A 72,089-nucleotide genomic window follows, 5' to 3' on the forward strand; every position below is an offset into this window, starting at 1 on the left:
ACATTTTCTTCCCTCTCCACTTCACTCTTTGCAGCACTACCTCATCGGCTACTGTTAAGCATTCACACACCCATCCACCAATCACAGCCAGGAACTCTACATCTAACTCTATCATCTCAGTGCGACACTGCAGATGTACTGTTCAACACTCAGAGTACAGGTCTCCTGTGATTCCCAAGCAACTGCATCAAAAAGTACTGTAAAAGTCTCCAAGATGTTTACTTCCAGATTCATCCACATCAGCATCTTGCAACACAAAGTACAGGTATGCATACATTTTATAAAGTACATTTCCAACTCTTTGACAAATGCATATAAACAGGGTTACTGCCACTTACTCTGCATAACCTTCTCAATAATCATATTCTCATTTCTCCTGACATCAAGTGTCAGTTACTTACAATAGTGTCTGCTGAGAAGGTTTTATTTTAATGAGCACTTTCATAACAGTTTGAAAATAGACAGTTCAATTTCAGCATCACTCTGTGTGATTTTTTTGTAACAGAAATTAAATCCACATGTGGAACATTTCCACAGCATGTTTAAGTGCCAGATCCTATATGAAACTTCAGTATATTACCACGCCATGCATGCATGCGCATATCACCCATTGTAATGTGGAAACTGTTTTTTTCTTCTTTCCTTCTGTCACTTTTAAAACCACTTCTCCTACTAGCACACCTTCAGTAAAACATGCACAGTACACAGTGAACACGAAAACTTAATGTATGTTACCAAAGCATGCCATGTACACGGATTGAAAAATCACAAAATCCACTGCGCTTACAACTACTCATTTCACCACCATTTCACCACGATGTGAAGGAAACCAGGTGAATTCATGTGCACATTTACAGCAGTGCTGTCTGTCATTTTCAATAAATAAAGGAAAGGGAAATAATTTCTCCAACATACTGCAATAGCATTCCTGTGCCAACCATCCATGTGTGGGAAAGTTAATCACATTGCACACACTAACATTTCTCCTTTCTACTCTGTACATATGTCTTGGCTTCTCCATTTTTCTCAGCCTACTAGGACTTGCAGTGCACCATTTCAAAAAGAAATAGGGCAACAACAACTCTTGCAACCCCGTAGGACATACATGGGTCCTCCACCCACAATACAAACAATGCTGGTTCTCCCAAGTCCCCCTTCTCATAGAGTGCTATAAAATTGAACACACATAGAGAGTGACATTTTTCAACACCTGACTTTCCAGGCCAACAGGATCTGTAATATCATAGTGACACTGGAAAGCTACCTGCCAAACAAGTATTAGAAATGTGGTCACAACCTGCCTGCAGCAATAGCAGGGTTAAAACCATACTCATAATCATGTGCAATGTGAGTAACTCTTCTGCCCAACAAATCCTCCTACAGTCTAAAATAATGTGTTCTTCTAGTACAATTATTGTGCCATTAACATGCATACCCACACATTTTCTTCTTTCGTCACTGCAGTGAAGAACAGACTCCCGAAAGATAGAAACATATCTACTAGAAGATAAAACCAGGAAGAAAACTATTCATCCCATCCAACAAAGTAAGTGCAGTAGTGTAGCGGTATTCTTTCTGTTACTCATACAATGCACTGTAGCCATATAGTAGCCTACAAGATTATATCCAATCAATACCATTTGCTTCACTCTTACTCATTGCACCTCAGAAGGCACACTCTTTGTATTCTCATCTGAACACCAGTATCGTAACATCCACAAGTGTCATAAAAACATTGTAATATCCATACTTATTCATGCACAGTACACTGTTATATGCACTGCAGCAAACCCTTATCACAACACATCAACACACACAGCTACTATTACAACCTTCCCAACCAGAACTAACAGCCTATTGCGCATTGACACATCCCTCTATTTGTGCCTGCCCTGAAATTCAGACACTCATGCACAGTGCATGCAAATACATTGTACAACTTTCAAACCCACTTTCCTTTTTCCTCCAACAGACAGAAGAGAATGCCTACTAAAAAGCAATTTAGTAGAAAACAACAACAAATAGAGCAACTAAAAATGTGTGAAATAGTCATCCACCTCTAACAAAGCAACTAATACAGTCACTCAACAGACCTGAACCAGCTAGCAGTAAAGACAGTATGGCCCCTCTTCCAAAAAAGTAAAAAGAAAAAGAAATGTTTTTGGAAGAATAAACCTACCAATTGTCCTAGCACTTCATCTACCAATATTAACGCAGCCAGAGTGAAGCAGTCGAAAAATTGAATCTTATAAAAACAGTGGAGAAATCACACTCAACCCTTAAAACTTACCGCAGAAGACTAATCCTGGAAGTGCTTATTGACAGTGCAATGCTCCTCAAATGAAAATGTTTATATTCATTTTAACCAGAATGAAACCACTAAAAAAAGTAATCAGTAAACTACAAAAAATACTTTGCAAATTGCGCAATGTCAGCATAGATACCTTCGCAAACTTCTGTGAAGGTGAGTGGATTCACACAACCAATAGAGAACCATATTTCAATGAAGAGGCATGCAAACAAGAGCAGACAAACCCAATTGACATACATAGCAGTGGCTGAGGGTATGAAATGGCAGACAGCACCATTATGACAGAAGAAAACCTTATTCAAAGAATGTCCCCAACCAACTTACAATCAACTCTCCATTTCACCCAACCAATACGTCTCGTCTACAAAAGGCCCTGCACCTCAATGTGTATCGTACGGAAACAATCCTTCAAATCTTTACGGCAATTCCTCTATCACTATGTGAAAGTAAAAGAGAAAATAAGAATAAAAACTTTGCAAACCATGGACTCCTGTACAGTGCACAATTACACAGGACGGCGAGGACATTCATTAGTCTGCATTTCCGGAACCTGCTTAAAAAAGCATCTTCCACCACATCAAAATGTTAGCGACACATGATTCCACTATATGGAATCTTGTCCTGAGACTTTAGTATGGAAAAAGTCCTGCTTTAGAGCTGGGACATTTTAATCACATTCTCCTACATGGCACAGCCAAAGAACTCCTTAAAAAAATAGACCACATCCAAAGCAAATATTTTGGAAGTGAAGATCACTTAGAGAACATCCAGTAACTTTAGAGAAGAGTAGCAAAACCTTACAAATGGCAACCTTCTAGTACACAAGTACAAACAATATATAGCAAAGTTTAAAAGCACATCTGCTGAATTTGGCAACAACTAGTAGACTTAAACAAAGTTAGAGAATCCCTGCACTATCTTTAAGAGAACAATGAGTACAACAAAGAAATAAACATTGAAGAAAACCTAAGGAAACCACCAAAATAATTCAGGATTCCTCATCAACTGGCCAATTTGAACTTGTAGATACCATTATGGCATCCAATATTTTAGACCAGTATACAATTCACCCACTGCAGTCCAAAGACATCATAGACGATGCACTAGAAACATGAAATTCGGCAAGCCAAAGGATCTCCAATCAGCATATGGAAAAAAGTGTAGAAGCACAAGCTTTTCCTCTGCTCTTTTCTACTGGAAAAGGGGGAAGGTATGATGAAAGATGCACACAAATAACAGCATCACAATACCGCTCTTTATGATTGTATTCTGAAGACCCCAGGTTCAGACAAAATGTTTAATACATATTCCACCTCCTGTTTAACTGTGAACTAGCAACGCTATGTTACGGAGTTGCACACACATAGAAAACAGGTTCCAGTTTGTTAAACATGTCTGCTATGCACCTCTTCAAAAGATACAAGACAAAGATGAAGTTTTGCAGTCAAGTATCACAAATCACTTGGCAACCATGCGTTGTTCAAAAGAATACTGTTTCCAATGTCATGCAGATGTACGGTGTATGCTACGGAACCTTGGCCCACCCACATGGTTTGTCACTTTGAGTTATGCAGAGTATGCATGGGAAGACTTGCATGACTTCCTATGCATAACAAACCAAAACAAAGAAGGGATAGACATAAAAACACCAGGAGAACACTGCTCTCTTGACCCTGTAAATGCATCAAAGTACTTTTACCACTGCTTTATTGCCATGCTGCACTTCATCTGTAATAAAACAACGCCCCTCCCTCGGATAAGTGCAACATTTCTTTGAGAGAAAAGAAAAGAATTTCAATCCAGGGGAGCACCACAAATCTACATGTTTTTGTGGATAAAAGATGCTTCTCAATTTGGTCAGGACAGTGATGCCACTGTTTTGCAGTTCATTAACAAACATTTAACCTGCGACAATCCTTCAGAAAGCAACATAGTGAGCTACATACACAAATTGTACGCTTCCAAAGACATAAATGTCACAAATATTGTTGACATAGCAAATACTACACCAAATGCTTCTTTGGTTTCCCTAGACCAGTTTCAGCAAAAGGACAAGTAAACAGCTTCATGTCTTCTATTAGACACAGTGTGAAAGGCAGATCGCCTAAAAACGCATACTGCATTAAAAGAAGCGAAACTTCAAAGTACATCAATGATTACAATGCAACCATTTCCCTCTTGTGGAATGCAAACATAGATGTACAGTACATTGCAGACAATTCCACTGCTGTTGCATGATATGTCACAGCCTACCTAACCAAAGCTGAGAAAACTGAGGTAAAAGACCTTTGGTATGACATATCATCTGACAAAATATTGTCACAAAACTGTTACAGCTTTGGCATAAAAGTGCTCTCCCATAGAGAATGTGGATGCTACAAAGCTGCAGGCCTTTTAACATGCACAGACTTATATGGCACATCTGACAACATAGTCTGGCTAACCTTGGTCCTGCTACATCCAGAAATGGAGTGCTAAAATCGTACCAAAATATAGAAACAATAGCCAAAAACAATCCCAACAGTCAGGTCATAAAAATAATGTATTAGACACATACTACCCAAACAGTTCTGCTTTGGAAAACATGTGCCTATACCACATAGCCCAACATTTCGCATACAAGAATAATATTAAACCAGATGAAAAAAAAGATAAATACATAGACAAAACTTGTGAAGGCAGCCTTGTTAAACTTACCAAACCCAGCTTCATTAATCATATATAGCTATCATTTAAAACTCCTCAACATAGAGAACTTTACTATATGTCCGGACTCCGACTTTTTAAACCATGGACAAAAGAAGAGGATTCATCAGGCACCCATGACTCCTTTGAAGATGGTTTCAATGCATATGAAAGCAGTATAGCAAATATCAATTTCAAGCAGTACAAAAACATGTTGGACAAGGAATGCCAACAACAGGAAGAAGTTCAAGCACAACTAAATGAATACACTCCTGAGGGCAGTCAACCTTCTGTTACAGAAAGCCAAGAACCACTTAGAGAGCCATTTATACTAAATGAAGCAGAATTAGACATGACTGTAGTAGAAAACACCAATATGAGAAATCAGAAGAAAACTTTTCTCTGCTGAAATCACAACTCAATGATGAGCAATGTAGCATTTTTGTAGAAGTAACTAAAGAAATTGAACATGGTTTGCAGCATGAAGGGGGCGTGGCCAGGGGCCATGTAAGCAGACGTGCCCTGAGCGAGCTCCGGCTTATCCACACAACGATTAGCTGATGTTTTGCTTTTTTGACATGAAAATGCCATCAAATTGGTAAAATAGAGCTTCAGAACTCCGTGCCAATTACAAAAACGGCCTGGGAGACTTCGATCATGCGCTGCTGGAGTGCGGCAAGATGAACAACTCTGGCTGTGAACTGCAAAAGTCAAAATGGCAGACGGTGCAGTGTGAGCGGCAAGACCCGTAGTGGATCCACAGGAGGCAGACTCTGGTGCCGGCCCCTGCAAGATACCTGAAAAAGCTTTGATGAAGAACGCTACCCCCGCCCACTGTAGCCGGCGAGGAGAGACACCGAGAAATTGCAGCTGAGCAAGGACGCCGTATGAAGGGGGCGAGGTGTCATAGGGGCTTGGGATGCAGTGCCTGGGCCGGGAAGCAGTAATCTTAGCAGACTGCAACTGAGAGGGAGGTGCTGCAGAGGAGTACCTGTGTGGAAGACTGAGCACTCTGGGAAGAGCAGACCCAGGCAGTCCGAGGCATGAGGGATCGAGGCAGGATAAGGAAGCACTGCCGGGAGAGCAAGTGTTGTGGCTGCTTCCATATTTGTTGAGTCAGCGGATGGGAAGCAACGCAATTCACTGCTGGTGCGACAGTGGTAAGGAGAGGGGGGCCCGCTGGCGTACTTCCCCTGTCCCCAGCTGCCACCACAGGAAGGGTAAAGGCAGCGTTATCATCCCTCAGGCTACAGTAGGCATACACCAGACCAAAGCACAGAAGAGCGTTTGTCTACAGGCCCAACATACAAGCTGCATTAGGAGGTGAACAGGCAGGAGGATCAGAGGCGTAGAGGTGAAGGGCCACTGACAAGGCTGTTTTAAAAATAAATAAGGTGCCGGACACTCACTGCCCTGTACACTGACACAGTGGAGCTGTGTGGAGGGCCTTGACCACGCAAAGGTCCACAACCACCCTATGTAATGGTGGCAAGCTGACTGTGTGAACACACTCACATACGGCACAGATGCTGTGAGGACCTGGTCATGTTTGCGGGGAGCAGGTCATCCCCCAAGTCCGATGGTCAAATTAAATTGTGAGACCCCAGGGGCATCAGCAAGGATCCTTGGACATCAGCCTGCCAGGGGACCGCCCAAAGGTGGTAGGTGCAAAAGAGGACACTCTGTGGAGAGATGATTCGTTGGCTAACAAAGCCGCCTCTGGATCACTTAGAAAGCGAAGGTGGGCAGAGCACTCATGGCGGCGCACATGCTTAAGAGGACCACGGAGATAGACCCTGGCCAAGGGCCATGGAAGTGGGATAACCCACCAACGAAAGACACAGAACAGATATCGCCCAACACAAAGGAAGAGCAGCAGAGAACCTAACACAGCCCTGGCATTGGTGTTCAGCAATACTGCGGTAACAGTCATGCAGTGCAAAAACACTAAGCTAACAAGCGATACACAATTTTACCCAAAGTGATGGCGGTCAAACACAGCAAAGGCAAAGGTAAACAAAATACTATGGAGTACTACGCCAAAGGTCAAGACGGATCGGGGAAGGACAAGGAAGGTAAAGGTGCCATTGAGGTTATGGAGGACCAACCAGAAACAACTCAGCATGGAAATCCACAAATACTACATGCCATTGCAACCCTGCAAGCGACATTAGAAGCTAAAATCGAAGACGTCAGGGTGGATGTGGGGCTATGAAGGCAGGATGTGCGAGGACTGGCTGAGTGCACAAGCAAGCTGGAAACACAGGTCAAAGAAAACTGCGGAGAGAGTGCAAACGGCAGCAGAAGTGAGCGTGCTACAACAGTCAAATTATTAGAAGACAGGGCAGAGGATGCCGAAGGAAGAGCGAGACGTAGCAAAATTAGGATCGTAGGCCTGCCCGAAGGGATGGAGGTATCAGACCCTACTGATTATATGGAGAACCTATTGCTCCAGGAACTGGGACTGGAGAATGTGACCCTGGGCTTCACCCTCGAGAGGGCACACAGCTCCCACAAAGGAAACCGCCACATGGAGCCTCTCCAAGACCTATCATAACAAAGGTACTCAATTACAAGGATAGGGAGAAAATACTTGTGTTCTCCAGAAACTGTGGTAAAGTACAACGGGCCTCATCCAAGCTAGCGTTCTTTATGGACTACACGTTCCAAATGCAGAAAAGGAGAACGCTGTTCATCTCGGCGAAGAAAAGACTGCATAAGGCTGGGCTCAAATACATGCTGAATTATCCAGCCGAACTCAAGGTGCTGTACAATGGAAAAAAGCCGTGTTCTTCAAATCACCAATGGAAGCCCAGGAATGGATGGATAGTGCTCAGATAGCGGCACCAGACACAGAATGACATCATCAGGAACATGCCCATTCACAGATGGGACAACACAGCAGCAACACAAACTATGCTTACTGCAGGAGCACCTTGGCTCAGTTTCAGAAGTCATGATACAGGATGCACCGGAGAAGGCCAGCAGTTTCACTATTGGAAGTAATATTGCACTGCTATGGGTGTAGGCCAACTGCTTCCCCATACATTTATTTGAGGGTACCCGATAGTACCCACCTATTGGGTACCAGGAGTCCTGCCAGAAGGCAGGAGTTTGGTTCCATGTGTTAATATCCCTGCAAAAATATTGCAATGCAAAAATATTGCCATATTTTTGTGGCGATATTGAGCCATAGTCCCTACGGGGGACACCCCCGCAACCCCTGCATTATTTTGAAATGTGCGGGGAACACCCCAGTAACCCCCTGCTCCCACAAATTATCCCCCCAAATATATCGCCTATGGCGACACAAACGACCATATGTACGGCGATATTTTTGGTGGAGATAATATGTAGGGATAACGGGAGTTTGAGATGCAGAAGCAGGTTTTTAGTCTAAACATGTTAGATATGACTGTACAGTTTGAGTTATGGGGAGTTATGCTATGGGGGTAGGGGAGTATGGGGAATAAGGGGAATGGGGTGATGCCTAAAGGAAACAGTGGCGCAGTGTGTGCATTGCTAAGAAACACCCTGGGCTAGTACATGGTTACAAGTGAACTTGAGCGATTATGGGTGCAATGGCTGGGGACATAAAAGTAATGACCTGGAATGTGAGGGGCTTCGAAAACTACACCAAAAGGCAGAGGGTCATCACATACCTTAGAAGGCACAAGGTTTGATAGCTATGTTACAGGAGACACACTTAAATTAACTGTCTGGGAAATGGGGGCGGTGGTGATGGGCTCCAATTACTCCACGTAGCCAGAGGAGTCCTGACATGGATAGCTCCCTCTATACCTTTCAAAGTATTGCACAAAAAGACAGAAACATAGGCCAGAATGGTGATCATACAGGGGCTGTTGGAAAAGAGGACAATGAATATAGTGAATACTTATGTGCCCACCCATGGTGCCCATATTTTTTTCAAATCCTTGCACTCAAGATTGGCCCCATATAGGGATGGAGTTGTGATATGGAGAGGCGATTTTAATCGTACCTTGAACCTGGCGATAGACAGATCTGATGACAAATTTAAAAGACCAGCCCTTCCAGCTAAAATCCTGAACACACTCCTGTCACAATTCCATTTGACCAATATATGGAGGACCCTGCATGAAGATGGTAAGGAACAATCCCATTACTCGGCCCCACATAGAGTAAACACTGGATTGGATTACCTCTTCGTCTCCACTGAACATGTAACTGAATATGTAGAGACCACATATTTACTGCAAGTGCTCTCGGACCATGCACTTCTCTGTCTCAAATGGGTAATAGCAGTCCAAGACCTCCCATGCCTAACTGGAGACTCAGGAGTGAAACATTGCCAGACACTGCATTTCTGGAACACATTAGGCAGTGCACAAAGGAGTTCATGGAGACTAACAAAGGAAGTGTGGAACAACTGGGTACAGTGTGGGAAGCGAATAAGGTGGTGATAAGGGATCAAGTGATAGCCACAGATGCGGGTGCCAGGAAATCCAATATCACTGACTTAGAAAAGACAGAAAAGGAAATAGCTGAACTGGAAAGGTACAATAGTAGAGTGGGTGAGCACTTGGAAGAGGAGATAGGCCTTTGACAGGCGTGCCTGGCTCATTGAGGCAAGCTAAGCAAGTTCTGTTATGCTAAATATGTAGAGAGAACCCACACACTGGCAGATAAACTCAGGAGAATACTTGCCTGTCTATATAAGAGTGATGACAGAAGGGTTCCAATATACTCTATACAAACGAGGGAAGGCAACCCAGAACACACACAAGCAGGGGTTAATGTAACTTTTCAAGAATGCTACTAAACAACTACCCAGACACACATGTGGGCAGCGAAGAGGATCTCTTGGACACGTTAGATTTAATACACTTTGCAAGCCTAGACGAGGCTCAGAAGGAGGGACTTGAGGAGCCCATCACTGCGGAGGAAGTCCAAGCCACAATAAGATCTCTACCTACGGGCAAATCACCAGGTACAGATGGCTTGCCGGGAGAATATTACAAAGAATATGAAAGTATTCAACAAAGCTTATGAGGCGGGCTCCTCCCAGATAGCATGAGGGAGGTCCTTATAATTCCATTGTTGAACCCGCAGAAAAGTGCCACGTACTGCGGGTCCTATAGACCCCTGTTGTTATTGAACCAGGACAATAAGATCCTCACTGCAGTGCTAGCGAGCAGACTGCGCAAAATAATACACAAGTTAATACACCTGGACCAGACAGGGTATGTCCCCACCAGGAACATATCCCGGAACGTAAGATGGCTACATCATATAATATATAGCACCAGGGACAGACAAGAAGATTGTGCAGTAGCGTCATTGGCTGCGATCAAGGCTTTTCACTCCATCCACTGGGACTGGTTGTATGCTACAATTACAAAAATGGGGTTTTGCTCTAATTATATGAGGTGGTTGAAATTCATATATACGGAACCGATGGCAAGGGTCAGGACATGAACAACCTACTCGGATAGATGGGTACTCCAGAAGAGCACTAGGCAGCGATGCCCGCTGTCCCCAATGTTGTTCATTAAAGCGGTCAAACCAATAACTGCATACCTAGAGACAGGAAAACAGAGATATTGAAATAAATGTAGACGGGGTTGCACACATTGTATCCATGTATGCAGACAACATATTAATATACCTGTGAGATCCGGAGGTTAATCTAGAGTATGTGCTGGAGGTACTGGATAACTTCAGTACGTTCTTAGGAATAAGGATAAACAAGACCAAATCCACGTTGTTCCCCCTGGCCCAGTTGGCTTGGGCAAGGCAAACAGAATTCCCCTTGCTTCCCCTGACATGGAGCTTGTCTCATTTCAAATATCTTGGTCTAGACATATACCACGATCCCAAGCAGGAGCATGAATGGAATACCATTCGCTCTAAAGAGGACCTAGCCAAGTCAATGCAATTTTAGAGCAAATGAACCCTCTCAATGATGGGTAGAGCAACCCTACTTAAAATGGTGGCCCTACCAAGTCTGATGCATTGCTTCGGGAACTTCCTGTTTGACAAGGATTGTAGGAGCTTCTTGTGGCAGTGCGGCAGGTACAGGGTGGCTCTACATACACTACAGAGACCTTACTTTGAATGTTATTACCTAGCGGCCCAATTACAATATCTGGTACATTGAATGGCAGCCAAAGTTACAGTTGACACTGCTCTCTTTCAGCCCACAATGGGGAAGCTACAACTGAGAGACCTGGTATGGGTGCCTGATGGGGACCCCAAGGAGTACCAATTTCTAGTGACCCTGGGCATCAGAGTTTGGCGCAAGGCCTGTAGGGTCATGGGTGACAAGGACCCGATCTCACCACAAATAACACTGGCGGCAGTAATGGCCAACAAAGGCGTTGGCAAGAGGTGGTCAGGACACATTGGGAATCCTGCGGGATAGCGACAATACAAGATCTATGGGAGGGGGACACTCAAGTGACTTTCCCAGAACTACAGACATCCACAGGCACAAATAGCAGACAATTTCTGATGCACATGACCATCTTAAAAACAATTAAAAAAAGGTAGCCGTAGGTAGACAGTGCTTATTTAATTAATGAAGATGTGGAAACCATGCTAAATGTCTCGGAGGGGGGACACGCTGTTTCAAGGCTGTATGAGTCCCTGTTTGGGAGTAACTCAAAGGAGGAACTGAAATGCAGAGTGGAGTGGGAGAAAGAGCTGAGGAGGGCCTTTGAGGACAAGAAATGGGGTAAAATCACAGCATATCACAAAAAGGTTTTAAGAAACTCATGGCTGCAGATGCTCCAATTTTATATACCCAAAGGGCATACCTAACACCGAATGCGATCGACAAATTTAAAGGAGCAGGCAGTCAGAGGTGCCCCAAATGTACTGTAGAAAATGCAGGTATGACAACATGTTCTGGCAATGCGCTACTATACAGGATTTTTGGAACTACATTGTGACAAAAGTGGGGAGGGAAGGCATTGCCCTAGATGTACAGTCACTGGGGACATGTGTATTGGTGCAGTTTAAAAAGTTTAAAAGAGGAATGAAACAAAAGAGCAATGGGAAAGATTAAAGACCTCATATATGTATTAGCAAAGCACAGTATTGCCATGATGTTGAAAGATACAGCAGCCCCTAGTTTGAACAGGTGGTGGGAAGATTTGAGAACATGGGCCACAGCCAAACAGGTGTATGGGAGAAGATGACGAGGGAGCAACAACAGGATCCTGGACCGGATCTACTACAATGGATAACTAACTGTGACCATGTTTTGCCAGACCACAGAAAATGATCTGGTTCAGATGTGGCTTGTGGTGTGTGGGAGAGGGTGGGTTGTTGGGGTGAGTTCAAATGGGTTAAGGTTCAAGTTGAACTACACTGTTAAAACAGAAGATTGATGGATGTGACATGAGTGTAATGTTGAGAAAACTAATAAAATATATTTTAAAAATGGTTTACAGCATGAAAGTAAAACTTGTAGCTGTCAAAATTATAAACCTGTACTCCTCTATGTAAGTGGTGAAGCTGGTTCAGGCAAAACATTCTTAATAAAAATCATCAGCAAATTCCTCCGAAAATTAACAAGCAACAACTGTTCAGCTGTTCTAACAGCCCCCACAGGTTTAGCTGCCTACAACAGAGGAGGTGTTACTTTACACCGACTGCTGCTCCTTCCAGTAGAACACCAAAACAAATCAGAGTACTACAAACTTTCAACAGAAGCTGCTATGAAGCTACGCAGAACTCTGAAGCAAATGAAAATGCTCCTAATAGATGAGGTGAGCATGGTCTCCAACCTAATGTTGCCTTTGATTCCCCTCTGATTGCAAGAGGTCCTTAAAAAAAACTCTTTGGCGGAAAACACATTATTGTTTTCAGAGATCTCCTACAATTAACACCAGTGAAAGGTGAACCTATTTTTAAAACCTTTGGATACAAACTGTGCCATAACACACTTGGCAGCATAGGAAATGTAAATCCCTGTCAACATTTCCAATACAGAGAACTAACTCAAAACATGTGTCAGTCTTCAGACCTCACCTATGCTAACATGTTAAAAAGAATTCAGACTGGTCTTCTTTCTAAGGATGCACAATGTATCTTAAGTTGTAGACTCATCCATGAGCTGTGTGGGCATGGCACATCTGCTCCTGATATCATGAAACAACTAGCATACACAAATTTGAAATGTGTGTCGTTAAAGCCAACCCGAGCAAGCTGTGCGCAATTAAATCAGACAATGTTAAAAAAAGAAATGCAACTAATAGTGCATATTAACTGCAAAGAAAATCTGGAAGTGCACGGGATGACACTCCCGATGTGTCAACAAGCAACAGCACGACTGAATAGCTTAGAAAACTCTAACTCGAACACAGCTGGTTTGGAGAAAATGATAACTGTGTTTTTAAACTGTAGAGTAATTCTGAAAACGTAACCTTGACGTGGAGCAATGTTTAGTTAATGGAGCACTTGGTACAGTTATTGGCTTCCAGACGTATCCACATGACAACAACATTCAGTTTGTCAACATCCACTTTGACAAACTTTCAGAAGTTAAAAGGATAGGATGCTCAACAGCCGGATTCCTTCTTTTCAAAGACATGTATGTACGCAGAGAACAATCCTCTCTGTCTCTTGCATATACCTAGATCAGGTATGGATTGACATTGGCAGCACAGTCTTTAAAAAAGGCATTAGTTATGCAGCACTGTCATGTATACGTACACTTGAAGGACTATTTCTAGTCAATTTTGATGCAAACAATGTAAAGTCTGACATTCCTTGCATCGTGGAGTACAACAGACTACGTGGACTCTACACACCCATCTCGATATGTACCCTGTTCCTCAAAAAGGAAAACTTGTTAAAAGAAAAGTAATGCAAACAGAACTTTTAAGAGAACTCACAAAAGTACCACCAAAGAAAGTGAAGTGGCTGCTACTCCATCAAGTACCAAAACACAAAACTATGTAGTGCAAACCCAAGTCCACATCCAACAGCACAAACAAAGAGAAATATTTCTTCTAAAAAAACAAGTGGAGATCCAGCAAATGGCACAGAAACAAAACTCTCTGGTCCATTTACATTTTCCAACACAACTGGTGCAAATTGCTATGCAAATGTAGCAATCAATGTTCTGTTCAAATTAACACCAATTGTGCAAAACATTTACTTGAATGGCAGAGACCAGTTGTGTTTGCAAATGTACCTCCTTCATAGAAATGCAACAAACAATCCTCACAACACTGGAAGTGTCACAGGAATAAGGCAAGAATTGGACACTGTCTGGGAATGGTGAGATTCACCATAAACAAACAGGAAGATCCAGAAGAATGTCTAATGTACTTACTTCAAGTGCAAGAAAGCAAAAATATACCTATACCATATAGGTATATCTATATACCATAGATTACCAGCAAATGTAATGAATGCCTACTTAATGTTCCTTACACCTAAATGTACTCACTGACCTGTAAAACTAGCATAAGTTACTGCACAATTGACACCAACAGGTATGTAACTGCTGAAGAAAAATACCCTTCCGAATTGTAAAAGAATAAAAACGTGGCATACCCCAACTCGTATGTGAGTACATCCATAGCACTACAATTCTGTTTGTGAAGTGGAAAACAGTTTCAGTATGGCAACAGATGTGCATGTTGTACATTTTTGTTAGTGCTATACAGTTTTTTTCTCCAATGACCCAATGATTATGCACACAGAACCAACAACTGTGCAAACTAGGCACTAACATTGTTTCACTTATACTTAAAATGTACTGATTTTAAGGGTCTACAAACTTTAGTCACTAACCTGTAAAACTATCAACTGTCAGAATATGCCAAATGCTGTCTAACTGCGCAGATACCGCTGCAAGAAATGTTGCCAACTGGTATCTAACTGCACCCATAATACTGCAATATCACTTCCCAATAGTGAAAGAAGTGAAATCCACCAACAGGAATGAAAGTGTTTCAAAACATACCCCGCAAAACTGTAAAACTGTGAACAGTTAGAATATGCCAACTGGTATCCAACTGCACCCATAATGCTGCAATATTACTTCTCAATACTGGGAAAGTTAAAATCCACCAGCAAGAATGAAAGTGCTTCATAACATACCCTTCAAGACTCTAAAACTATCAACAGTCAGAATACGTCAAATGCCATTTGACTACACCCATAGTAGTGCAATATTACTTCCAATGGTGAAACTGCTAAAATCCACCATCAGCAATGGAATTGCTTCAAAATATACCCTTGAAAATTGTAAAGCTAGAAACAGTTAGAATATGCTAACTGATATCTAACTGCACCCACAGTACTACAATATTAGTGTTCAATAGTAAAGTACTCAGAATGCACCAACAATAAGCAAACTGCATCAAAGGATAGTCTTAAAAATTGCAAAATGATAAACAGTTAGAATACACCAACTGGTATCTAACTACAACCATCCCACCACCACTTTTGAAAAGCAAAACGCTTACACCATTTTATTTTCTCCCACTGGAACAGTGCTTGTACCAGCAACACCACATATTCATGCACCTTAAACATTGCTGTAATTACTGCACACTTCAAACAAACATATTGTGACACGTAACGTCAAATAACTGTACTAGCCTTTTTTTTATCCTGCATGGATTTTTTCCCCCACAGACCCAATGCATAGCAATGTTGTTTGATGCATATTCTTTAAAATGTAATAATTATGTGGGTCGACAAAGTACATGAATATGTGCCATTGTGTGTAAATCGACATTGTGAAGTACCTTATCTGACATATTATGATGTTTTTTCACAGAGAAAGAAGCAAAGATTTCTCCTGCATCACCATGTGCAACAAACACAATCTGTGCCTGCAATGGTACATCAAAGAAATGTACAATTTTGACTTCAATTGGATTGTGTCACTGTGTTCCAAAAAGTGTACAATGCCTACACAGTATGTATACTGACTATACACATATCATTATAATGCTTCTTTCAAATGTCCAAAGTCTATTTCTATACACCTATTAGTACAATAGTTGTGACCAGTAGCCAGATTCTTGCGTAGATGTCCGTATTGTGCTGTGGTGGTTGTGGCCACTCCCTAGACTCTTGGGTGCATGGCCATACATCCAAGAATCTGGCCAGTGGCCACAACCCACACACAACAATTTGCCCTTAACTTCCCAATTTAAACACCATCTGCAGATATTAAAGTAGACCGCCAACACTATTTTCCACCAATGGCAATATCACCATATCATCCAGACTCCACTCTCCTACTGTAAGAAGGCCCTGTGCAGTCACCAAATAAGCCCAAACATGTTTCTCCAACTGCCCACCAAACACTACCTACTGCAATAGTAGTGGATAAATTCTTAGTTGCATGGCCGTATGAAACAGCAATAGTTCTGTCAGTGCCTAGATTCTTGGGTGCATGGCCAATTTTTAACCTATGCAAACATCCTCATTTAATCTACATTCCATTCCCCTACCCTAATAAAGCCTGCCTGCAGTCACCACATACGCCGCCCGCCCAAGGCCATGTTCACGGACTACTGCAGAGTCCGCACTCTGCCACACTCTGCACGATCTTCTTCCACCTAAACAAATACATGATACCAACCATCTTTCACTCCCCCACCCTTCCAGCCCCTCTTCCCAACACAGATGCCCCAAAACATGTATCCCAGCCCTTTCCCCCACCGCGCTATGCCCCGACAGCCGCGGCTATTCGCGGAAAGAACATGGCGGACGTTTCTGAAAAATATGACACACATCATGCTTTTCACCAGCCAATCAGCTGGCGCGTTGGATGTCCGCGAACATCATGACACCCTCCAGACCAATCGGAGTCCTGTCACTGGAGCGAATATGGAAATGGGTCCAGACCCAGATATCACTAATTTTTTTTGGACCTACATTTTGCCTGTTTTAAAGAAATGTACTGGACAGATTTACACCAAATATCCAAAACCATGATTTCGGGACCAAGTCGCTGCTTCTGCTGTAAATTTGGTGAAATCCAACCAGCGGTTTGGGCTGTAGACATGAGCAAAACATTTTTTCCGTTCCGTCCATGGAAAAAAAAAACAATTGGGACTCCCCATATAACTTTGCCCTCCCTTGACAAAACCTTGCAAAACTTGCCAAATAAATTCAGAGCAGCCCATATACTTTTTTTGCAAAGGTTGGTAAAGATTCTTTCAGAGGGAGCAAAGTTATAAGCCGCCCAAAAACTGCTCCTCCTATGATTTGAGCTACATAACCATAACTATACAGCTGCTACCACAGGCCGTGTAATATATATATCGATATTATAGGGTGGCAGTTGCCATCCTATAGTTAAGGTGAGTTGGAGAAACAATGCTATTTAGTGTCCCAAATACATTTGTTTCCAAAGGTGCAGCCTACGTCGCTTTCATTTTCCCATTATCAAAAAGGGTCAATTTTTGCCAAAGCGCAGAGCCTAAACCACTGGATGTATTTCGACCAGTTCCGAATCCACTTCCATGCATGGTTTGGGGTTATTTCGTACCATCGTTATTTTAAAATTTGATGGAGAAGGGGTTGTCCCCTTCCCAAAAAGCATGTATTGCAGGATCATGGTTTTCATAAATGAACCGATTGCCATCTTGTTTTTCTCTCGATGCGAGATATATTTGCGGCTATAGCTGAGGTTATGGGAAAATGAAACACAGTAAAAAGTTACTTGCCGGTCAAAAAACATACAAATGCCATCAGGGTAGAAGGGATGGCTAGAAAGCACTGAGTGAAATATCGAATTTGGAGGGTATCCAGGGACCGAGTTTGCAACACAAAGCTTTCTGTAGCCTTGGCTACAGATGTGAATAGCCGACATCTGAAAGCAAACTGTGTCACAGAAGTGTGCTCTGGGGTGAAAGGGAGAGGACAGGGGAGGTGAGGAGGAGTCTGGGGGTTGTGGGGAGCTGGCACAGATGATTGAGGCACTTGGTGATGGCATGGGGGGCAGGGAAGCATTTTTCTTCTGGATGTTTTGCCGATATGCATGGCTATATCCGAGGTTACAGATGACACAGATAACCATGGGTATGTATAGTTCAGCACCCGCAGTTAAATTTTTAGAAAACAGTTGTCAAGATATTTTTATAACTATAGTGACATCTGGGGTGAAAAATCACTGTGCATGGCTTAAGGCCAGCGAGGCCTCTGTAAATGAGATGAGCAGTCGCAGTGATCTTTCGAAAGATCACTGCGACCTCTCATCTCATTTACAGAGCCCTCGCTGGCCTAACAGTTGCTACCCAGCACTCCTTAATACAGGAACACATTCCAGCAATTTTTAACCTACCTTGACAAAGACCCTATGGTCGAAACACATGTCAGAACTCCTCATGTGATTGGCACTATAAGTGCTATATGTTTGTTGCAACCATATGCCAATAAATCAACACTGCATTCAAACCAAAGGAGTAAGACTCATCATTCACCTATGCTTTACGTACTTTTGAAGTTAGCTTTCTAAAGCAGAGCATTTTAGAAAGACAGACATGGGGTGAGAAGGGAAAATGATGAGAAAACACGTAAGTCATGACTGTTTTCCCACGATGTGGCAAGAGAGCTTGCAATCCTGGACACTGATGCAGTTGTTTTCCCCTGATTGCGGTTGCTTTTCAGGGCACCAGTGGGTGGAGATCATAACTTTTTTCAGACAGCGGATGCAACCCCTTGGTTTTATTTGAGGTTGGTAAGCTTGCTCAATTATTTGGATAGCAGATTTTTACTCAGATTGTCATGTTCCCAGTGCAGATGCCTTACCTACAAAACCACACTCATTTGTTTCATATTGGGATTTTGTTTCCCATGAAATATTTCACTAGAGATTGCTAGGTTTAAAAGGTGAGCACCTTTTATACTTTGCCAGCATATTTATTTAAACATTTCCTCTCTCAGTTTATTTTTCTGGTGTTCATTACTTTTTTTAAATGTCCATTACTATTCTGCCTTGCACACGTTCTACTAGGGAGAAGGTGAAATGAACTACATTTGTATATTTCACATTAAAATATGTGGCCACTTACTGTGTGTATATTCATGGGTGTCAGCTTTTGATTTTCGCTATGAGGCAAAAGTACCTGGGCATATGTTATTCTTGCAGCTAATCAATTTTTATCCTTTTCTGTGCAGCTTAAATGCGAATAGTTGGGGTTGTGCGATGTATCACAATAGTTACCAAGAGACCAGCCATAAAATGTGGGGCTTGTAGCATGCTGCTTAACCAAAGTGTGTAATCCTCAGCAAATATTTTAATCACACAGGGCATTAACTAAACACATTGGGAGTTCTCAAAGCCTGCAATTTTGTATACATAATAAAAAAATAGATACTTTTACAGCTACTGTGACATCGAGGGGGAAAAAATCACTGCTGAACCAGGTGTCCAATTCATTCAATAACCAGAACTGATTCTGCTTAGCTTCGAACTGAGGAAAAGGCCAGCCCCCTTTGGGCATGGTGCCTAATAAATTAGGCAAAGTTACAAGACCACTTAGAGCAACATTGACTGAGGTGCCTGGTCTCTCCCTCACTTTGAAGCTCATCAGTACTATGTGTATATTCATGGGTGCCAGCTTTTGATTTTTTTCTTTGGGTGCAAAAAGTACCTGGGCATGTGTTATTCTGGCACCCTGTCATTTATTTCCCATTTCTGTGCTGCTTACATGTGGTTAGTTGGGGTTGTGCAATGTATCAAAACAATCACAAGGAGACTGGCCATAAAACAAGGGGCTTGGAGCACGCAACACGATATTTCGTCATGGCCAATTAGGTGCACGCCATAATGGCATGACCTTTTCTCTGCCGGATCTGTTTGAGTGCACCCAGTTAGATGCACCCAGTTTAGGCAGGGACCTCTCAGCGCAAGGATGTGTTGGCGTGAGAGGTCGCACTTTGAGCGGCATGAACCTGCAGGCACTTTGCATTTTGTAATATGGATTAAACGTGAAAAATATGTATTTACTGCCACATTATAAAACAGGATGGGACATATATTACACAGTTGTTGCAAAATTGAACACACGTGCACGCTCACATCAAACACACACACATTGCAAGCACAACCTCTCAGATGACATGCGCACCCTCACACCAAACATTGCCCTTTACACTGCACATATAATCAAAAAATGGACTACACCATCTCTGGGAAACATTTTAAAACAGAAGAAATAAAATTAATAAAATCACCTTTATGCTGAATGGTGTTATCAGAGAAACCTGGCCTTAAGGAGTTTGAGATGCAGCACTTAACCATTTTGCTGCAATTATGTTATTGTTTGGATATTCACAGGTTTCATACCTAGGGCCTCATTACGACCCAGGCGTTGGACCATGGTGCTAATAGCAACATGGTCCATGCCGGTAATTTACCGACTCCGCCATGGCGGAATGTGGAATTACCACCCCAATCCGAGGTTGGCGGGGTGGTAATTCCCCATGCCGCCATGGCCCTTCCCCATTCCCATTTTTGGCCATAGGGCTCAATGGGAATGGGGAAGGTGCTAATTATGGCACCGTAAATTACGGTGCCGTAATTGGCTCCTAGGCCCCTTTGCGGGTTGGTTTTTTTAACGCCTGCTAAAAGCAGGCGTTAAAGTGCAACCCGCAAAGGGACTGCGTAATCAGGCGTTAAGGGTTTAACGGCGCCGACACCTTTTACGGCACTGTTAACCCCTTAACGCCTGGGTTGTAATGAGGCCCCTAGTCTTTTATCATTCAACATATTAAATGATAGGCTAAGTATGAAATATATGCCCTATGAAGCACCAAGCCATTGTGGCCTATTGGTTAAATGCTGGGCCTCACGCTCTAGCAGACCAGGGTACAAGGATATATGTTTTTCTTATTTAACTCATTTAATTTAATTAAAAGAAAATCAATGCAAGTGGGAGGTGGTGAGGTGTGTTGCAGTGCAGTCCTGTGATCTTATTTAGCAGGAGGGCATTTAGAAGTTGCTGCAATGTCAGCCATGTCCAAACTTCACTTGTGCCAAAATAAAGGCACCGGAATGGCTTTCACTCTGAAATGGGTGCTGCAGCGGAATGGGCATGCCAAATCATCCTGTGCCATAATAATGGCACTGAAAAGCGGTGTACCGATTAGAGAACGCTGCTTAATCAAAGTGTGTGCTCCATGGCAAATAATTTAATCTCACTGCGTACTGACCAAAAAACATTGTGAGGTCTGAAAGCCTGCAATCTGAAGGCCATGGCTAGTGCTCTGGCAGCATTTTACAATTCTCAGTGGGCAGCGCCAAAGGCAATGCCCACTGATGATGGTTGAAGACCATGTTCGTGGTCTGGAGGCAATCCAAAATCTATGGAATCACAAAACCCTTGAAATTCAAGGAGAATGCAACAAAACCCTGGGAATTCAGCTTAAGCCACCTAACTGTGCGCCCTCTGTTGTGCAGACTATGACCACAATGATGACAACACAGATCACATCACTGATGACATCACTAATTACATTACAACAGTAACTGGCATTAAGCATGGCCTTCAGTCATGGTTAGTGTGCATGGCCAAATATATTTTAACACATGAATGGGTACTAGTCATAGCCATCAGTTATGGACAGTGGTCACAACTGTCACCCATGTGAACTGAATATTTTAAAACACTAACAAGCTACCAACCATAGCTTGTGGCCTTTACTAGTGGATGCAGCTTTCAACAGCATCCACTGCATATTATATACACTGAACAGGCACTAGCCATGGACTTTAGCCCAATACTGGCCACTGGCCACAATATTTGACTGTTCCCCCTGTATATTCTAACATATAAATGTGCCACTAGCCATGGCCTCTGACCTTGATCAGTTTGTACATCTTTTGGCCATGATATGATATGATATGATATGGTATTTGTAACGCACCTATACACAAGTGTTTCAAGACAACTGTACATTTTAAAATAATAAAATGCAATAAGCTGTGGCCTTCGGCAGTACCCACTATATATTACACAACACTAACCAGCCACTAGCTATTGGCTTTGACCATGCCCACTGTATATTTTATACAATTGCCAGCCACTAGCCATGGTTTTCAACACAATACTAGCCAGTGGTCACGGGCCTGTGTGTCGACTGTATATTCCGACATATTAATGGGTACTAGCTGTGGCGTTTAGCCATGGCCACTGACTACAGCTTACAACGTTGTCCATTGTATGTATGCATATTTTAAAATAGTGACAGGCTACTAGGCATGGCTTTTAACCATGCACATTGGTTATTTTGAACATTAAATGACCACTATATATGGCCTTTGATGCTGTCCAGTGACCCCAGCCTTTGACGTGGCCAAGTCTACGGCCTAAATTGTTATTAATGAGCTAACCCATAAATTATATTATCTCTAATTCCATTATTGATGTAATCAGTTATATACAATGCAATTAGTGTAGTCACAAGTGATGGCATCAGTGATGTGATTTGTACTGTCATCAGTGTTCCCATACAATATGTAATTAGTGATGCCATCTGTGATGTGATCTGTGATGTCATCATTGTGGCCATAGGAGGTCATTACGAGGTAGGAGGTAACCATGCCGCTATTAGCAGCATGACTACTCCCTTACGGGTACCGGGTCCGGGTTCCTTAAATGAGGAATTACCGGGCCATTCTGACCTTGGAGGGCCAGGTAATTCCTCATTCAAGGAACCCAGACCCTGTACATCCCCATTCCCATTCGCGCCCCATAGGGCTCAATGGGAATTGGGAGCATGCTAACAATGGGCCCGTTAATAAGAAGCCCATTGTTAGCATGCTGGGCTGCTCCCGGGACCCGCTAAGACCGCCTGGTGAAACCAGGCATCCTTAGCGGGTCCCACAAGCAGAACTCGTAATGAGGCGGTAAAGGGTTGACGGCTCCTGTACCTTTACCAGCACCATTTACCCCTTACCGCCAGGGTCGGAATGACCCCCATAGTCTATGCAACAGGGGGTGCAAAGATAAGGTGGCTTTAGCTGAATTTCCAGGTTTTTGTTGCATTTAATCTCACCTTAACGTCCTTGCAACTAAAGATGTTTTCTTGAATAAATGTATTCACTGAAAAAACTTTCTTAAAGGGACGTGTTGGTTAAGTTGCACTAATAAAAACCTATGAAATACAATGAAAAAACGTTGTTAAAGGGGCGTTATGATTACAAGTAAACCTGAACAACCTGAGAAATTTGCCAGTTATGGTAAGCTAAGCACCCATAAATCGCGCCACCACCGTGCACTGCTAAGACAAAGATGCCATCACAAATGTCACTTAGGAACCACCCTTCACAGTTAAAAAATGCCTGAGCATTCCGGTGTAGGAAGGAAAATGCTTTTCCAAGATGGCCACTGTGGAAAGGGAAGGGAGCTCCATACAGCGCCCCTCTTCCCTTTCCATAACAGCCTGCAGAAGGCGAAGAGAGAACCCTTTGACCATTTTAACGCAAGCACCATTTTCTTTCCCTTTCAAACCTATCCCACTTTCGAATGACTTTATCACATAGCCGGTCCCAGGTGGACATGGCCACTTTAACCCCATTTGTTGTCCCTCGTGGCCATGGCCAGTAGCCAGATTGTCTGGGTCGTGACCTTATACCATGACCCGGACACACCACAGGCTTTACATCAATCACCAATGGTATAACACTATTTTTTGTACCTACATTATGACATTTGTCAAAAAATAAAACACAGGGACATGTGCAAATCCATGAGTTTGCTTGAAATGCACCCATGTTTTATTTTTTTAAAAATGTATATACATACAATAGTCAGATAACTTAGCCCCCACTTGACAAAATCTATTCAGTCTTTTCACAACCATTGAAGGTTGGATCTGTAATCTTTCTGAAAACCTTAATCCCACCACATTTAACAAAAACATTTATATCGAGATCTGAAATGTTTTTGCAAACCTTTGTGCAGATTTGTCAAACGACACCACATTAATAAGCCTTTACAATATTTTGGGAACCCCCCTCTAAATTTGTTCCCTCTTGACAAAACGGCTCCACACTTTCCAAAACCATTTAGAATCAAGTCTAGAATAAAATTTAAAAAATTCATGTAGTTTCATTGAGTGGCGCCAAAGTTATAAGCCATCCAAGAACAGCTTTTCTCCAACCCTGTAATGCAGAAATAGCCATAGATGTCCCCAAACATCTCAAGTGTTTGTGAACATCACAGGACTGTACCCGAACATACGGACTGTTTGCGGACATCAGTGCTGAAAACCACCAGTTTTTTGGCTTCTTATGGCCATTTCCATTCCATCCTCATCAGCCCTTACCTCCCCAGAAAATGTTTGTTAAGTTTGACAAGCGCAATGTTGTGTTTCTTTATATGTTTTACCGCAGTGCCTGCGGACACTGGCGGATGTCCGTGAATCCAAAATGGCAGGCATTTCCAAAAATCAGACACATTTCATGCTTTTCAAAAGAGAAGCAAGATGTCACTTTTTTTTTGGACCTACTTTTTGGTCATTTTAAAACAAAACTACGGGAAGCACTTACACCAAATTTACAAAAGCGCGCTTTTGGGACCAAGCCGCCACTCCCTGTGCAAATTTGGTGAAAATACATCCATCGGTTTGGGCTGTAGGCGTGAGCAAAATGTTTTCCATTATGTCTATGGAGAAAAAAAAATGTGGGCCCTCCTATATCTTTGCCCCGCCCCCCCTTGACAAAACCTCACCAAATTTGGCAAAAAATTCAGAGCAGGACATATACTTTTTTTTACAAAGTTTTACAAAGTTTGGTAATGATTCATCCAGAAATTAAGTTATAAGCTGCCCAAAAAGTGCTCTTCCTATGAATTGAGAATATGGTGGTACAAAAATTACTTTTGAAAATGAAAACATACCTTTAGTAGAGTGTGGAATGTAGATCTTCTTGAATCTGCAAACGGAAATCTATTCATGTTTTAACAGTGGTTTGTGATATAGGAGGCTCTAAATCACAAGAGTTGAAAGTGTTAACTGAACTGTTGAACTGAGTGACAGTGTTACACATAGAGTTTTCGGATGTGATTGGTGGATGGATGTGTCACTGTTGGAAAGTAGTCAATCAGCGAGTGTTACAGAGATAAATGTAAAAAGGGTAGAAAGGCTGCTCTGTGTTTGCACATCCGCTGCGACTGTTTGTGGATGTACCACATGTTCCATACAAGTCCTCTAATCATGTTGTGAACAACTGGACTGGAGAGGATTTGTGTACAATGATATCAGAAGAAGACATTGGAACCTTCCGATCATCCAACCTGCCTCTTTTCCCAGTAGAAAAATGCATAGGGAAACAACAAGCTTCTAAAGTTTTTTCCCAGGCGCTGATTGGTGCAACTTTTGTTGCTTTCATCTGACATAATTCTAGACTGTTCCCCATTACTTCATGTGAGTGCACAGGATGGATAATGTAATGTTCATACAAACTATTCCCTTCTGCAACAGACATTGGAACTGACCTTCCCTGCTCTTGCTTGTTGACATCAAGCAGAGATACGTCTGGTTCAGCCAGAGTGACTTTGCATAAATCATTGTACTTCAGTAGAAACTCTAGAGCTTCTTTGACCTTTCTGATGTCTATAATCTGTTGCCAAATATGCTTACTGTTTGTGGCAACACCATTTACTAAAACAAAGATTCTGCAATGGCACATTTCAACCTAGAGTGTTGACATTTTATTGCAAATTAAGAGGCAACTACAGAACGTTGCCTCTCACACCTTGCACTGATAATTTCCTAGGCAGTGTTGTCATCTTTGTATGTAATCTAACAATAACTTGGAAAGGATGAACAATTTGCAATCCAGTCACAACTAGAATTTTAGGCACTACCATGTCATTCAAGACACTTCTAGGAGGAATGCATTTTCTTTTGTAACTCTCTTCATTGAAAAACCTTTCTATGTGTTTTCATTATCCACCAAAGACTTCATGAACTGTTCACACCTGTGTGTAGAATTGTCTTGTGACCTTAATTAACTGCTTAAGTGTGTTCAACACAAAAATGAAAAATATATTGAATACTTTCTGGTTATTCCTTCTATTTTATTGTGTTGCAGAAAATGCTTCAGCACATGCCTAGACTTTAATTCCACCCTTTTCAAAACATTTGTAAAGACTCGAAAGTGAGCATGTTTTTATGAATATTTATATTCCTCTGTCTAACACCTAAACAAGTTCTAGTTTCTCTTTTCTTAAAAAGCTATTATTTCATATTACGTGCTAACGATATTGATGCATTTTCCATAATATTAGTTTGTCTTGAAATGTGCTTGGTTCCATTCATGTCATTTGTTGACATGTGCTCTATCAGAATTTGGACTAACAGGCATTTGTATATTGCCATTTGGACACATTTGTACAAAACATGAAAAATTAGTATCAAGATTACTAGATTTTAATACGTTACTTCCCTGAACATGATCCTCCCTCCTGGCATATTTCTGTTGACTTTTTGTTGCCATTCATCAGCAATGATTAAATAAAGGAAATGGATTAGTACATACAAGTCACCACAAGACCCATGAAAATGAAAAATTACATAAAAGCAAGAGCCACTCAAAATATATCCATACCCACTGAGCGGTATTGTCTGAACACGTATAGGAATAGGTATAGGTAGGATGTGTTGGTGCGAGTAAAGAGGGTGAGGGTAGGGTGGGTAGGGTGGGTGGATGAATGCAGAGAAGATGGGGTAAGGTGGGTGGGGATATAGAGGATGGGTTTAGTATGGGTGGGTGGGGGTAGAGAGACTGGGGATTTGGTGGGTTAGGTTAGATTGATTGTGGGTAGAAAGGGTTGGGTAGGGTGGGTAGGAGTAGGATTGGTTGCGCTAGAGAGGATGAGGTATAGTAGGTGGGCTGGGGTGGGGAGGCTGGAGACTGGGGGTAGGGTGGGTGGCTTGGATTGAATGGCCAGAGGTAGAGAGGATGGGGTAGAGTGGCTTGGTGAAGGTACAGAAGGTGGCATAGGGCAGTTGAATAGGAGTAGAGAGAGGGGATAGGGAAGGTGGGTGAGTGGAAGTATAGAGGGTGAGCTTAAGTGTTGACTGAGCGTAGAGAGAGTGGGGGTAAAGTAAGTGGGTGGGGTAGACAGAGAAAATAGGGTAGGGTAGGGGAAGTCTTTTAATTGAAAACACTTATCCCACTTTATCATGAGGCTCAACTGGTTAGAGAAATTTAAGTTTCAAAAAGGCTAGACATATTTACCAGGACAGAAATATTTGGTAAGCAATACAGTGTTCAAGGGGAGGTTTGTTCAATAGGTGGAAAAAACTACCTTTAGTTATGACGGTTTCTTATAAGATAGGAACTTGAGTTCAAAATCAGGGCCTATGTTGAGATGTATGCTACGGAAGGCATGCTTCTCCTAGAGACACTACAAATCTAAACATTTGCCCTGCAGCAGTACTGTGCGCCCATTTCTATGTGTTCATTTCATTGGGGAGACAAAAGTACATTTGATAGAAACCTCAGTTTACAGAGATTTCAAGTTGCAGCTTTGCCCCAGTATATAGCATGACAAGAAGATAATCCTTCACTGGACAGCACTCACTCATGTTTAACGTTTTGGCACCTCTGTCAAGGTGCACCCATGAAAACCTTACCTATTCTCTGAATCTAAACAATTTTGTATAATCACTTTTTCTTTCTTTCTAACACAGACCCGGTTACATGATTCCCATTCACAGAATTTGACTCACATGTACTAATAGCTGTGTCATGATTCCAGAACCTGATCAGCAATCCCCATACATGTTCAGGATGTGTTACTCCAGAGATCTGCCTTTGCTATAAATAACTGCGAGTGGGAAGGGAAAACAACTGCACCAAAAAGGAGTTTATATGTTGTGCAAAATGAAATTTCCTAAGGGTAAAGAATGTAATGCTTTACTGCACAGCACACAGCCTACATTTATAAATATATACAGAGGAGTGTTGCTTACACAATTAAACAGCTTTCTAATTCTCATTTTGAAGCATGACTTTATAATGAAGCTCAACTCGTAGGAGAAGAGTACTTTTTGAACAGATGGACATATTTAAAATAGAGAGAAAAGATTTACACAGGAATCAAATACAATTTGGTTGACTATTCAGAAAAAACGGTTTCTTGGTAGATAAGTAACTGGCAGATCACATGGATGGGAAAAGCAGGGCCTACATTGTAGACATGAATGCTGCAGAAATCCTGAGTATGACAAGACCACTCGAAATCTATAATTGCCCATAGAACAGTACTATACAAGTATAGTTATTCATTTAATTGGGGAGGGAAAACTACACTTACTGGACACCATAAGGTTGAGATTAAGATTGCAGCTGTGACCTACTGTACAGTGTGAAAACCAAAGAAGTGAAGTAAAAGTGGAGACTCTGTGTAAGAGGCAACATTATATTTGCAAAATGTAAAGTAGGTATTCCTTTACTGGAAAACACTTCTCAACATGTGTGAATGTACACAGGGCTCCTTATATTAATCATTTACAAATAAAGACACTCTCTTGAAAACACATGCATGTTCTGAGTGCCAATCAAACACTCTCTTTAAAACACCAAAAGTGGGCATAAAACCGTTTCCAGAAAAATCACATGTCTACTTCTCTGTGAGCCTTTATAGATTTGGAATGCACCTAATGTACTCAATGTTTCTACAGCATACACCTCAAAGTACATCCTGCTTCTCCAAACTAAAATCAGTTTTTTTCCTAATTTAAAACTACTAGCAACTGTTTTCAGCTCCTGTGGCAAATGGTTCCTCACATTATTTGTATATTCAAAAGTATGAGTATATTTTTTAGAAATGTCAGTAAGATAGAAAAAAGAATTTGCCAACCCTATTCACAGCATATTATCATTTACAAGCTTCAGCAAAACAATGTGCAAGAAGTTATACATGTAATACATGTGCTGTCACAGATAGCCATAACATGCCATGGACTGCTGCTGGATTACTCACCTTAAAACACACAAGTTGACCAGAAAACTCTCCATTACAAATCAAACTTTTAACCTTTGTTAACTCACAATATGAACTTACTTAATATTCCTTACATGCACCTCACTGCATCAAATATGTAAGTGTTTACTATTATTCACGTTCAACTTTTTTAAAAATATGCACAAATCTTCACATCAACTAAAAACTGAACAGATGCAGGTTGCACCTTCTGAATTCAGAATGGCAAAATCATTTAAAATGGAGCCTATGATACTTTTCAAAAATAAATGGCACATTTTCTCTGCAACCTATCACAAGCAAGTACACAATTACAACAGTAACACTTACCAATTACAAACACCAAAACACAGACATCATGCATGTCCCACTTCTACTATAAGTAGAAATTCAAACTAGGACTTATTCTCCTGGAAACAGAGAAGGATTGCACATATCATGTGGGGGTTTAAAGCTATATGGTTGATTGGAGACAGTTGGCTCTTTTGGTTACTGATTTTGTGAGAACCTAAGGGGTAATTCATGGAATTAAGCGCAGAAGTGGTGCACGTAGCTGGCGCACAGAGGGAGCGTGCACCAGCGTATTCATGGATTTAAACATCCATAACCAAACGTGGTGTAGCATGGCGCAGCAAACCTGCAGCAGCGCCAGTTATGCCCCCAACCCCGCCTGTGTACCAAAAACATCCGCACAAATCCCCTATGTGGCACAAAGGCAAGTGGACCAGCAAACAGCCCCCCGAACAACGAACATGCACTAAAAATGCCACTCAGCCCTCACACGACAACCCAATCGCGTGTAAAACTCCTGCCGCACACCTCGGAATATGCTTACCCCGCTCGCGCCAGGCCAATCGCGTGCAAAACTCCCCATGCACCCCTCGGAATACGCGTACCCCGCTTGTGCCAGGCCAATCACGTTTAAAACTACCGGCGCACCCCCCGGAATCTGCGTACCCCACTCCCGAGGAGTCCACCTCCAACCTCTGCCTCTTGGACCTTCCCTCGGCAGCTACGGCCATGGACACAACACCAGACTCATCACTTCTGGAAGATATCAGTACCTGGGAGGGGAGCTGGGCCTTGTGTCTCCGGCTGGCGGGATCCCTGCCGCTGTGCTCCACATCATCGTCTCCGCCCTCTTCATCAGTCAATGATGCAGACAGGGAGAGATAGAACACAGGCATCAGGGCACTGTACAATGGTCTGATACACACATGACAGTTGCACATGAGTGGCAGTGTCAAACTTCACAGATGGTATCACACTCCCCAACACTCATATCATTTGAACCCACACACATGCACAAATAAACTGGTATCATGCAACAGGCATCAGCATCCATACACACGTAACTGCATGAACAACCAAAGGTTGGCATAACGTCACAAGCAACATGGGGAGTGCCTATCACATGCACACACGCCACCAGATAGACATGCATCTGTACATCTCCAACACCTGTCACAGTGCAATCATCGGAAACTAAGTCACATCTGCCAATCAGGTACCCACATGTCAGGGTCACATGCATCCATGGAGTATCACAGTCGCACACATGTCAAACGCACACACGCACATGTACACCTTGCACATACATGAAGGTGGAACCAGCATCCATGTGTCACACCCCAAACATGGCATAGCACATACACAGAAATGCAAACATGTGTCCCGGGAGGATAGCTCATTGGCAACATGCGCACCTTGGAAGCAAGACTACGAGAAGCAACACAGGTTCGATCCCCTCTGTGCTTAGAAACCTCTGGGTGTTTAAGTGCATTATAAATACGCAACGAAGACACACACAAAAAAAACAATTAAGCAACAAAAAAAAAAATTTCAGTAACAGCGCGCAAGCTGTGAGAGCGCTTTAAAAAAAAAAAATCTCCACATATCATGCATTGGAACACATACATCATTGATGTGCGTCACACATGACTGCACTCACATGCAGCACGGGCATGTCCCTGAACACACACACATCCATACATGGGCCATTTCAGACATATGTCCAAGCTGCACACTCCTGCCACACCTCATCATGCACTGTGTGGAATGGGATTGCCCAGACACTCACCGCTCGACTCCAGACGGGTCTGCCTCGCCAGTACCTGGGGTGAAGCACTGAGTCGATACGTTCCAGGACCCTCATCTGGTCGATGAAAGTTGGAGCCAGCGGCCCCCTGCATCCGCTTCATGCAAGAGGCGCCGGGCCTTCCTTAGGGTCTTGGATCTGAAGTCCTGCCAGCGCTTATGGATGTGTTTTAAGTCGTGGGTTGCCACCCCCTCTGCGTTGATGGCAACCACGATGTCCAACCAGGTCCTCTTCGTTCTGTCCTTGTCAGCGCACGGACGTCTGAAGAGGGCATCATAATGCCCCAGGACTTGCTCCACCAGGATGCCAACTTTTCTGGCTGAGAAACTGACAGCCCTCTGCCTCTCTGGCTTGGGGTTGCCATTGGTCTCTGATGGTGTTTGCCCCGACATGGCAACCCCCGAGGCAGGTGTGGGTGGGCAACTGGGTCCTGGGGCTGGGCTGTGGAGTGATGGAACACCAGTCAGGAGTCTTCTGTTCCAGCAGGGGTGGTTGCAGCAACTGGACCCCTGCAGATGTCTGATGTGCAGGCACCAAATAGCAGGGCACGTGGCCAGCAGGCAGGCAGGCAGCAGCAGATGGCAGGTGGCAGCATGCTCAGGCCTCTGGGGGGGCAGGAAAATGGCCTTCTGGGCAGGAGCGTGGTCTTCCGTGTGTTGTTGCGTGGCCAGCTTGATACGGAGTGATTTGGCACGTGAAAAAACTGCACGTCAGCGTGTAATTCGAGTAAAGGCCCTTAGCGCATAAGTGCATATGTGACGTGATACACGTGGGCGTTTCCCTCAGCACGGGTGCATCCGCACGTACAAAAAAATCACGTACGCATGGAAAGGGCCTAAGCGCGTAAGACAGGGGTGCACAACTGATTTTGACAGAGGGCCGAAAGTACCTTACACGATGGCTATAGTGGGCTGAAAAGTAAATGTGGGTGGGGAGGTAGGTGGGCCGTGTGTCACGCCACTTACCTGGAGATCGGGGTTGTCTGCGCCTTCCCGTCCTGCACCCTCTTGGCGGATCTACCTGTGCTTTTGCGCTTGGGGTTACACTCTTCGGAGGGCTCCTGGGGTCCATGTTGACATTCCGCTGTGCATGCGCGGACAACCGCATTCTCGCTTCCGCGCATGCACAGTAGGCTGGGCTCCCACTACTTTGAAGGCTTGCTCTCCAAGCCTCATTTTGGGCTCACCAGGACCTGGGAACGAGGCGGCTTGCGTCTCAAGCCTCTCAGGTGCTGGTGGCCCTATAAAGGGGGCAGAGTCCGGAATTTAATCGTGTCTCAACGCGGTTTTGTTTGGATCGTGTTTCTTGCTCTGCTTGGGGTTCCTGTCTGTTGTCACCCTGTTCCCTGGGCCTGACATCCATTCCTGCCTGCCTGTGGTTACACTGTTCCTTAGGCCTGCCACCCATTCCTGCCTGCCTGTGGTTACCCTGTTCCCTGGGCTTGCTTCCATTCCTGCCTCCCTGAGTTTACCCTGTTCCCTGCCTATCCTCCTATCCCTACCAGTCTGAATTGCTTACCTCCTGTTCCTTCCTGGACCTTCACTGAACTTCTTGTTTCATGTGCCTCTGTCTGGTCCGCCATCTCGTCAACCTTCTACTTCTTGCCGACGTCAGATCTCCAGTTTGCCAGAGCTTCAGTTTCCATCACTCTGTGGATTTGTCCATCTTGCACTTCCACCTAGCCTGATCATCACCTGGTTCGTCCACGACTATTTGAGGACTGCAATACACAACGCTCCCCCTGTCAGTGCTTGCACTGTCCTGACGTCATGGAGATCAGGGGAAAGCGTATCGTGACGTTGGGAGTTGGTTCATCTTCTGCCCAGTACCTATCTTGGGTTGAGGTCGGGCCAGTTCCCCGCATCATACATACGACTGGATACAGCAGACAGCATGGCAGCCAATTCAAGATCCTCGGCCAAACCAGCAGGTACGCAGCATTCCTGTGATACTTTCCTTAACAGCGTGGCAGGATGCTTTTTCAACCCCCAATTTATATTAAACACATGGAAAAAGAATATGTTTTTGAGGTGTAACGATTTTTATTTGTATTTCAAATTTACATTTTGTACTACATATTTTCCATTGTTATCATTTATTTCTATTTAGTTATTTCATATCGTCTGTTTAATTAAATTATATATATTTTATTGGCCCTTGATTCTGTTATTTTGGACTGCTATACTCTGCTGTTTGGGTTGCCCAACAGGAGTATGGCCTTCGTTAAGTCAGGTTTCCACAAAAAGCAAAGGATGTACATCTCCTAACTGTGCCTGTTTTACCTTTATTATTGGGTTCACTCTTGATGTGCGACACTATGCCCCATGGCCCCCACCCCCAACCAAACACTATGCCCCTTGACCCCCACCCTCCAACCAAATACTATTCCCCATGGCCCCCACCTCTCAACCAAACACTATGCCCCATGGCCCCACCCCTCTACCAAACACTATGCCCCATGAGACCCACCCCTCAACCAAACACTATGGCCCCTACCCCCCAACCAAACACTATGCCCCATGGCCCCTACCCCCAACCAAACAGTATGCCCAATAGCCCCTACACCAAACCAAACACTATGCCCCATGGCCGCCACCCCTCAACCAAACACTATGCCCCATGGCCCCCACTCCCCAACCAAATACTATGCCCCATGGCCCCTACACCCAACCAAACACTATGACTCATGCCACCCAACCAAACCCTATGCCTCATGCCACCAAGCATGCACCAGGCATTCATATCTATGCAGACCCCAAACCCCAACTCCCACCCCTACATACAGACTAACAAGCATACACCATGTACCCATACAGACCCAACCCCACCACCAACTCAGCATAGAAACTCACAAGCATACACCAATACACCATGCACCCATACAAACCCGAGCCCCCCAACTCAGCATAGAAACTCACAAGCAAACACCAATACACCATGCACCCATACAAACCCGAGCCCCCAACTCAGCATAAAAACTCACAAGCATACACCAATACACCATGCACCCATAGAAACCCGAGCAGCAGACCCGACACACCCCCCACCCCCACATCTCAACCTACACTGCACTTCACAAAAACACACTCAGGCAGACCCGACACTGCCCCCACCCCCACATCTCAACATACACTGCACTTTCACCCAAAAACAAACACTCAGGCTGACCCGACACCCCCCCCCACCCTCACATCTCAACATACACTGCACTTTCACCCAAAAACACACACTCAGGCAAACCCAACACACCCCCACCCCCTAATCCACCAGACTGGACTACTATCACACGACTGGAATCGGGCATGTTGGCATATGTATGCGTTACAGCTAATTTTTCAAAGGGCAAACCTGATGCTTGATTTGCTGATGCATAAAGTGCAGTATCTCACAGGTTGCGTGCCCTATGTGAGCACACGAGGAGGCAATCCCTACTATGCCTGTTCACGCCAGTAGGGATTACAAACCAATTCCACTGAAGTGAGAGCTGTGAACTAACCGAAAAATCGGGACGTGTTAGTACACAGAGTGTGAGATGTATGCATGTGTGTCCACTGCAGCACACTGACCACGAGATCTCCATGTTGTGCGAGTAGAATTTACTGTAAAGTGAAATGGATGAGAAACTTTCCCCTTAGCATCTAGCCGTTTGGGATGCATTTGTATACATTTCTTATGTTTTTGAAAATGTATTTAATAGTGCCATCTTGCTGCCTCCAGGTGCCACCCGGCGCTTTAAAGTACCGCCAGAAAAAGAGGACATCCAACTCCAAAAGCCTGCAACACACAGCGTGCATCAGCACACCGCAAGGTTCATGCTGAGTCCCCAGGGCCTTGACCCCTGAAGTCCATAGACCCCAGAAGCTCTCAAGCCCCTGCATGCCATTCAGTGCTCTAAAGGCGCACAAAGCCTGTTTCGATCACTCCTTTAAATTCAGGCCAAATCTGCGCATTCAGATCTGAAGTGGCAAGATCAACATCTCTGCATAAGCTGCCAATATCGGACAATGAAATCCCTATAAGATGTTTTTTATGTATGCCTCTAATTTAAACTAAAGAAAATAACTGCTTACCATAAATATATATTTTACGCCCATGTGTGGGAAGCATGGGAAAGAACTCACCGGGCGGGCGGGCGAGCTGCGGGGCAGAGGGAAGACATGCAGGCAGGCAGGGGAGATGACTTCTTGTGCTGCTGGCATGGCAAGCTAAATTGCCTTCCGGCACCAAGCCTTATTGGCCACGTCAGCCGCACTGCTGGCTCCCCATTGGTGCAGCATATACACACACTAAGTGACTCACAGGAGTTACGCAGTGTGTGCTGACTGGGCCAATGAGGGGCAGTCTTTTTCACAGCCCGGCAAGTAAAACAAAGACTTTCTTAATGGCAGGCGACCGTTGCTGCTTGCGGGCATCTTTCCGTTAGGAAAGTCTTCAACCCAACCGGGCCGCATCCAGCAGCATCACGGGCCGCACTTGGCCTGCGGGCCGTATGTTGTGCACCCAGGGCATAAGAGAAGTGACGCGCATGGGCGTTTCCTTCAGCACGGGTTAAAGGTGAGCGGAGCCAGCAGTTCGCTGTACGTGCCTTTCGTGGAGACCGACGTGTGTGTTGCTACTTCGTGTTGTTTCGCGCACCATCACAACTTCACAGCGGATCAAGGACGTACCTCTTCTTTTGGCTGGGGTATTGGCTACGCGTGTTTTTCATTATCAAGCTAGTCTTACCATGAGTCGCAGACACGCTATTATTCACACTGCCGGTGACCCTGTGTATCTCATACCCATTTTCGAGGTCATAGTAGCTTGCGTGTCCCACGTGTACGTATTTTCTGTGTCCCCAGGTGCCACTGCATACTGCAGGAGGTTAATTCTACACACGTGGGCTACCAGGGGTTGTGTGCATGGTTTTACTGCAGTTTTGGGGTGAGCGTTGTGTGACCCGTTACTTTATCACCAGGGTCACATACAGCCTTGCAGTTGCAGGGGTGCTGTTAACATCTTGTATCCCACCCCCTTCATCCCAATTGCCCAGGACAATTGTTGTGTACACCTCTCATTGGCACTACTACATCTGTGCCGGCACTACTACATCTGTCCCATGGCTGGGAGGCCACGAAAGGTGAGGGGTGCCTCAGCTGGGCGTACTCCACATGGCGGGCTTGGTCAGGGATGTGGCCAGGGTGACCAGGGAGTAGGGGGACTCCAGGGTGTCCAGGGTGGCTGCAGAGGGGGAAGAGGCAGGGGTGCGCCACTTCAGCACGATGTTATGCCACGTGTTGGTGCAGTCATGCCACCACCCCTGAGGCTCCGGGAGATGCAGTTCTTGCATCTGGCACTGGCACCCATGTGACCCGGCAGTCCGTTTCATTGACTGCCACGGGCCTAAGGGTAGTGGTAGCTGCAGGTGCATCTGTGGACACCTCAGGGTCTGCCAGCGCAGGCTGCGTTGGCACCTGAAGAGTCCCTGGAAGATTTCCAGGAGGTCAGGAGGCACACCATAGGTGCACGCAGGGCTGCCCTGACCGAGGCACGTGTCCCTGGGGCAGTAATGTCATCTGCTGCCCCGACCAGCCGGGTGTTGGCAAGTGCATGGGTAGATGCAGCCGACACCACCCCGGTTGTGAGTCTACCATCCAGGATAGTCCTGGTCAATGACCCTGGCACAGCGGATGTTGCTGCGCAGGGTCCATTCCAGGGCACCCAGCAGCCACTGACGCAAGTCAGGGCTTCCGTCCTTGTTCCACCTGCCACTCCCTCGGTTCAATCCACCCGTGCCACTGCCCTTACTGATCAGGGCGGCATTTGCCAGCCAGGGTCCTTACCACTGTCCAAGAGGAGGAAGGTTGCACCTGCAGTAGAGGCTGGGACCCCAGACACAGCTCCAGCCTTCGGCACGTCAAGGAAGGAACTGGACTTCCTTGTGGACTATGTGTGGGACCACAACCGTGATATGCTAATGGGGACGAATTGTCAAACTACAGCTGCCCATCGTATGTCCCAATGGAAGCAAGTTGCGGATTGTGTGAGTGCATTCGGCCATGAGGTGTGCACAGATCAAGAGTGCAAAAACCGTTGGGATGACCTCAAATGCAGTACTAAGGTGAAGCTTGCTTCTACTTACAACATGACTCTGGTGACTGGCAGTGGGTCACCACCTGAGGAGGAAGGCCTCACTTTGCAAAAGTCAGTCATTGCGGGGTTCATACCGGCAGGAATGGTCGAAAGAGTGGGAGATATGCTGGACTTTGAAGCCCCGTCCAGTGAGTGTTGTCGCATGTTTGTCAAGGCCATGTGTGGTTTGCTTGTGTGATGTGTTGTGCTTAACTACCACAACATGTCATGTGTACATGGTTCTCATGTGCAAGTCATGCAATGCCTCACTGATGGATGCTGGACATGTAGAGCAGACGGGGACCTTCCTCATCACCACACTTGCACCCTACTCACATGCTAGTCACCCGGCTGCCCCTCCAGTCCATGTTCCAGCTCACTGGCCCTTCTGCATATAGCCTGGGGTGTCTTTCCTCTCAGCACTGGGACTATGTCATTGCATGACTGACACGCATGTGTCTTCTGCCTGCATGCGGGTACTCCACGTAGGCATGCTCCCTTCCCCCACCACCCCTCCTGCCCCCCAATTTCACCATGGCACTGGTGTGCATCATGTTGGCGTACTACAATGTCCTGTTCAAGGCTCCTGTGTACATTCAAACTTCCACCAGCCAACCTGCCAGACACATACAGTGGGGTACATCCTCTGTCCTTCATGCAAGGTGTCTCACGTGGACTGTGCAGATGGCAGATGCTCCACAGGGACAGTGCATTCCATGCATGCCCCTATGTGCCCTTGACTGCATGATCATTGTAGTACATGTCCAGGATGACCTACATTTCATGGCATTTTATCATCCATTCCATGCCCACTCTGGCTCAGTCCTGCATCACACACATGTATAGGGTGTCACAGTCTATGTGGGGCACAGGCCTCCCCCTGTTTCAGGCCCACTGACTCTGTTCAACTGGTGTAGTGGCTTCTGCACACATGGGTGTACTACTGAGGGGTCACCATGTTGTGCTTACTGTCCCATTATCATCTGCTGTGTTGTTAGTTGACTCAGATGTTGCAATTGATGCTAGTCAACACTGTCTGCCAATAAACAGGTCTCTGGTCACCCTTTTGCTGTCATGCAATGCCTCCCTGCATTTTCACTTAGGGCCTTGGGGGGTTGCTTGTAGCCATGCAACCCATTGCATGCACATTGCATGTGATGCCTGAACTTGCCCTTGCACTGCCTTCATGTTTATTGATAGAAATCATAATGTACTTGTTCATGTAGATAGTGGGTAACGTACACATGTTCTGCACTGCATCAACCCACTTCTGAGCCGTGTTACACCGTTCTACATGCCTACTCACTGATGCAATGTCAAAGTCACCAGGCATGCATGGCCAGTTTTTCATCCCTTCTCTGTCATAAATGCGACAGGCACAGGTGCATCCAGTGACACATGTACTCAGTAACAGAACTCCCTAGTGGTTGTTTAGATGAGATGATTGGTCAATCTGCGGCCTATACCAACTGGCATAGGGCACTGATTGGATGTAGCCTGCCAATCGGGTTGTAATGACTGTGGATCTTCATTTACTTGTGTATGTGTGCACTTCCACATACATCAAAGCAATCAGCGTTGTAGCTGCTTGCTTTGGTGACCGGGGAGGTCATGTTCACAATGCAGGTGTATGGGGAAATGGGTGTTTTTGAACACTTTCACATGTACATATGCAAGCAGCTTCAACATTGTGTAGTGCAACATTGCGAGTACTCACTTACGTGTTTGTGAAAGTGTTCATTTACACATGTGACTTCCGCAGCTTTTTTGTTGACTGACTAATATGTAGTTGATAGACGTTTATGCTGGTGAGATTTCTGCATTGCGCACGTTATGTGGAACTGGCATGATCCCAAAGGTTCACTGTTGTGCAGTATGTGTATGCCCAGGCTACTTAGCTACTATGGTGGGTCCTGGGCGTGGAGATTTCCAAAAGGAATTATGTAATAGGGCACATTCATAGCCCAATGTACTTAATCAGCAGCTCGGACGGTACTGGGTGTTTTGGTCCCTCATGCCTGGTTGCAGGCCCTTGCTTTGCTTGGGACATTTACTATATCTACATGGCCCATGCCACCCGCTGCGGGCCGAGCTGCAGATGGATGTAGCTATATTGATGATGATGCTTTAGTGATGCATGTCTACATGCATGTTACCTATGTCATTGCGTGTTTGGATTCACTTGCAGCAGTGGTCAATTTGCAGTTCAGAAATGCTTATGGTGTGGTGCATCGCTTAGTTGCCATATGTTTTTTTCTGCCTGTGAAATGTGCCTGAAAGAGGTGGTGTCTGATGGAGTTCATATACTACATTTTGTACCTGTGTAGGCTTTGCTATTTAGATACATCCATTTCTGCTTTTGGGATGTGTTTGCATATCAAGGCCACTGGATGCATGCCCGTTTCTCATTTGTGTGTGCCATGTCTGCTTCATGTGTTGGCTGTATATGTGATGTATATATGTGTGTGTGTGTTATGTGCTTCTGACATATGTACTAATCTTAATTTTTCTCCACTTTTCAGATGATGACGCAATGGAGCCAGAGGATGGTGTTGTCATGCCAGGCACAGGGTTGCTATTACACCAGCAACCCAGCACAAGTGAGGGTCGTGGGGTGGTAGAGCACGAGAACCTACTTGTGTTACAAACCATCTTGACTACAGCTGGCAATGAGTCTAGCCCGGACAATGACTCTGACGACAATGTTGAGTTGGATGTGCATCGGGTCCATTCGTCAGGGGTGAGTGATTCTGATGTGGAGGCTCCTCTGTCTGTGACACCTGCACTGAGGGGCCAGACGGTGGTGGGACCTCCGCCTGTGGTGGATCGGACGCAGGGTCACCCTCCACTCCAGTTGCTGATGTGCCTGGGGCATCAGGTCAACGAAGGAATGTAGTCCTGCAGCGGTGGGTGGTGCCAACCCAACAAAGACGTCGGCTCCTTGGGCCCCGCAGGTGTCAAGCCTAGCAACGTGGTGGCTATGCGCCAATGGGGTATACTGAGTGGGAGCAAGCCATGGTTGCCAATTCAGAACACTAGGGGGCAGCAATTGATAACATCGCTGAGAGCATGGAACGTGTGGCCCAATCCATGCTCCCCTCTGCTAGGCAGGTGGAACTCCAGCAGCGGGTGGCACAGTCCACGGCCCGCTCGCTCAGGCTGGGCATGGCGGCCTCAGACAGGGCACGCCGGGCTGAAATGATGTCTTTGCTTCAAGCAATTGCTGCTCACGCAGAGGCACACATTGAGGCCATGAGGGTTGACTATGAATCCCTCAAACCTACTCTGGCTGTGCTCTTGATGTCTCAGAGTACGCGGTGAGAGGAGAGGTTGGAGCAGCTAGAGAATACCATCTCGGCTGAGCTACGTGCTTGCCGGGAGGTGTACCAGTTGTCCAGCCAGGCCATACAGGAAGAACTCCGTGTTACACGTGTTACCTTGCAAGAGGAATCACGCGTATCACGCGAGGTTCTACATGCTGACATATGTGTCATTGCTGCACAGAACAAGGCGCACCCGTCCCGCAGACTTGCTGCCGACGAGGGGCAAGCTGCTCATAGGCGTGGTCAGGGTACTGTGCCACGTCAACCTTTTCAGCCAGAGGGTGATGAGGATGACGAGTTATCTCCCACACAGGTCGGGCTGTGCAGGCGTTGAGTACATGGAGGGTTTTTTTTGTCTTAACATCATCGCATGTGGGTGTTGAGGTACACCCTGTACTTCCCCCCTCATGGGTGCCTTCCCCCCGGGTCGTATGTGGCTATTTTTGATTTTTATTGTTAGTTTAGTTAGTTAATATGGTTTTTGATAGTTAGTTTAATTAGGTAATATAGGTTTTTTATAGTTAGTTTAATTAGTTAATATAGTTTAAAATGGATTGTCTATTGAGCATTCATGTGACGGAGTGATGCTTTGTGGCTTTTGAAAGCATCCACTGTCTGTTCCAGCTGGGCCCTTCAAGCTTGTCTCGTGTATGTGTTTTCAGCTTGGGGTCCTGACTCACATAAGCCACTCCTGCTTCCCTTATCCATGGGCTCGCAAGGATGGTTCGGTGTAACAACCATTTACACAAGGGCTTTGGGATTTTGTCTTATCTGTGGCCTGTCTGCTGCTGTACTACTTGTGTTAACACCCCTAATGGGATTTAAGTGGGTTTTATCCACAGCATGCCTCTAATCAATTTGGGTGAGTAGTTGATTGATATCTCCATTAATTGATGTGTATTGTGATGTATGTTCTTTTCTTGCCTGTATATGTGCCTGATGCACTTCATGCTGTAGATAGTAGTCTGCACCCTTTGCCTGTCAAAGTCACACTGATGGTGGGAGGATTTCGGATGTAGGTCTCTAACATGGCCCAGTGACAACCAGCATGAAGACACACACACAGGGAACTTTCCAGCCTTATTAACATCTTTTATGCCCTTTCTGCAGGAAAATGCGCCTCCAGACTATCTTTCCCAGCAGACACAGTGCCAAGTACTACTGAAACCTGGCCACTTTCGGTGGTGCAGACATGCGCATGTGTGCGCAAGCAGAAGCACAGGGCTTGTGCTCAGACATCCCACAGAAGCAGACGTGTTTCCAGGAGCTCCAAGCAAGGTGAGCAGCACAAGGGGCCACACCGCAGCCAACCTTCCACTAGGCCACTTGCACATGCATGCTAAGGGGCGCCAGTGCTGGGGAGCTTGGCCAGGCATTGTTGTAGAAGCGCACAGTACAGCTAAGATGCGTTGAGGGACAAATGCCAAGTAGCTCTAGAAGTTGTCAGGGGCACATGCTGGGGCCGTCGCACATATCCTCGAGTCCCCCTGCTCCATAGAAGGTGAGTTATTAGCGCAGTAGCATTCCTAGCCAGAAACAAATACAGCGCACAGGGACACCCAGCGAGGCACAGACTCGTGTGCAGTGCAAATCATTTGCATGTGCAAATTGCCACGTGCACTACCTATTGAAATCCGCGGCTGCCAGAACACGACTTGTTCTGAAGTCTCACCTCGCTATACGTGTCTAGCAGCTCACCCAGGGACCATTCTATCATGTGTGATTCTTGAAGCATTGGTCTTCCATTTACTGTGCGCCCACGTGCATCTGCCTTACTGCATTGACAGTGTATGAACCATCACGGGGGAAAGCCAACGTATACGTACAAAGCAGCAGACAAGGGTGTTTGTTTGTGGATAAGTCACTTATTTTCGGGCATGAATGGTGTTGTGTGTGTGTGTGTTGCAAACACACACAGATTAGTAACTCACGCTCTCTTTGCAGCATTGAACTGCTCCTGTTACCGGACCTGAGAGTGTGCAGGCAGGAGGCCAGCACTCACCCCAGAGATAAGTCTCCCTTTGGCTTGCATTTGACTCATTTGGTACAATGTGCATGATGAACATGGTTTCTCTGATTGAGTATGTTATTGTCAATAGTTTTATTTTGTATTTTGCCTACTTTCACTTGCCAATCCAACTCCCCTCTCCTGCCCCTCTTTCCGGTTATACTGAATACCAATGCCTGTCCAAACAGCAGATCCCTGACCCTCTTTCCCCGCCGGGGTCTTGGAGGCCTGTGTAAGTTTTATCTTGCAGGCGCCCAGACCACAGAGGGGGCGGTTGGTTCGTGCCACTCCTGCGTCTGGCGACCGGAGCTGTGACACTACCCATCAGTTGTTGAATCATCATTGTATATTGTGTCCTGATATGGTACCCATCCTGTTCAACCGTTGTTGAACTGTGCTACCTTGGTTGTTCTAGAATTCTGCTTCTACATGTGCTTGGACATTTTTTGCAACTTCACGTCATCTACTGGAGACTCTTCCAGGGTTTTTAGGTGCCTACAGGCTTTATCCCTGGTTTGGGGGTTTGGCTCCTTGGAGTTCTTTATGATTTGATATTTTTACCAGTCAAGGTGGCCTCTGAGGGGGCTGGACCCTATTTACATGCAAGGTGGAACATGAAGACCAAGGGGTAGGGGGATCCTGTAGCCACATAGACTAGAAGGAAGAAGGCTACATACCCCAGACACAGTTGTTCCGAAGGTCATGGTGATGTGTATATGAGGGAGGGCCTTTTGTTGTTGGACAGTAAGCTTGGGCTACAGTGTTTGTGCACTCTCTGACATTGTCATTGTGGGGTACTACGTACATGATGTGTTCTGCTGATCAATGGCTGTTCCTGTGTTTGATTTACTTTTCAGGTGTCAGGGGAATGTTGTGGTTTGACATGCTGGGGTCTACACATGGGCAATGTTCGCATGTGATGTGTACAGGACACTGAGGGTCACTTGATTTCACATGCATATATTGAGTGCATGTCCCTACTGACACACACAATTACACAATGCTCCACCACACGTACAACCACCCTTCCATGCCCACAGGTCCATACAGATTGCCTTCTCGGGCACGCTGTATCCCTGCAACGCATGATCAATTACCATTTGGGGATCGTGAACATACGTCAATAGGTAGTTTATTTTGTTTGTCCTTTTGATGTGATGCTCAAGGTGTGTATCCCCAACACAATGGCTGCTCACTGTGCTGTGTGCTGAGCAGTGTGTTGCAGGAGACACACACAGCACATGGGTAAGGGAGTAGCACTTTTGTCTTGCCCAATGTGCATGTGAACAGGCATTCAGTCTTGTGTTCATGTTACCACTGGTGGAAAGCATTTGTGTATGACTTGGTATGTGTGGGAGGTTGTTGTTCAGTCATTTCATCTGATTCCATGTCAGGCGTCATTGTCTCGGGCCGCTTTCCATTTATCATATGTCACTTCGTATCCTATTGGTCATGTGTTGGGCTTTTGTTGTTGCATGCCATGTCATGGTTTGGCAGACAAGGGTGATGTGGGTTGGGAGGGTTTGGGTTACATACCAGTGATTGTCATGTCCTGTTTTGCAGGGGGTGGTGTGATACACACCTTGCATTTGTTGCTTTTGGTCACACAGGATTGGTTATGTTTAAGTAGCTAGGGTAGCACTTCCGTGGCAACATTCTCAGGGTGGTATGGTTGTGACAGTTGACTGTCTCTTTGTCATCATCGATTGTCACCTGGTATGTGCCAGGCCTGTGTGCACTTTGCACGGGTGGGATTTTAGGTGAAAAATGTGGCCACAAGCTGGGTCCGGGCTGCCTCGCCACGTGCCCTTCCCCTCCCATGGGTCGCGCCTGTGCATGTGGTTTGGGATGTGGGGGCACCACCATGTCCACTGGAACGTCCCGCCGTTTTGCAACATTGTGCAGTACACATGCTGCCACAATGATCCCGCATACTACTGAGGGTGCATATAGTAGCTGGCCACCAGAGAGGTTAAGGGAGTGGAAGCGTGACTTGAGCGCTCACCTACCTGGGGTGGTGTGGTGGGGTTCCGGATTGGCGTCATCATGTGGTTGCTCAGAGGGTAGGCACTGTCCCCTGGGGAGGTGATAATGGTTGCGATTAGTTGGGTTTGTGTATTTGTCTGTGTGTGACATGCATGCATGTGCACAGGCATTTGTACTCACCTAGGAGCCATGTGTCGCCATGCTTCCCAGCTTCCAGGGCCCGGCTCAGGGTGGACATTCTGTATATGAAACTGTCATGGGTTGAGCCAGGGTAGTTTGCATAGACAGAGGTGATGATTCCCTTGGCATCACATACAACCTGCACGTTGAGGGAATGCCAGTGCTTGCGGTTTCGATAGATGTGCTCAGTGGCCCTAGGTGAACATAGGGCCACATGGGTGCAATCTATTGCACCGAGCACTTTGGGGAAGTGTGCCACCCTGTAGAAGTCCTGGACCATGGCCTGACTTTCTGTGGGTGATCTGGGCATGTATATGTGCATGGGGACTGAGGGGCATGCAGTCATGATTGCAACACCTGGTGTAGGCAGCATGACTGCATGGCCTGTGAGACCCCCCCACTATGGCAGTTGTCTGCTGAAATGACCCAGTGGCCAATAAAATGCAGGACATTGAGCACCTTCTCCAAGGGGCTCAATGCTTGGGAGCACAGGGTGCGGGATGTAAGGTCATCTTCCCACTCCCTGACCAGGTCTAGCATGATACGAGGCGGAAACCTATACCTGCCATAGACCTGGTCGTCAGGCATCCCAAAAAGGCTGGTCGGGGGCAAAAAAATGCGGGGCCTGGCTATTCTCCTCCTCCTGTGGTGTCCCACGATCAGTGTTGCGACAAATGGGGCATTCATCGTAGCTGTATATATGTGTTTGTTGTTTGTGCGCACTTTTATACTGCACACGGGGACGCTTCCGGCCTGCCTTCGTGTGGTGGATGTGTTTACGTCTGTGCGCATCTTTTAGCGTGCGCAGGTTTCCCGTTTTCGATTCCATGAATACGTGTTGTTCGCTTGCGTGTGGGCGTTCCGTGTATTTCCCTGCAGTACTTCCCCAGTTACGCCTTCTTTTTCACGTGTTTTTCCCCATTACGCGTGTTACGCCCTAGTCCCGCCCCCTTTTTGTTGTGTGCACTGATGTTGTGCGCTTTCGCTGTGCGTGCCGTGCACAGCGTTCGGGATGTTGCTGTGATGTGTGCACCTGTGCGCGCTACGCTCGGATTTGCCGCACATCCCGCAGTAAACACGTGCAGGCCCTTCCAAGACTTTCGGTGCACATTTGTTCCATGAATCGGCCCCTAATTGTAGCCATGGCTACTCTCTTTACTGTCATTGTACCTGTGGCTACCATGAGGGATACCTCTGTCTATAATACAAACATTAAAAAGCATGCTTTTTTTAACACACACTGTATTAAAAGGAACAATGAAGGGTTATTGATTCATTTATACAGTGTGTGTTTTTAATTGTCAATTTTATTAACTTAGACAGTGACCGTTAAAAGGGCCATTTTGGGTTAGAGAAAGTGGAGGGCGGAACTGGGAAGGAAAGAACATTAATGAAGGACCATAACCTAAAATAGCACTGAATTAATCATTTTTTAACTCTGACAATATGTCTACTGCAGTAATCCCCTTACACACTCCTTTAGAAGTATCAAAATACACTTCCAGTGTTCCTCTGCGATATTCCATAAAATGTTCTATTAATTTTCTTTTACCAAACATAAAATAACCCGAGCTCCTAACCAAATATACAACTCTTACAGCTTGCTACTCTTTCAAAATGTTATGTGGTATGATATGATATGGCATTTATTAACGCACCTGTACACAAGTGTTTCTAGGCGCAATAAGACAAGGAGGGCGAAACAGAGGGAAGACAAAATAATGATCTTACTAGGCCTTGTGTCGAAGGGGGAGAGGGAGAGTAGTGCAGGTAATAAAGTGCAACCAGCGGGTGGCACAGTGCAGGCAATCCGAGAGTGCAGCCATCGGGTGGCTCATAAGTGCAGAGAAAGGGGATATAAAGACCACAAGTGCTGGGGGAGCCAGAGGCAGTGTGAGGTGCAACTGGACAGGCAGAGGGTGGCCAGGTGACCAGTGCATGGATTAGATGTGTCATCAGCAGGGAAGAGGAAGAGAGAAGGTGGAAGCGAAGAGGAACGTCTGGAGTTGCTGCCAGAACCGGAGGTGGTTCTGCTCAAGTTTGAGAGAGGCAGGGAGGCTATTCCAGAGGGAGACCCCAGCCGAAGAAAGAGCTCTGCCCCCAAAACTCTGCTTGGAAAAGCATCTGACCCTCAGAGAGTTGGAGGTGGATGAGCGGAGGGGTCGAGGAGGAACATGTTTAGGAAGAGAGAGTTGGAGGTAGTGGGGTTGCAGGCCCCTGGGGTGATACCAGAAATAGGTACTTAGTCAATGCTTCTCCCATACTTTCCCAATTTCCTCAACATCACTGTTTGTCACATTATTTCCTCATATTTATCTGAAGAAGGAGATTCACCATCTGACAGATCAGTAAATGAATTATCAGATATTAGCTTGCAACTTCTCAGTTTCATCACTTTTCTCCAAGAATAATATATACCTCAAATGTCCTCAAATAACAGTCTGTATGAACTTTCCAACCTCTACAACTGCTAATGGCACAGTTTTTTTCCAGTAGAGTATAAAATGAATACCGCCATACAATACCATAGCACCTTTCAACATGTATCTTAGAGCAACCAATTGCACACTTATACTTACCTGTATGGATGTGGCTATATTATACCTGCAGATGCCATGACAGTTATAGCCGCGGCTATTCTACCCTGCTAAAATACACAACATCCCATTTCTTTGCCTGTAGGTGTGAGTATTATCCCACATAAGATATAGCTGCGGTTACTGCAAAGAAAGAAATCTACCTGTAGCTACAAGCACAGGGAATAGACAAATTGAAACTGCATCACAGAGACATAGGGCCTCATTACACGGAAGGCGGTGAGCCATGGCGCTATTAGCACTAAAATACCGGCACCGCCTTGGCGGTAAGGGGATTTACCGCCCCATCGCAAGGTTGGCGAGGCGGTAAATCCCCCTTCTGCCATTGCCCTTCCCCATTCCCATTTCTGCCCCATAGGGCTCTATGGGAATGGGGAAGGCGCTAATTACGGCACCGCCGTAATTAGCTCCGAGGTCCCTTAGCGGGTTGGTTTTTAACGCCTGCAAAAAGCAGGCGTTAAAGCACCAACCCGCTAAGGGACCTCGTAGTAAGGCGGTAATGGTTAACGGTCACCGTTACCATTAACGGTGGCCGTTAACCATTACCGCCTTCCGTGTAATGAGGCCCATAGACTGAGTTTGGACAAGAGGAATAGTGGAAATAAGGGGGGTGCTCATTTTGGGGTGGGGTGCTACAGGGAGGTATAAAGAGTACATAGAATCATTATGGAGAATGAAAAGACCCATTTTTTAAACTTTCACTTTATAGCCGTTGCTACACAGCAGGTGCCCATCATAATCGTAGCTATGAAACAAACATTTTTAAAAGGATTTTTTTGACACATACCGCATACAATGGGTTATTGATCAATTTATACAGTGTGTGTTTTTATTGTCTACTTCTATAACTGAAAACATGTACCTGAAAAGGGCTGTTTTGTGGTAGAGGCAAGGAGGAAGGTGGAACTGGAAAGGGAAGAAAATTAGCATTCACACATGTGACAATGGGTAAAAAAAACATTTATTTTCCTTTGCATTTTTTTATTTTCAGAGTTTGTGTTTTTCTTTTTTTTTAAAGGGGGTAAAAAAATGTACCACCTCAAAAACCCAGTTGACCTGGTGTTCTGAAATGGCACGTCCCCAATAATCTAGGATGGCATCTCCCACCACGATCTAGTTGTGGCATTTAAAAACACATTACCTTGCAGTCCTGCAGATCGGGTGCAGGCAGGATGGGATGAGATTGGGTAGTGGGGGATGGAACGTGGAAGCAACAGGAGTGGAAGACAGTGGTACAGAGGTGTTTTTGGCTGACAGATACTGGCGTGCAGATTATGGACCATGGACTCTCATTTTATGATGGAAATAAGCCCTTCTGTAGGGCTCCTCCATGTCGTCCAAGTGGATACGGGCGAGAAGCTGAATCAAAGTGTATGTGCCCAAACTTTGCGATGGTTTAGTGGAAGGTCCCCTCTGCAACACCTTCCAACAGAAAACACACTGAACTTCCTCAACCTCCTTCTTACTTCGATGCTCCTTTACACGAAAATACTGCCAGCAATCAGCTACAGTTTCTGCACACACTGCTTATTCTGCAGAGGTAAGGTAGTAGACACCCATACCACCTCTGCATCTCTGCTGGTCCCAGACATACTTAAACGTGGGACCGGGGAGGAAAAAACAAAACAGAAAAAACAACACACAAAGGACTATCCCACTCAAAATGCTAAAATAAACGATAAACTATAAATTATAGGAAAAAGGTATCGGAAAAAGGGACCATAAGAAAGAAATTGACAAATTTGGATTCTGCTCTATAAAATTCGCGGAGACTCAAAAGCTAGTTCACCCACCAAGAGAACAAAAAACAATGAGATAAGAAAAGAGAGGTGTCTTTGGCTATGATGAATAGCCGCGGCTACACCAACAAGCCAATACGAGTGCAATTTCCATATGCATGACTATGCCTAGTGCAATGACATATTCGCACCCACACCATCAACCAATCAGATCGCATGCTGCGCTTACGCACCTACACATGACTCGTAGCCATGTTGCTGAGAATAGCCAATCAGGCGGTGTGATACATTAAGGCGGCTACACGTATTTGCGGCTTCCATGCTGAGCAATTGGATTGCACACACTATAGTTATATCCGCGTCAACGAGTAAAACCAATCAGGTGGAGCGGTACATCAATGCTGCAGCGTATTCATGCCTTCCGTGCTGACCATTCAGATTGCGCACTGTGGTGACGTGAGCACACATGAGACATAGCTACGTCAATGAGAATAATCAATCGGATAATGCAGTGCTTTAATGAGCCTAAACCCAGGGGCAATGACGTTCCTGCGTATATGCCATTGGCCAATCAGGTTGCATGCTGCGCTTACTCACCTACATATGACACAGAGCCATGTGTACAAGAACAGACAATTAGTTAATGTGCTGCATTAATGTGGCTATGCCCTGGCACAACAATGTACCCGCGCATTCACCATTGGGGAATCAGATTGCGCGCTGCAGTAACGCAGTGATACATGACTCATGGCCATGTCTACACATCCTAATTTCTATTGGCTAATGCTGTAGGTGAAGTTAGAGGTGGCACGCTTTTGTATTGATGCAAATACAAACCATGCCACCTTATTAAATTGGTGGGTGTAGCCGCAGTTATTCACCACACTCAAAGACAAATTCCTTACTCGTTGCTTTTTCTTCTGACTACTGAGCAGGTTGTATACAAAGTAGAAGGTTTTGAGTAAACTCTTTATTTTCTCCCAGCATTTGTTGGCCTCCTTTGTCCAGTTACCCATTTCCTTTGTCCTGTCATTTGTTCTGTTTGTAAATTCTGTATTTTAGTTATTTTCTTTTAAAAAAATATTTTTCTTTTTAATGGCATAGGGCCTCATTATGACCCTGGCGGTAGGGAGTTAACGGGGCAGGTAGAGCTGCCGGACCCATTAACCCCCTACCGCCTCATTACGAGGTAACCTCGCGGAACCCACTAAGTACGCCGGGTCCCCCGAGCAGACCAGATGCAAACAACGGGCCCGTCATTAACAGGCCCATTGTTTGCATCCTCCCCATTCCCATTGAGCCCTATAGGGGCTCAAATGGAAATGGGGATGTACCGGGTCCGGGTTCCCTGAATGGGGAAATACTGGGCACTCCAAAGTCGGAATGGCTACCTCCATGGTTGTAATGAGGCCCATAGTCTTTTTTTGAATTTTTTAAAAAATGTCATTACATTGTTCTCCCAGTTTCGACATTGCACAATATGTCTGACCACAGCAGTAGCAGCAATGAGGTCATTTGCATCCCAAATCCCCTCCACAACAACTCCAGAAAGCTAGAGTTGCTACATGCTGGAGGAGCACCATTCAAGGAAAGGGATCAAACAGGCGCAATGCAAATTTTGCTAAATGTTTCGATGCTGTGGATCTTCTAAAGTACCATTGCAGTGCTTGGTGACTTCGGTCCTAATACAATACTTAGGGCCTCATCAGGGGTTTGTGGAGTAACGCTATTACCGCTGCATTAACGCTCCACCCAATCTTGCATTTTGGCGGAAAGCTGGAGATTTACTTCCAGTTTTTAGCTTGAGGTAAATCTTCAGCTGTCCACCCATTTTTGGCACAATTACCGGCAGTGCTATTTCCGCTGGTGATATTAACACTGAAAAATCCCATAGATTCCTAAAAAATTGGGAATTACAGCACCACCGCAACTCGGGATATGGTGCAAATTGTGCCGGACAGAGTTGCAGTAACGCTAATAGCGGGACTGCAAAGTTTTGTGCTGCTAACATCCTAATTGGGTCACAGTGGGAGATGCCACCCCAGATGGCTGGGCATGGGAAATTTCAGAACGCCAGGCCCTTTGCCACTAGGACTATATTTTTCTTTTAAGTGGCAATTCTTCCCTCCCTTTTTGCAAAAAATAAAAACCAAAACACACTAAGGTTCTTCCCTTCCCAGTTCCACCCTCTCCCCCAAAACTGCCCTTTTCACGGCCACCATCTAAGTTATAAAAATCGATGAAATAAAACAGAAACTCCAATAATAGATCACTGCATCTTAGGTGATCTATGTTATGCAGTTTGTGTTGATGATGAGTGGGGGTAGGGTGAGTGGGTGGAGATAGAGAGTGTGCGGGTAGGGTGGATGATGGTAGAAATGGTGGGAATAGGTTAGGTGGGGTAAGAGAGGGTAGGGAGGATGGAGGTAGAGACGATAGGGGTATGGAGTAGATAGAGTGGGGGTAGGAGGAGTGGGTGTGGGTACACAGGGTGGAGTCGGGTGGTGAGAGTACAGAGGCTGGGGATACAGTGGGTGGGAGAACTGAAAGTATTTGTAGGGTGGGTGGGTGAAAGTAGAAGAGGAGGGATGGGTTTGATATAAAGGGTGGGGCTACAGTGGACAAGGGCAGAGAGGGTGAGGGTAGGATACATGGGCATGGGTTGATGGTGCGTTGAGGGGTGGTGGGTGAACAGAGCATGGGGTAGTGTGAGGGGGAGGAATAGAGGGTGGGGTAGACAAGGTGGGGTAGGGTGGGTGACCCTAGAGAGGGTCAGTTAGGGCAGGTGGAGATAGAGAGAGTGTGAGTAGGGTGGGTGGGGCTGGAGAGGGTGGCAGTAGAGTAGATGGCAGTAGAGAAGATGGAATAGGGTGAATGGGTGGGAGTAGAGAGGTGAGGGTAGAGTGAGTGGGTATGGGTACACAGTGTGAAGTATGGTGGGCGAGAGTACAGAGGCTGGAATTACGGTGGGTGGGGGAACTGAGAGTAAGGTAGGGTGGGTGAGGGTAGAAGGGAGGTGGTAGGATAGGTTGGATATAAAGAGTGGGGGTATGGTGGACAGGGGTAAAGAGGGTTGGGGTATGATACACAGGCAAGGGTAGAGGGTGGTGGAGGGGGGTGAGTAGATCATTTGGTAGGGTACGTGAGTGGAGGTAGAGACGATGGGGGTAGACAGGGGTTAGGGTGGGTTTAAAGAGGGTGCCTCATATGTTTGATACAGCATATGTGCTTGGTACACTGTAGTTGTCTTCACAATAATAATCATTGGGTCATTGGGAAAAGAAGCTATGGTGGAGCCCACTAAAGCTTTTTTTTTATCTGTCATTGCATACGGCGCTAAATATTAGAATGCAACTCTTCCCGCAGTGTGCTGGAGTTATTTGATTAGACTGAGAGCACTCAGCTCGGTGTTCACTGATCCTGCCTGCATGGACGTAACCCCTTGAGTTTGAGGTTGGAAAGTATTTGACTACCAGGATTTCACTAAGGATGTCACGTTCCCAGTGCAGAAGCTTACTCACAAGACCACAAGACCACAAGCACTTGTTTCGTATTGGGATTTTGTTTTCGAGGGAACATATCAGGACCGATTGATGGATTTGAAAGGTGAGCCCCTTCTATAATTTGCCAGAACATGTATTGGAAAATGTCCTCTCTCTGGTTATTTTTCTGGTGTTTATTACTTTTTTTTTAAATGTCCAATGCTATTTTGTCTTGCACACTTTCTTCTAAGGCAAAGGCCTAAGGAACTACATTTGTATATTCTAATTTGTTTTGGTGTTCTATTGGGAGGAGCGGTAGTCACACCTTCTATGTTGTAGGTAGCTGAACCTATCGGGGCTGTTAATACAGGTTATTGTTTGTTAAGTTTTGTAGAAATGTGTTAATTATTTTAATTAAGGATGTTTTACCAGAACCAGTTTGTCCGCTTACATACAGGAGCAGAGGTTAAGACTTTTTACACCTGCAAGTTTAGATTCATTATTTAAACCCTGTTCAATTTCTTTTGTGACTTCTAGATAAATGGTGAGTTGTTCATCATTTAGTTGTGATTCAAGCACTGAAAAGTCTTCTTCAGATTGTTTATATTGATACATGGTATTTACTACCTCAGTCATGGTTATTTCTGTTTCATTCAGAATGAGTGGTTCTCCAAGTGGTTCTTGGCTTCCTGTAAAGGAAGGTTGACTGCCCTCAGGAGTGTCTTTGTATAGTTGACCTTCAATTTCTTACCTCGTGTTACCGCTCATTTTCCAAAATGTTTTTGTATTGTTTGAAATTGTCATTTGATATATTGCTTTCATTTGCTTTGAATGTGGCTTCAAATGAGTCATAGTCACCTAATAATTATTTTTCTTTTTTCCAAGGTTTAAAACGTTGGAGTAGGGTTATGTACTACAGGGCTATATCTTGTTGAGATTTAAATGATAACTTTATATGATTAATTAGACTGGATTTAGCGAGTTTCACTAGGCTTCCTTAACAAGTTGAGACTGAATATTTGCCCATTGTGTCATTTGGTGTGACATTGTCTTTGTAGGTGTAGTTTTGGGCAATGGCGTACAGACACATGTTTTCCAAAGTAGTACTTCTGTTTGGGTAGTATATGTCAATACAATTGTTTTTTTAAATGTCCTGGCTGTTGGGATCATTTGTGGCTATGCTTCCTATTTCTTGGTAGGATTTTAGTACTCTTTTTCGAATGTAGCTGGCCCAAGGTTCAGCCAGACAATGCATTCAGATTTGCCATATAAGGCCGTACCTGTTCAACAATCTGCAGATTCGTAGCACCCGCATTCTGTATGGGAGAGTATTTTTATACCGTAGCTGTACAGTTTTTGTCATAGTGTTTTGTCAGATGATATGTCATCCCAGAGGTATTTTAGCCCTGTTTTCTCAGCTTTGGTGTGACATATCTTGCAAATGCAGTGGAATTGTCTAAAATGTGTTGTGTGTCTGTGTTTGCACTCTACAAGAGGGAAATTATTGCATTGTAATCATAGATGTACTTGCATGCTTCGTCCCCTTTAATGTTGTATGTATTTTTAGTAAGTTTGCCGTTTAAGCTGTATTTAACAGTCAGCATCAAGCTACTTACTTGTCCTTTTTTGAAAACTGGTCTAGGGAAGCCAAAGCGACATTTGGTAAAGTATTTGCCTTTGTTTTCATATCTGCGTAGGCAGTATTTGCCATACTTATATTTAGGAAGCGTAGCACTTGTGTGTGTAGGTCACTATCTGTGGTTTCTGAAGGGAGGTCACAGGTAATGTATTTTTTTTCAATAAACTGTAAAACAGTGGTGTCACTATTATGATCAAATTTAGGAGCATCGTTTATCCACAAAAGCATGTGGGGGTGTGGCGCTCCTCTGGATTGATATTCTTTTCTCCAAAAGAAGTGTTACACTTCTCCGAGCAGAGGGGCAGTTTTATTGCAGAAAATGCAGCATGGCAATGAAGATATGGTAAAAGTACCTTGATACATTGACAGGGTCAAGATAACAGAGTTATCCTTGTGTTTTTATTTCTATTCTCTCTTTATTTTGGTTTGCAGTGCATAAGAAGTCATGCAAGTCATCGCATGAGTACTCTGCACAACTCAAAGTAACAAACCATGTGGGTAGGACTAGGTCCCTTAGCATACAACGTTCATCAGCATGACGTTTGAAACAGTATTCTTTTGTACCATGCATGTTTCCCAAGAGATTTGTGATACTTGACTGCAGAACTTCATCTTTGACTTTTATTATTAAAGCATTTGGTTGGCGGATATGTTTAAAAATGTATAGGCTGTTTTTAATGTGTGTGCAACTCCATAACAGAGTTGCTAGTTCACTTTAGAAGAGGAGGTGGTAAATGTATTCAGCGTTTTGTCTGATCTGGGGTCTTCAGAATACATCCTTAAAGATCTATACTTTTTTGCACTAACTTGCATGGACCTTTCATCATATCTTCCTCCTTTTCCTGTAGGAAAGAGTAGAGGAAAAAATATGCTTCTACACTTTTTTCCCATATGCTCATTGGGGATTCTTTGGCTTGATGCATTTCATATGTTTCTAATGTATAGCCAATGGAATCTTTGGAACGTAGTGGGTGAATTGTATACTGGTCTATAATGTTGGCTGCAGTATCCACACCATTAACTAGCATAATCAAAGATTGATCTATTGGTCATTCTACTCCTAGAGTTTGCACATTTTCTTTACAATCTAATGGCCAATAAACTACTTTGCCACAGATGCTCTTTAGTGACTCGGATGGTGGTAACTTGGCTCATTTCGGTTGAAGGCGTTTTATATCTTGAAATGGGTGCAATGTTTGTATTATAAGTGGGAATATTATTAGTGATAGCATATGAAGGCATTTGGTTACTGTCAAGCTTGGTGTTGAAGTACGTGCAAACTATTGAGGGGTCAGTTATTTTGTATTTAGTTTCTGCTGCTATATATACAGCTAATTGGAACAATAGTGATTCTTGATTGTTTTCTATTTTGTAGGCTATATCTGCTATTTTTGTGCACTTTTTGTAAAATGTTCAGTGACCGCAGACATATATTTGGTCTGGTTTTTCAGCAGATGTGTTCTGAAACTTAGCTATTTCTTTTTTGTATGTCTTTATTAGGGCATTGGTGTTTATGAGGTTTTCCGTAATGTTTTCTGAAGGTACAGAATGTTGGAAGTCAACTTCAGTTCCAAAGTATTTACGTTGGATGTGCTCTATTTCTTGAAGCAATTCTTTGGCTGTTCCATGTAGGAGAATGTTATTTACATTTTGCAGTTGAAGAGCAGGACTTTTTGCATAGTATAGTCGATTCACAAGATTCTGTATAGTAGAATGGTGTGTTGCTAACATTTTGATGTGTTCGAAAGTCCTAAAATGTAGGCTAATGAATGTCCTCAGAGACCAGTGTGGCTGTGCACTGGACAGCAGTCTTTGGTTTGTAAAGATTTCATTTTACTTTTGTCTTTTAGTTTCACGTAGTGATTGAGGAATTGTTGTAAAGGTTTAAAGGATTGTTGGCGTACATTGCACATTGAGCTGCATGTTCATTTGTACACTGGACAGTTTGTTTGGGTGAAAGGAGCATTGGTTCAAAGATTGTTGGGGACTTTTTTTCTATAAGGTATTCTTTTGCCATTATGGTGTGTTCCACCATTTCATACCCTTGACCATTATTGTCTAGAGAAATTGTTTTTTGTTGTTCTTGTTTATAAGCTCCTTCATTGAAATATGGTTCTGTTCTGCTTGTGTGAATCCATTCACCATTGCACAAGTTTGAAATGGTTTGTATATTGACACTGTGCATGTTGAGAAGTAGTTTTTGTAATGTATTGATTAATTTAGTTAGTGGTTTCATTCTGTTTAAAATAAGTACAAACAATGTTCTCTTTAGTAGAAAAGTGCTGTCAATTAGAGCTTGCAGGATTAGTGGCCTGCGGTAATTTTTAAGGATAGATCGTGACTTTTCAGCTGTTTTTATAAGATTTTGAAGAACTCTACAGTGGAACTTTCTCTGTGACATAAATTGAAAAATTGGTTCGGGAAGATATTTCGCGCTCACACCTGTATTTTAACAAGATTCCTCTACAATTTGTGATCAGAACAACATCAGTTTAAAACCATCAATATAATGATTCCCAAAGAATGTTTTTTGATTTATCAAAGAAAAAAGCAGCCTTTAATTTGTCAGAGAAAGAACAGCCAAACAGCCGACACGTGTTTCGTGAGGATCTCTCTAGAATAACAATAAACGTGGGATCGAACCCCTTGAATGGTGAACTTTGTTTATCAGATACACATTTATGTGTTAAAAAGTTTGGTGATAGCATTCAGCTATATATAAGAATTCTTTCAGGAAGTTTAAATCGTTAAAAGCTGATTTGAATAATTGAATTGACAACCCAGGACCAGGAATAATCGAGTGATTTGTTACACTTCAACACAGGAGAATTCTAGAGATTTGCAAATGGGCCTTGATAACGACCTAAGGTCGAAACACGTGTCGGCTGTTTGGCTGTTCTTTCTCTGACAAATTAAAGGCTGCTTTTTTCTTTGATAAATCAAAAAACATTCTTTGGGAATCATTATATTGATGGTTTTAAACTGATGTTGTTCTGATCACAAATTGTAGAGGAATCTTGTTAAAATACAGGTGTGAGCGCGAGATATCTTCCCGAACCAATTTTTCAATTTGTATCATTGTTACAAACTTTGTGGGAAGTTTGAGGGTAAGATATAACTTGCTGCTGACCCGGTTTTTTTCAAAAAATTCTTTGGTGGTAAATAGCGCACATGACCTAATAGCGATCCCACAAGTGTTTGGAAATTTCTCTGTGACATACATTGTTTGGATTGCTTTACCGTGACTACGTCAACACTGTTAGATAGAGGGTTAGGTTTGTTAGTAGGTCTGCTTTTCTTTGTACATATTTTTTTGCTTTAATTTTTTGCGAAGGGGCCTTATCTTTTTTAGTCGTGGCTGTTTTAGTTTTGTTGAGTAAGGTTACTAGCTCTTTTGTTTTATGTTTTCTATAAAAATGTGTTAGAGGTGGATGACTATATGGGTTCGTTTTATTCTTATCTGCTCTATTTTTTCTTTCTTTACTATGCAGTTGCTTTTTAGAAGGCATTTCGTTGTGTCTGTTGGGAAACGTGAATATTTGCATTGGATAGTTGTGCGATGTATATGCTTTTATGGTCTATGGGTTTGTGGGTGTGATTGTAGAGATGAATAGATTGCTGTTTGATTGTGAGGTGGTATACTAGGGGTGGTTGGGAAGGTTGTGCGAGTAAGAGTCTGCATATGTGTCATGCTGTTGGTTTAGTGAGTAAGGCATTAGTGGTGTGAAGGAATCTGTAGGGTCATTGTGCTGTGTTTTGAGCAACAGAGTGGGTGCTGCAATGGTGGTGTGTAGATGGGAATAGTTAGAGTGTGAATGGTGAAATGTTAAGGGCTAGAGTGAAAGAAATGTTGGTTTGAAAAGAGTAGTTTGGGGTACTATATAGTGGAACTGTGCTTCTCTAATTACATACATACGCATGGTACATTAATGTCAAGGGTATTTGATGTCAAGGGTATTTGTTTTTCAGTTGTTGTCTTCAGTAATGTGCTTCTTTCCTGTAATTGTAAAAGAAAGTTAGTGGGGATATGTGGTAATCGCGAAGTACTTTAAGTAAGCAAGGTATATATCTAAGGACAGAGGAGTGCTGGGGAAAAACAGTTAATAACATTGGTTGAGGGTTATATATTTTTGCATTTAGGCGCATTTTCATGAAAGTTAAGGAATCCGTATGTGCATTTGTAGAAGCTCTGTAACGTTTTGTAAAAAAGAAAAAAAGTTTATGGAAAAGATTTGTAGTACACTTTTAAATGGCAGTTGGTGTGTGGAAGTTTAATATGTAAGTAGTATATGCATATTTGCCAACATGATGCATTCTAATCTGTAGGTGTATATGTAGTCCTATATGTTTTGTTTGCATTCTGGGACTTGTAATTCCACTTTGTATAAGTTGAGGTACAAGTCACAGAATGTAGATAAAAAAGTACGACTGTGTTGGCAGCTGAAGATTGGAATGGGTTACGTTAGGAATTATACATGTATTGTCAATATATTGAATTGGAACACACTGAGTGCCAATTACAAATGGTGTAAAAATCGATTTTATCTGCTTTTACGAAAATGTGACACAGTGCTCCTGTAAATGCCATGTGCATGTTTGAACTTACTTCAAAATGCTTCCCCCAAAAATATTTTGAAAAACATATACATGTCAGTTTTGAATCTTGAAGTTAAGTTGTGTTTTTTTCTTTGCATTCTGGGACTTGTAGTTTGAGTTTTATAATGGGTGAAGTTAATTGGAAGGGAAAGAATGCAAAGGATAAAATAAAATAAAGTCTTTTTAAGCACCTGTAGATTGGAATGTGTGATGTTGGGATGTATGCATCTGATGCCAACATATTAAACTGGCAGACACCAAGTGGCACTTAAAAATGGTCTAAAGATCTATTTTATCTGCATTTCCTTTATTTTACGAAACAGTGACAGAGTGCTGCCATACATGCACAAATGCATGTTTTAACTTTCACCACAATTATTTTAAATAGAAACATTTTGAAGTGCAGAGCATTGTAATTCTTTGCTGCTTTATGTGAACAGGTGATCAATGCTTCAATGCCTGGAATTTGCTACAGTGGTTAAACACGAGAATATGCTTATTGAGACACTTATTACAAGATAAGTAGCAGGAACCCTGTATAAATATATATATATATTTCTGAAAGACTTGAAGAAAACATTTTTGTAAATATAAGCATACCTGTACTATGTTTTGTTAGATTCAGATCTTGTTGAATCTGGAAATAGAAATCTTGGGCAGTTGCACAGTAGTTTTTGATGCAGATGCCTTTCATTAACAGGAGATGTGTACTCTGAGTGTTCAAGCGTACATCTGAAGTGTTGAAGTGAGATGACAGGGTGTCGATGTAAGATGACAGGGTTAGGTTTAAAGTTTTCAGATGTGATTGGTGGATGGATGTGTGACTCTTTGAAAGCAGCCAATGAGGGAGTGTTGAGAACATGAAAGTGGAAAGGGTAGAAGGGCTGCCCCTGTATTATGGGGTCCACGGACACTGCAGCAGTCCGTGGACAGCATGTGCCACATCCAGGTCTTTTGTGGATATCTGGCATTGAAAGGGGACTGTGAGGATTAACCAATCAGGTATGTTGGATGTGGTGTATAGGAAAAGAGGTTAGCAGGAGTTGTGTTTGCTGGAGTTGTTGGAGCAGTGACATTGGCTATGGCTATCTGTTTTAGAAGGCAGACTGTGTGGATTCTGGGGGACTCTTCAATTTAGTCATTGAAGATATATTCTGAAAATAATGGCAACCTTAGACATACTGGTTGGTAGAAGTGAACAATTTGTGGATTCCAGTTTGTGGCTTAATCTAGGCAAGCTTGTTTTCATTCTGTCAGAGTATGGCTCAATTTAAAAGTATCAACATTGTGATTGTGCATTATGGAGGGTATAGATTGGGGTTTGTGACTCCAGTGTCTTTGCAGGTTGCCCTGAAGGATTTCTTTCAAAGCATAAAGCAACTGTTTCCTGCTGCTCAGATTATTTTTTCTGAAATAAATCAGAGGGAAACATGGAGATGTCCAACAAAGTTGTTCAGTCCACAAAGTGAAGAATCAAGGCAGCTTGTCAATAAAGCGGTATATGTTTTTCATAAGAAATGTCATCTTTTGAGATTTTTTGGTCAAGATGGTGTTCACTTCACAGATGTCAGAAATGCAATGTTCCGTTACAATGTTAGGAATAGATTGAAAAGGTTCCTGTAAGAAAATTGTGAAGGAAAGATGTAGAGTATATAGTACTACTGTAAATAAAAGCAAAACAAAGGGAGAAAAGGTGTTTGTCAACAATCCCCCAAAAAAGAAAAATGTTCTTTTCAGAGCCACCACTAAAGATTAAATAATTCAAATTGTGTTTAATTTTCCTACCCACCCGTTTGAGTGGCCGTGACATCTGTGCATACCGCAGTAGTTCACGGATGGCATATGCCACATCGGGTCCTTTAAGTTTGCCTGGCATGGAAAGATGACTGCAGAGACCGCAGAAAGTCGTGGTGTCTGTGGACATCGAGCGATCAGCCAATCAGGTTTCTTGGGTGTGGTGTACAGGAAGACAGGGTAACAGGAGTTGTGAAGGGATTGAAAATAGCCATGGCAATGTCTTTGAGCAGGCAGAGAGTGAGTGTTTGTATTTTGGGGGACTCTTGGGTCCATTGGTTGAAGGTGTATGCTGAGCATTGTGGAACATCCAAAAATATTGGATCCCATTAATTTTAAGTTTTCTGGTATGGACTGTGAGGAGGCATGAAGTGGGTGGGCTTGCTCCCATTGTGTGCAAATATGGTTGAATTGAAACATCCAGACATTAATATTGTTCAATGCAGAGGGAGTGGTTTGGGGCAACTGACTGGTATTTCAATGCAGTTTGCAATGAAGGAGACATTGGGAAAGTTGAAGGAAATGTTCCGTAGCTCAAAAATGATTTTTTCACGCTTTGTCCAGAGACAGATGTGGATGCGCTCAAGTTCATTTGGTCCACAAATGGAAAAAGCAAGGTGCAACATCAATAAAGCTGTGTGTGTTTTTGTGTGAGATGTTGGCATGACATAATTTGGTAATGAGAACATTAAATTTGATAATGCCAACATTTTTCAGAGATGCAGTCCATCAAACTGATGTAGATAAGCAGATTTTTGTGGAAAACTTTCAAAATGCTTTGAAGCAGGTTTTGTGAAAGTGAGAAGAAATAATTAAATTCAGTGAAATGTTTTCTTAGTTCAGTTTGTAAAGACCAAACACAAAAAAATATATTTAAGCAGCAAAAACAAAAAAAAAGGTTTTTAAGAGCCACTCTTTTTGAACGCTAAACAATTCAAGTTATTTCAATTGTCCCAACCCGTGCCTTGAATTTGTTTGATGTCCGCAGAATACCGTGCTGTCCAGAGACTATGCAGGCTGCACTATCCCCTATGATTCTGCCTATGATTCTGAGCCTTGCAAATACTGCCCGACATCTGCGGAAATCCACACTGTCCGTGGACTAAAGATCTGTCATATTTAGGTGTGGGGGGAATATAATATAAGGGACTTGTAGCAGATTAAATGTGCACTAGTAAAAACCTATGAAATACACTGAAAAAACGTTGTCAAAGGAACGTCATGGTTAGGTTGCACTAACAAAAACCCATGAAATTCACTGAAAAAACTTTGTTAAAGGGAAGTTATGGTTAAGTTGCACTAACAAAAACCTATGAAATTCAGTGAAACAAGTTTGTTAAAGGGACGTTATGGTTATAAGTAAAACCGAAGAACCCTTGAAATTTGCAAGTTATGGTACTCCATTTTGATTGCAAACCCCCCAGAGAGTCGTAGTGTCTGCAAACACACAATGGGAGTTTAAAAAAAAAAAGAACATATCACACAACAATAAACAAAACATTTATAGTACAAAAATGTATTTATTCAGGAAAGAGATGGGGTATCGAAATGGGAAATATAAATTGAAAATTATGCCTTTTTGTACAATATTCATGAGGGGAGGAAGAGAGGGAGGTTTCATCAAAGCGTCTATGATGAAAAAGTTCAGGATTTGATATGGATGATTGTTGGGCACAAGGGGAAGAGGTGCAAGAAGGACAGTGATAGGGAACATTTTTAATGACATGGGTTTTTGACATACTGTAAAAGTTCCTTAAAATTATTACTGAGTTCATCCATTTTTTCAGACAAGTTCATGATTCTATTATTTACAGTTGGGGATAGGACTTCTGTTACTGGCTCTCGGGATTGTGTGTAATAACACTGAGGCGTGGATTTTTGAAAACTATGTACTGTAAGAAAAATCGAAATTAATATTGTATTTTATACCATTGGAGATGTTATCATTGCTCATTTCTTCTTTTGGGAAGTTCTCCTCTGAACACTCGGGTGTGTTTGCCATTTTTGTGAGAAAAAAAGTGCTTCTGTCTAATAGCACGTGTTTATATAATGAAAGTTAATAATAGAGAAATAGATAGAATGCAATTACTGTTTAGTAAGAATGTGTTGTTCAATAAGCACCTGGTGTTTCACAATTTGTATGTAGTGTTGTATTGAGAAGATGATATGAAGTGTACAGTTATGGTTTGTGATTGGTGCATTCCATTGTAATGTGTGATAAATAAAAACGTGTTTGTACACAAAGGTATATTTGCATGTTGTAAACATTAGTTGGGATTTTATGTACATCTGTTTGTTGGTTGATGGGTACATCCTTTTTGGGTCTCCCCTATGATTCTGAGCCTTGCAAATACTGCCCGACATCTGCGGAAATCCGCACTGTCCGTGGACTAAAGATCTGTCATATTTAGGTGTGGGGGGAATATAATATAAGGGACTTGTAGCAGATGGACTAAAGATCTGTCATATTTAGGTGTGGGGGGAATATAATATAAGGGACTTGTAGCAGATTAAAGGTGCACTAGTAAAAACCTATGAAATACACTGAAAAAACGTTGTTAAAGGGACGTCATGGTTAGGTTGCACTAACAAAAACCCATGAAATTTCGGCGAAACAACTTTGTTAAAGGACCTAGGTTAAGCAATCATAACTCATGCCACCCCGGTGCACTGCTAAGACTAACACTCAGGATGTCAAAGATGACAACACAAATGTCACTGATGACCTCACTGATGACATCACATATGAAATTAATTCTCTAAAAGGGGTTGGGTTCATAATGTTAGTAACACAATGTCAGTGGTGATCGGGAGACCTATTATTTACTAATTAATATATTAAAGAATGTACACATCTGAACAAAACATGATATTGGAGTGTTGTTAATAGAGGAACCTAGTCATACATACACATAGGCAATGGCTGCAGCATGCACTATAGAAGAACAATATTGTTAATCTGGTAATTTTGGATAGTAAAATAATGAATGCTACCTTGAGTTTTGAGTAAAGATAGACATGAAGTAAATAGCTAATAGCTAATAGTTAATTGAAGATTTACTACATACTTGTGTTAGTACAAACCATACATATGAAGACCGATAAAGCATACAAATCTGAGGCACATACAGGGAAACTTCAGTAAGAAGGAAAGAAAAAACACCAAAAAAATGACATTTAATTAAACGTTATTATACGTACAGAAGTGATAAGTGTGTTTGAGGATTAGTTATTTCCCCAGGTATGTGTAACATGAACTGAGGCCAAATCCTAAGGAGAGTGCCTTAAAAACATACACAAGGGTCTACATATGTAACACCTTTTGATTTTTAAGATTGTCTCTATCAGTGAACAAAACCATGTGGCCTAGATATTTCAGTGAACAAAAAGAAGTGGCCCAGATAAGTGATGTCATCAGTGATGCCATCAATGACATTGTGATGTGATCTTTGTTGTCCTGAGTGTTAGTCTTGGCAGCGCACTGAGTTACGGTTGGCTTGAGTTATGGTTGCATAGCGTACCATAACTTGCGAATTTCAAGGGTTCTTCGGTTTTACTTATAACCATAACGTCCCTTTAACAAACTTGTTTCACTGAATTTCATAGGTTTTTGTTAGTGCAACTTAACCATAACTTCCCTTTAACAAAGTTTTTTCAGTGAATTTTGTGGGTTTTTGTTAGTGCAACCATAATGTCCCTTTAACAACGTTTTTTCAGTATATATATATATATATATATATATATATATATATATATATATATATATATATATATATATATATTACTAGGTGGCAATCTTTGCCTTATAATTTAGATAAAACAAATTTACTTTTACTTTTTCAGAAACCTTTATTGCTAATAACTTTTGGACGGATCTGGCTGATATTTTCCCTGAAAATAATGTTCTGGAAATGTTAGAACATATTTTGTACATGGTTCAAAATGTATTAGGTGGAGATTAAAAGCACTTTTCAGCCTCCTCTCATTCGTTCTCCCATAGAGAAAACACACGTTTAACAAAAACTGCTCAATGGATTAGTACAAAGCATGTCAGGTAGATGTGAATAGCAGTCCAAAATTTTTCTGATATTCATATATAAACATGCGACATGTTGGTCGCACTATGTCCTTTTGCATTGATCTGTGTTGACTCCAGAAGTGACTGTAGTGTCTGTTTTCTGGATGTTTGAGATTGGTAGGACCTCGGGTGTCAACATAGTTAAGTATCCTTGAGGGTCTGTGCTACCTTGTGTGAGTGAAACGTGTGTCTATTCCTGTTGGAGAAAGTCATATAAGAAGGTATCACAATATAAAGGAGGTCAGAGTTCTTGTTGGTGAGTTATGTAACTTCTCAATGACATACAGAGTCGATTGATTCAGTGGTGTCTCAAATGCAGACTCATTGGATTTTCAGAAATTCGCCTCTGCTGGTATCCTTCTAGCATTCCTTCCCTTGGCCATGGTGTTGGTTTTACCTTTCTGGTTGCCCTGAGTGACTATTTGGTTGTTCTGCAAAGTAGAAATATGCATGCAACAGCAGCCATGACCAGTGAACACCCCAGGTGGCATCAGGGATTGAGGTATAGTCAATGGATATTCCCCCGACAAAAGGGCCACTGTAGCAATGCCTCATTGTTATCCTGGGGTGGCTGAGAGGACCCTATAAATGGACCCTATAAATGGCCAAGGAATGGACAAAAGCAACACTATGCATGGGCACAGGCCATGCCCAGGGTTTGTATAGGATGGCTCGGGGTGCTGGGGCGAGTGGGTAATGAGTGGACTATCATGTAACCATGGGGCGCCTGGGTAAAGGCTAAAGGCTGAAGGCCATGCCCTTGCAAAGCAGCCACAGGACATTACTTCAGGCCTTGCTAAATTGACTCATCAGATCGCTGTCAGGTGTCTGGTGCAGGGCCAAAAGCTTTGGCTAAGAGGACATTGGTTGCAGCCCAAAACCAAAAAAAACAAAAGAAATCTGTAAGTTTTTGAGATATGGGTCTTAGAGCAACCATATTTCGGTCAATATCATGCACTGCTCCTGACTCCGTCTGTGCCAATATAAATGCATTTTCCCACATTTTAAATATGGCATAATGAACAAACCAAAAACATCTAAAGAACAAAGTGGTATCCACAACTAGTGTTATAAATTAACATCAAAGATAATTTTAAAAAAAGGATTTGCCTTGTTATTCACCACTATGATATACATCATGAACATTGCATTGTGGGGGCCTCGCTAGGCTTCTTTTATGGTGGAGAAGGCTGAGGTGTGGTTGCGATAATGAACATGACTGACAAATGCATGGACTGTTGTTTTAAACTGTAGCCATAATGTCCCTTTAACTAGCATGTTTTCCCTGAAAACATGTATATATGCATGTATTGTTATGAAGCAGGTTGGGAGTAAGGTCACACAGACGTGGTGACCCTGCTCCCAATGAGCATCTTAGCAGGTATGTTTAAATATAATTGTATTCATGATATTTGCTAGAATGGGACCCAAACGAAAAAACAAAATAGAAATGGTGGCAAATCAATTTCCCATATACCCGGTGGTTTCCTAAATCACTGGTGAGAATAATTAGTGAAATGGTTTCTCTGGGTCTAGTCAGCATCTGTAGTTCAGATTTAGTAGGGCTTTTCCTTAAATTGGAATGTTCTGTCTAGGGAACAAATATGAGGAGAACATGTAACAAATCAACCAGATGGCATCACCAACTGCAAAACTCTTCTCTGAGTGCCTCACAAGGCCATGGGTTTAACACAGGTTTCAGGCTTCAACAAAAGCCCCTGGGTTCTTGTGTCCTTAATTAAGGGTGCATCCTTGAGGATTATTTGCTAGTTCTTGGTCACCCCAGGATGGGGACTTGAATAATACAAATAATGTATTTCATATATAGCGCTACACACCCACAGGTCAAGGAGTGCTGAAATAACAGAAGACATTATTATCCCACAGAGTGGTACTCAATGTATCGACCTCAGAAGGATGAAAGGCTGAATTGACCCTGCCAGCATTCAATACTGCCACAGCAGGCTGTGCACAGAAATCAAGGGTGAGCGTTTAGCTCACTGTGCTATCTGCCCAACTTTTTCTTTCTTGGATCCTATTTCTGTCAATAGAAGTCCTGAATCAATGGGGGACCCCTCTACTAAGGTTTTTGGACCAATTTTGTGTTTCTACATTGACTGGTTGGCTTTAGAGGATAGGGCTGAGTAACACCAAACTGACACCTAAAGTATCCACCAGCAGGCTTGCCATCATAGCTGGGCAACAAGCTGGGTTTGCTGAAAATCTCTCCCTCCCTCTCTGAGGTTCCTGCTCTAGTACCCAGCAACTAATTCTTGTATTCCTCCTTGACAAGCTGCAATGGTATTAAACCTAAGTGGACCTCTGCTATACCTACCTTCCTGTATCACTTCAATGCTGTGCGTGTACTTGTACATCCAGGCCTCTTAATCTTACTCTTGTCAAGCTTGTAGTGAGCCTGTTCCTCTTCCTTAATGTTCATCACATCCTCTCTCTTGGTGCCTCCGACAACAACCTCTTCTATGTTTCTTGCTTTCTTACTCCAGATGTTCATCCTAAACTCTTTCTCGGATAACCCACCAAACCTCCTCCTTATGGCACTTCTCTCTGCCTCTATTGATGTCTCTCCCAACCTCATCCTCTAGAATAGTCCCCTCCTCTCCCTCTTGGTTGTAACCTACAGCCTACAATGTTTATCCTTGCCCTGGCACTCAGAATTCAACACTTCCTCCAACCCCTTTATTCCTTCTGATGTTCTTCCTCTTCTTTTGCACACACATCTCCACCTCCTTCTCACTTTTCATCTTTTCCTTTCACTCCTCCTGTCTTCTGGCCTTTCCTATATAGCCCCCTTCCTTTCCCTTGCATTTGTCTCCTCCATCACTGTTCAGTATTCATGCTCTTCTGAGATCATAAACTTACACCACTTCTGGGAAAACCAGAGTGTATACAGTGTTGTTGCCCCTGCCCCGACCCCCAGATGACTGCCTAAGCTCTGGTTCAGGCCAGTAACAATTGTGGGTTTCCATTCTGCCCATGAATCGAGAATTGAGCCCGATTTGTATAGCAAACCTCCATGTACCATGATTCCACCCACCACAGTTAGTCTGTATATGCAGTATGGCAGACTGAATTAGACTGGGAATTAGGCATTCTTTTTCAAGTCACATTTGTCACCAAACTCTGTGTGTCGTTATTCACTCTGTACTTGCATATAGGATTTAGTGAACCAACCTTCCTTGCTGGACTTAAGGTTATTATGCCTAAACTGGTGACCCCATCCATTATGCATATACCATATTTTGGGGATGGAACTCAGCAGGAGCAACGGTAATCCAGCGGGTCTACCCAAACTAGTTGACATGATTAAAGTGGAAGTAGCATAATTTAGCCTCTTGTAATGACCCCTGCCAACCTACCAGGTTATGGTACAAATCCAACAGGCACTACTCCCAAGTGCATCATTGCATAGTGGGTGGTGGTACCCATCTATCTTGTATCCCTCATTCTTTTCCTAAAGGTCAGGACTCAGGCTTTGTTGCATATCATCCCTTCTCTCAAGACTCCCAACAGGGTTAGAATTCGCTAAGGTTGGTAACCTTATCAAGGTTTGGAGGTAGTTACTGAAATCCTTTAAAATCCTGTGGCTGCTCCCAAGGAAAATTGTGGGCTAAATGTAATGAGCTTCTTCAGGTGAGCTCCAGCTCCTCCAGGGAGTCAGCAGGTTTTGTTTGAGGGGGCTTTAGGCTTCTGGGTTTGAGGATGATTTATGTATAACTGACAAACAACTGTCCCCTAACAGCCACCCTGTCACGAATTGACACTTTCCACCAATCTGCACATATTGAACAAAACGTTGCAACATGCATCTATGTCTGGAATTAGATTCCATGACCAGAAGTCAGTTATAGATTTCAACTAGATTCAATGACCAGCAGCCACTGTTGGCCCCTTACAGAAGACTTGAAATGGTCCATTTCACTGTGTCTAATTTGGCAAAATAAGGGGGTGAAACACCCTCTTTAGCAGAATCATTTTTGGACATACATCACCTTCTGAAGAAAGCAATGGTCATACTTTTGATCCTCCTTTCAGATGAAGTCAGCGTAGGTTTATGATATAAAGGCTCCTATTGTACCACCTTCAGAGATTGAACTGATGGTTTCAGAGGCATGCCTTGATTTGAACACTTTTGTACAGTGCTAAATAACGTAACAGGATATCACAGCGCAGCCCAAAACCTTAAGCCCCATCTGCAAACAAAAAGACAACTCTGTAGCTAAAACCCGAGCAAATCAATACATAAATAAAAAATGCATGTATATATTTGTTTATTCATTCATTCATTTAAAAGTGTTTTACAGTGCACTCCATTCAACACTGCTTCGGCCAATGTCTTGCTGAAGTCTACCTGAATACATCAATAATAGCTTTTTATCAGCAAAATTAGTTTGAAAAAGAAGGGAGTGTCAGGTAGAGTTTGATTTGTCAGTGCTTTAAAAGTTGGACACGAGCAGTCCTTTTGGTCAATAGCTACTTTGCAGTGTCATCTTCAATGAGCTAGTCTTGCTATAGTAGAGTAACTTTTGCCACCACAGTATTTCCAAATATGTATGTATGTATTTATTATTTTGTATGGTACTTAAAGCAGAAAATAAATGTGCATCTTGCAAATTGGAGAAAGGGTAGAAGAAAGAGTGCAGAAATATAGGAGGAGTTAGAGAAGGAGGGACCCCGAGACTAAGTCGCAAAACAGGCATACTTGAAAAGGAGGAAGAGGGAAAAGAAAGGAAAAAAGGGAGGGGAAGCAACCATCACTGCCTTAGAGTTGTATTCCAGTTGCCAATCCAGAGATTAGAAATGAAATCTATTATTTATGGAAGTAAGCCATGACCTGGGGGGGTATGCAACTACATGAGGGGAGATGCGGGTTGGTTGTATTGCCCACGCGGACGACGTGGTTCTTTTGGATTACACTCCGGCAGGGCTGCAGAGCTGCTTGAATGGGTTTGGGAATAACCTCCAAAAGAACCACCTCCTAGTAAATCCAGCGAAGTCCCTAGTAATGACATGCACTAAGAGGAAGAAACAAATTAACTATATATGGACAATTAACAGTTTACCGTTAAAAACAACATTTCTGCAATATTTAGGTTTCCCTATATGCTTTAAGAGGAAAAGTAGAACTGGGGAAAGTAAGATGTAATAAAGTGCTGGGGCCTACCTGTCACTGGCCTAGAGAGTGAGTGGCACGTTATACTAATTTTCTTTACTCCCGCTCATAGATTTCTACCGGGCTAACATATATGCGGTGGTGTTATATGTGTGTGAGCTAACTACTGGCAGGAATAGGATGTTGTATGATGTTATGGAAGGAAGGATCCTGAAGAGTGTCCTAGGGTTGCCAGATTTAGTGCCTTTGAGTGTCATTAGATAGGAATTGGGCTTGGTTTTGTCATGGGCTCAACTCATGAAATGCAGTCTTACTATGTATTTCAAGATGAAAAAAGCAGACCAACCACATACTTCCTTAACCTGACAATGGAGAAGGGTTTGAATCCCTTCCACTCTAAATTTAATAAAAGGTGCAAAATGTTTATGGCCGAGATCGAGTCACAGGGTCCGGTATCTGACACGATTCTGAAAGCCAGGATGAAAAGATGAGGCAATATAATGGACTGAAAAGATATAAGGGCTATGAAGTGGTGCTCCTACCTACAAAGGATCTTAGACTATACTTAAAGAAATTCCCGTCAGCTAAACTATGACTCTGGTACCTAAAGTTCAGGCTTAACTGTCTACCAACACTGGAGGTATTGGGGCCAAATTGGGGTATCCCCCAAGAGTTAAGAGTCTGCAGACTTTGTGGTCATAACACAGAATCACTCCAACATTTAGTAATGGACTGTCAAGGTCTAAGGAGCAGAAGGATTCTTATGCTGAGGCCCTTTCTTAATTCACCAGCGGGCCTCATAGCAGTGGACTTGTTGCAAGGCTCATGTCTATGGCTTACCTGTCACTCAAGCTGCCCCTGTTAACATTTCTAATTATGATTCTTGAAAGCATTGATGAAGTGATGCTCTTAGCAAATGTGGAAACTGATAAATTGGGAGCAGTTATTCCCTTGTAAGGGCAGGTAACACCATTCCCCCAGATACAGCCACTCCCCAGGAAGCTGGCCTGGGAGCAGGTATCAAAGGGGACACCCATTCTTCAAGGGCTAGGCGTTACACAAGGGTGCTGCATATCTAAAGACATGTGATTCCGTTGAGAAGGGAAGGGTGCAGGGAGAGTGTAACCAAAGAGTGATCTGTAAAGCTTTGGTAGGGTTCTGCCATCTTTATGTTATGTTATGTTATGTTATGTTATGTTATGTTATGTTATGTTATGTTATGTTATGTTTTTCTATCTGCAGTCCTCGAGCCTGGAACTCACAGCCTTCAGAACTTCGGTCAATTAATCCTTGGCTTTGTTTAGGAAGAAGCTAAAGTCCTATCTCTTTCAATAACGTAGCACCTCATTCCATGCCTTATTCTATGACTATAAAATAAATAAACTTGATTCTCTCTGCCTCTCTTTCTCTTTCCTGTCCCTTCCATTTCCTTAGCACAAACCACTTTGTAGTGATGTCAGAAGTTCAAAGTTCACTCATTTCAAGAGCAGGGATTGAACCCCTAAAGCAAGCTAGCGTTAGTCCAATCAACAGTGGACTTTTGCCTTTAAAAGAAGGGGTCTCACCCAACTTCTTTGAATCATTCTTTGGACACAAATCCTGAAAGAGGATTTTGTTGAACGCTGCTGGGAGAGCAGTCTTTTTCAGAGTCCTCCAGTTGTGAAGTGGAGGTAAGTGTTCCAAGGCAGAGGCAAGCTCTGCCCCATGACCTTACCTAGGGACCAGTGGGAGTGACTTCTGCTGCTGCACCAAGACCTCATCTCTGCCAGCCACCCTGTTGCCTGGGACCTCATTGTATTGCAGAATGTATGAAGGTGTGTGCCAGCCTCCCCCATGTTTAGGATCCTGAGAAAAGCAGTAACCTTGGCCATTGTGACCCCCTAGTGGGACTCACACAACCTTGAAGCAAGAACAGCTGAGATTCCAGTTGTCGAAGTTGACCCGCTGTGAGCTCTGACTTGAGCACTTTCGATACCAAACCAACTATCAAGACTCTTCGATGCTGCCTTTGGCATTCATTGTTCTTTGAACCACTGCTTGGCTGTTTGACTCAGTTCACAGTGCACACACCAGCTGAAGCGCATTGCTGCCTCGGCTTGAACCAATGAAGCACTGCTGCCTTGCATTGTTTGGGTCTCCCTTCAAAGCACCAGCCTTGTCATCGCCATACCTGCAAGTTGATCGACCCAATCCTGGTGTTTCACGAACAGCGACCTCTGAGCACCCGAATAGTACCGACTCCCCTGCGTATCCTGATACCAGTTCACCACCGTCAAACTTCAACAGTCAACCATACCTGTGACCGCCTGATCCGCACAGCACAAGTAGGCCTTTCAAGACTGCAGCCAACTTCTTTTTGACCCGACTCAAC

Source organism: Ambystoma mexicanum, chromosome 6p (genome assembly GCF_040938575.1).
Source record: "Ambystoma mexicanum isolate Mex_15411 chromosome 6p, UKY_AmexF1_1, whole genome shotgun sequence".
NCBI lineage: Eukaryota > Metazoa > Chordata > Amphibia > Caudata > Ambystomatidae > Ambystoma > Ambystoma mexicanum.